The sequence below is a fragment of the Cornus florida genome, unplaced genomic scaffold, assembly GCF_030987335.1.
Source record: "Cornus florida cultivar Cherokee Brave unplaced genomic scaffold, ASM3098733v1 CherokeeBrave_3.0.0_Hap2_Chr02, whole genome shotgun sequence".
NCBI lineage: Eukaryota > Viridiplantae > Streptophyta > Magnoliopsida > Cornales > Cornaceae > Cornus > Cornus florida.
This window is the reverse complement of record NW_026775572.1, coordinates 65672139-65744227: the sequence shown is the minus strand read 5'-3', so window position 1 is coordinate 65744227 and position 72089 is coordinate 65672139. Positions and strand designations below refer to the sequence as shown.

The 72089-nt window shown below is 36.9% G+C and overlaps 1 protein-coding gene across 2 annotated transcripts; it reads left to right on the top strand.

Annotated features, from left to right (window-relative positions):
• The first annotated feature begins 17144 nt into the window (after positions 1 to 17144).
• On the top strand, positions 17145 to 71766 carry LOC132295187 (DNA gyrase subunit A, chloroplastic/mitochondrial). 2 transcript variants are annotated; one of them, XM_059793351.1, is made up of 27 exons: positions 17145 to 17716; positions 19940 to 20009; positions 20146 to 20211; positions 28795 to 28896; positions 29259 to 29303; positions 29388 to 29486; positions 29676 to 29762; positions 30998 to 31068; positions 32650 to 32758; positions 32905 to 32967; positions 35098 to 35163; positions 35340 to 35428; positions 42468 to 42516; positions 44244 to 44330; positions 44697 to 44790; positions 46090 to 46160; positions 46280 to 46369; positions 55201 to 55326; positions 55414 to 55571; positions 58343 to 58424; positions 58540 to 58704; positions 58785 to 58886; positions 68886 to 69022; positions 69394 to 69514; positions 69624 to 69678; positions 69766 to 69862; positions 71416 to 71766. In XM_059793351.1, exons 1-27 carry the CDS (start codon positions 17316 to 17318, stop codon positions 71528 to 71530), a joined length of 2817 nt encoding a protein of 938 aa, XP_059649334.1. In that variant the 5' UTR covers positions 17145 to 17315; the 3' UTR covers positions 71531 to 71766. The 2 variants fall into 2 exon arrangements, with proteins under 2 accessions (XP_059649334.1, XP_059649333.1); XM_059793350.1 differs by having other exon boundaries at positions 17146 to 17716; positions 69763 to 69862.
• The last annotated feature ends 323 nt before the right edge of the window (positions 71767 to 72089 follow it).

The window sequence follows — 72089 nt, the reverse complement described above, 5'->3', positions numbered from 1 at the left end:
AACAATAGCTAAATAGTCCATATATGTATAAATACACACTATAGGACGCTCACTAGACTATAGGTTTGTCTCAACCTGAATAGAAGGTAACATACAAATCGCACATAAAGTGGGCATGTATACCTAGACCTACCAAATGTCTACTATGTCCAGTTATCCATCCTAGGAGATATACACGCCCTAACCATGATCCTGAGACTCAAGTTCATATCATGGCTCATAACCATATATATATATATATATATATAATCCATCCTAATCCAGAACATAAAATAAACATCCAATATGCTATTCAACTGTTTCAGTCGACCTGACATGAATATAAGTAGGATTTAACATTTATAGTTAATCCATTCCCTTATTCCAGAATAGGGAAGACTTAACCTTTTGAACTAATGCATCCCTAATATGCCACCGTCCCATACCGGTGCATATAATCCATAAAATCCAATAATTGATAGAACAAAAATAAGTATTTCATCAATTAAAATCCAGAATAAGCATAATACAAATCTGATATATATATGACCATATTATGCATCTAATACAAGATTTAAAAATCATGTCACAGTCATTTGACTTGCAAAAAAAAAAAGTATTAAGCGGTTAAATCCCCTCTATCCATACCAACATGTAAACTTGTTTAAATTTCATGTTATTCTAATCATTAGCATATAGATATAAATTATACATTATGAGATTTTAATGTGTCATGAAAATTATTTAAAATCCCCATCATTAACCCAAAACAGTTCTGGAACCCCAAAACATTCAAGCATTGCCTAAAAACACCTCCTATACGCATCAAAGCAAGAGAGCATGCTCTCAAAAATTGAGAGCAGGCTCTACCACAAAGGGAGACGGCACCCCTCACCATGGAGCAGGCTCTGTGCCTTAGGGATCCGGCTCTCTTCACTATGGAGCCGGTTTTCTCTCTCACAGAGAGCCAAAAACCTATTTTCAAAGGGAGCCGGCTCTCAACCTGCTCTGCTCCTTCTTCCTCGTCTTCGATGACCTTCGAACTCTCCAATCACCTCAATTAACAGTCCTAAGCCTCCGTTTTATGTTCCAAACAATCCCAGATAATCATATAAATCAATTATGCAACAGTAATAACAATAAAACAATTAATCATGTCATATACTTCAAGATCAATCAACTGTAATTAAATTCACAAATTTGTTTTAGATCAGGAAAAAAAACATGAACAAAAGATTAATTTAAAATCCGATTAATTCCTGGAGATTATCTAGACATGCACAGAACACAAGTCTAAGGGAAAGAGTAAGATATAGAACTTGCCTTTGAGATTTTGGACTAAAATCTTAATGTTGCCTTCCTAGATTTTTTGGCAAACCTTGATTGTTCTCAACTCCACTGTTGCCCATGGTTCAACCCACGAGCAAGCTTCAATAACTTCTCCTTGGTTCAACCTTTGCTCTTGGCCAAAACCTCAATTCATTATCTCAGTTCTCTCTCAAACCTCTCGGCTCTTTCTCTCTGCCTCCACTATTACGTGAATAAAATTCTAAAACCCTTGGCAGACACAACCTTACATATTTATAGGTTTATACAAACCCTAATCCCAACCCGATACTAAGTCGGCTTACACAAAAGAAAAGAAAAGAAAATTAAAATATAATTACATATACATATAATGTCCTGTGCGTGATAACCAAATATATACCTATAATTTATAATTTTATATATATATAACCTACTAACATAATTTTACTATTAAATAAATAATTAATACTAATAATAATACTCTATCCTCCTAAACGCATGTACTCAAGTATATATACAACCAACCATATATATGGGTAATTATCCGTACCAATAAACAACCCCTTTTCAAGTAGTCTATATGACCTAATTGGTGGTCCATTACTATGAACCAAGCCCAACTCCTTAAAAAAAATATATATATCTAATTTAAATATTTAATTACAACTAAACACTTAACACATAAAACAATTAGTTCAATTTTCACATAAGCATACAATTTAAATGAACACAAATAATTATAGTAAACAATTAACAATTAAACAAATAATCACTTAATTAATTAAATTTTAAAAAAATGCAAATAAAAGAATTAAAAGAAATACCGAGACAATCCTTTTAAAATTAGGGGTATTATATTCTTCCCCCCTAACAAAAGGAATTTCGTCATCGGAATTCGCTCGTACCTTCTTCTAGAATTTTAGGAAACTGCGAGCAAGTGGCATCCTCCCATTCCCAAGTAGACTCAGCCTTATTATGGTGACTCCACTGGACACGCATTAAAGATATAACTATTGAACCAAGAGGGGGGTGAATTGGTTAAAACTTTGATTTATAAAACTTTCTCAAAACAACTAAACAAGCATTCAAAGAACAGATAACACCAGGTTTACAAGGAAACCCTCTTAACTAGGGAAAACCTTTGTTCTTGGCCTCAGCCAATGAGCAATCCACTACTAGTTGTATGTCTTGTTACACACTCAGCTGTCTCACTCTCTGCACACACCGAGGCACAAGAATAAACCCTAGTTTTCACAACCAATACACACACTAGTTCACCACAGTGCATACAAGCACTCCCCCTATCCTAAGCAACCATGCTTGGACCAAATAAGCTCTCATAACTCATCACACACACCATTATAGATATAGATTAAGAATAAGTTGGATAACTTTGAAATCTAATATACTGCCTCAGAACCACAATCTGCAGCACTTAGGGTTTGAATGGTAAAATTGGAAACTATTCTCGAGATCAATTCACCAGCACCTTACACAGTCATCTTTCACTGTTGTACTCATGTTCATAGCTTTGCATAATCAAACACAGCATGAGTATATCACAAAGTTCAGAGCATAAAACAACTTTAGCACAAGATAGCTTAAGCACAGAATAGCTTTAGCACAAAATAGCTTCGGCACAGAATAACTTCAGTGCAGAATAGCTTCAGCACACAACAGCTTCGGCATAAAATAGATTCAGCACAAAATAGCTTCAGCACAAAATAGCTTCAGCACAGAATAGACTCAGCACAAAATAGCTTCGGCACATAATAGATTCAGCACAAAATAGCTTCATCCTTAGGGTTTAAATACTCAAAATCAAAGCATACCATATTTCTGTCACAAGCTCAACTTTAACAATCTTGATTCATCAAAATATACTTGCTAGCAGCATAAATCATCATAAAATAGATAAGTATGATCAAATAGCACTTGAATACAAGATTAATTCAGAAAAACAAGCTTAACTAGTGACCACACTGTCCAAATTCATTTTCAGTATATTCTCAACACAAGCACAATCTGAGCAAGTGTAAAAAGATGAATTATACATGTGTTAACCTTCAGAATAAACCACAGAAGCTTGAAACACAAAGTCACTACTCAATCCAGCCCTTGCAGCAGTAAATCTGACAGCAGCCTCATCTCAGCAATTAGTACACACCCCAGAGTTGATTCAATGAATTTTTCTTACATGGATCATCATCAAACAACAAAAAAAAACTTATTTGACATAGTATGCTCGAGGGTTCTCAGTAGCGACTCAATGTGCAATGTATATTCAAAAGGCTTTAACCCTAAAAATCATTATAACAGCATATTTATAGTGACACTGAATTACATACGGCCTCACACACCAAGGATGTACACTTGTTAGCCTTAGCCAATGATTGAGAGAGCATATTTTAGATATTTCCAGAGCAATGAACCAATGTAGGCCTGCCACCTCATCTAATTTGTCACTATTCTCACCAGTTGTTAGCAGGTTGCAGGTTGTATGTTGCAATGACAACTTTATCCAGACTTAGCCTCCAAAAAATGTAATATTCTTGCATATACAACCATTCTAGGACCACTGATACGTGGAACACTCCTAAGATAGCTGGAAAAGACCAATATGCCCTTAAAATAGATTTTAAACCTTCTCAGCCAATTAATGGTGCTGAAACAATATAACTCACAATGTAGGCTCACTCAAGGTTGTTCAATGCAATGCAGCTATCAAGGCACATGTATATATAAGAAATAAACTGAGAAAATACCATAGTACCCCTGTGAGCACCTGTAGCCAAAACTGAAGTGCTGAACGTTCACTGTCACAGTGATTTTGATCAAAACAGGCTGAACCATTGCAATAAGCAATTACAGACCAGTGTATAAAATGAGTCACTGAGAAGTAGATAACAGAACTACCCTCGGACCTTATTTTAAAGCACAATGCAGGTAGAATTCATTCTTGAAGTAATTGAAATACCTCTTTTTGACATTAAACAGGCAAACATACTTTAAGACACCTTAGGACCAACAATCTCCCCTTTTTGCCTTTAATGACAAAAACTAATTCTTTTCTTGAATTAAGGTCTTGAAGATGAAAACAATAGAGATTTAATAAATAAAATAACCTAAAATGCAAAAGGAATAGCTTCAAGCTATCCTTATTTCAGTCCATTTCTCCCTCTTTTTGACATTGGAGGTCAAAAGGTGAGTAGGAACAACAATATAAGTTCAGAAGGGAGGAGGAATAACCCTGAGAAGATCTCCAAGGGTTGAAAATCTCTGAGGAAGAAGAGGTTTGGTCATGATATCTACAAGTTGATCTTCAGTTGGCAAGTAAGTAATATCAATAAGGCCTTTTTGAACTTTGTCTTTAAGAAAGTGATACCTGATATCAATGTGTTTGCTTTTCCAGTGTAGTGTGGGATTTTTGTTGATAGCAATAGCACTTTGGTTGTCATAGAAAAGTTTTGGAGGTCCTGAAAATTGAAGGCCAAGGTCTGAGAGTATATTTTTCATCCATAGTAGTTGAGAGCCAGCTTGTAAGGCAGCTATATACTCAGCTTCAGTGGTTGAGAGAGAGACAGTGTCCTGCTTTTTACTTAGCCAAGAAACTACATTGGAACCAAGAACATAACATTAACCAGAGGTATTTTTTCTGTCAGGTAAAGATCCACCCTAATCAGCATTTGAAAAGGCTGCAATAGACATTAAGGGTGAGAAAATGTAGTATAGACCATATGAGATGGTGCCCTTGACATATCTAAGAATTCTTTTGGCAGCTTGAAGATGAGAAACCTTTGGATTACTTTGAAATCTGGCCACTAAACCCACTGAATACATTATATCAGGCCTTGAAGTAGTAAGATACAGCAAACTACCAATGATTGACCTATAAAGTGTTGAAGGAATAACTTCAGTGGTGCACTCCAGTGACAGTTTGGTATTAGGACATAATGGTGTTGAGATAGCCTTACAATCATCCATTTTGAACTTTTTAAGTAGCTCAGAGGCATACTTTTGCTGAGAGATGAAGATTCCAGTGGATGTTTGAGTAATTTGCAGGCCCAAAAAGTATCTGAGAGTCCTCAAGAGTGACATTGCAAACCTTGTTTTCATGAGATTAGCAAATTCTGAAGCTAATGAGGTGTCTGAGCCACAAAACATGATATCATCAACATAGATTTGCAGAATTAGATACTGTTCTTGATGAGTTTTTACATAAAGAGTATTATCAACCTTGCCTCTGTGAAATCCTTGTTCAACTAAGAACTGATGTAGCTTCTCATACCAGGCTCTAGGGGTTTGTTTGAGACCATACAAAGCCTTACTTAGTTTGTAAACATGAGAAGGAAACTCTGAATCTTCAAAGCCTTCAGGTTGTTCCAAGTAGACTTATTCATTTAGATCTCCATTAAGAAAAGCAGACTTAACATCCATTTGGTATATTTTTGGAGCTTATGCTCACACCTCCATAGGGTTCACAAATAATATGATCTATAGGGTGGTAGTGAACTGTCCTTCAACTCTTACGAAGATTCTTGTTATTATATTCATCATGCTTTTGTTCTTCTTTAATGTCTTCTTGTTCTTTATTTATATGAGGTTCTCTATCTAGAAAGAGTTGGCATGAGAGACTTTGTCGTCTTATCGTTCTTGATGTTGAAGGCAAATGATTTTGATAATGTCAATCTGATGGTGCAAAGAATCTTCCGATTAAGCAATTCCCAATCCGCGTCATCTGTATCTGCTGACTTCTCTCCCAAAGGTTGATACATATATATATATTTAAAACAAGAGATCATTTATTTACATCTTTCAAAAATCAAAGTTTGTATCATCGAACTTCTCAATCGATATAGATTTCTTATCTTCTAATGTCTTTATTTCCACTCGAACGAAAAAGTTGAATACAAAAAGACATCACTGGAATTTCGTCAAACACCTTATGTGCCCAAGGTTCTCAACCAAGCACTTTGATACTATTTGTTTGTGGAAACGACCAGATACTCTAATACCAATTGTTGTGGCGGAAACCCTAAAATAACGATGTCCGAGAAATAAGCTAAAGCAATCAAAAGAAAAAAATCACAAGAACACAAGATATACGTAGTTCACCCAAAACTTAGGGATATGTCCACGAAGTGCACCGAATAAATTCCATTATGAAAGTATAAAGGATTACAATGGAGATATTCCTCTCAAACTTTCAACTTGCCTTCTTTCTTGTGTAGGCATAAAATCACTCAACAATTAAGGTACCACAATTCTGACGCAATTGCCCCTTAATCGTCTCTCACAAAAATTTCATTCACTTTTGCACAAATTAACATATATGAAACACCGCCCCTAAAGTCTGATTATAGTTAGTATAAATAGTCCCATACAAAGGAACACAACTTATGTCACGAGTCTAGCCTTTTGGAGAGTCAAAAACCAATTTGGGAGCTAATTTTCACAGATTTCCAGCCAAATATAAACATGTCTATAAAACTATAACTGGTTGAATTTGGGTGACAATCACGTTCTGGAGCTTATTGCTAAAGATGAGCAGGTCCAAAAAAGTTGAACACTGATTCTTCGCAACACAGTCCTAATGAATATGCTCATAATATTTGAAGGCCAGTACCTAAAATCTTCATTTGACTTGTAATCATTCTAAGTTATATAGTCTCCATAACCATAACAAGTTACGGCATCGGCTATGGTGGTAGAGATGGGTGGAGAGGGAGGTAGAGAGGAAGGGTGTGTTTGGTAAGGTTGATTTGGAGGGATAGGGAAAAAAAGAAAAGAGAGGATAATGTGAAAGTGTGTTTGGGTGGATTAAGTGAAGAGAACCTATCCCTTATATGCTTTCTCTCCCAATTTGAGAAGATAGGGAGAAAAATGATAGTGGAGTAAGTTATAAATTATTAATACCAAAAATACCTTCTACAAATCAACATACAGAAAAGTAATTCCATTTATGTCCCAATTATATAATTATTTTTACGTAGTTTACTAGGGCAACAATCGACTTCATTTTTTCTGTAAGGCGACGCTGCTTCCATCTCTTCTCCAGCTTCGGGCGACACTACTTCTTTCTCATCTCCAGCTTCGGCCATCACCACAAATCTTCCTCTAATCATACCAGGTCAGTATTATTGCAATCAATTGATGATTTTGAATCAATTTTTGGATTTGTTTTTCTTGTTAATTTTCAGTAAACCCTAGTGATAAATTTCTTATTTTTCTTGTTAATTTTCAGTGACTAGTAATAATTTTGGGATACATGAAGGGGGTTTTTGTATATGAGGCTACTTCTTTAAATACTTATATATATATATATATATATATATATATATATATATATATATATATTGAATGCGTGCTGTGTAGTGTGTGACTCTGTGTGTCTATATATATTATATATATGGGCGATGTCACTTGAATATAGATGATGTTAGTCAAATTCAATTCTATAATTTATTTAAAGACACTTATCTAAAGATTGAAAACACTATGCATATATGACATATATATTATTACAAGGAAGGAACTTCTGAATGGGGTTTTTTGCTCTGTAATGAAAAAAGTATGGTGTGAAATGAACTTATCAATGGATGTTTTGTCAAAGTCAACTTAGTTGTTGAATTAGTCTACAACACTCCAGAATTTTTAGCAACATAGGTGTTGAATCTACTAGGTGGTGGTGGTTCAACTTTAACTAGAACTTGGACTTTTCAAGCATACACGCGAATTCAATTGTCAAAGCCTTAGCCTTAAATTTTTCCAGCTGATTACTAAAAAGAATAAGAAAACCCAATTTAATGTGATTGATAAAAAAATTAGGATAGAAATTGGTAAGAAGACCCTACAAATATTCAACCTAACTGTTAAACACACACAACTACACTGTGATTTCTCAATTGTAGCTGTGACACCCATGTGATGGCCAAATAGTGGAATGAGAGTTTGCTTTCCTATGCAAGCTTGACAATGTTTCGGTAACACCAACAATTCTTTAAAGTCAATCATATACATATAAAATACTATATATAGATGTCTGCATTGGCTAGGTATAAAGTAGCTTTTGTCAAGGAGATGGATGCAATAGTAAATCCAATAACCACAATGTTTCAGTTACTGTTGTAACATGGGCATGAGAGTAGTAAATTGGGTGTACTTTAGACCAAAGAAGATTAGAGGAGTAACATATGCTATTTAGTCATGAAAATAATTACTAGATAATAATAATTAGACATGACAATTCTTTAGCATATATAATTGTTGTCTTTTATAATTGGTCATTATTCATCAATTTTAATTGCTTTCAATTTTTTATTTTTTGGTTATTAATATATCATTTTGCAATTTACAATTTTAGATGGAGAGACAACAAAATGAAATGCTAAAATTTCATTTAATGTGGGAACAAAAACGACGTAAAATTGCAACTCTAGTCACTACCATTGTCGTGTATTGGTTTATGTGTCAAAAACGTATAAACTATATAGATAAGCCTATTATACAACCTGAAATTGAAAGGCAAATAACACGGGATAAACTAATGAACGAGCTTAGGGTAAGTGTGAAATGTCATAACATTACTCGTATGGGACCAAAAGCTTTTCAAAATTTATGTAAGCTGCTTACTAGAAATGGTAGTCTTCAACCCACAAGACATGCAAGTGTTGAAGAGCGAGTTGCCAAATTTCTTCACATTATATCACACAATGTGAGGAATCGGACAATGTCATTTTTCTTTTGCCGCTCTGGTGAAACCATAAGCCGTCATTTTCATACTGTGTTAAAAGCAATAATATCCTTGGAAGGACAGTTCCTCAAGCAACCTAATGGATCGGACATCCTCCCAGAAATACTCAATAACGATAGGTTTTATCCATATTTTAAGGTAAACGTATTATTACTTGCACCCCTTAATACTTCAATTTTTCTTTTCTTACCAACTATTACGTGTAAATTTTTATATAATAATTGGAACACACGTTCGAGTGAGAGTATCTAACGAAGATGCACCAAGATATCGTGGTATGAAGAATTATCCAACAATAAATGTGTTAGCTGCTTGTTCATTTGACATGAAGTTCACCTATGTCTTACCTGGATGGGAGGGTATCACTTCAGACCCAAGAGTTATGACTAGTGCACTAGAAAAAAATGGAGATAAACTAAAACTTCCTCAAGGTAAATTTTGTTAATATTAACTAAAAAATTATTCATATGAATCCAATAATAATTATTATTGTTCTTAATAGGGAATTATTATCTTGTTGATGCGGGATACCCATTGAAGGCTGGACTTATCACGCCTTATAGAGGTGTGTGCTACCATTTAAAAGAATGGTCCTCACTCCGACCGGAGAATCCTCAAGAGTTATTCAACCTTTGACATGCATCACTATGCAATGTTGTTGAGAGAATTTTTTGTGTGTTGAAGAAATGATTTCCTATCATAGGAAGCAATACTGAACTAACATATGATGTTAATACGCAAGTTGATATTATTTTAGCATGTTGCATCATACACAACTATTTAATGGGCATGGATCCTGATGAAAGCATTATTAATGAAGTAAACCGGAAGCTGTTAAATGAAACTCGAAATGAAGAGGCTGGTCCAATTGAGAGAAGTGAAGATCATAGTTTGGGGGAATACTTGAGAGATTCAATAGCTTCCCATATGTGGCATGACTATGTAGCTAATCTTCATATGTTTATTTGCTTGAAAAATTTATGTTAGAGTGCTTGTTTTGATTTGGAGATGTAGAATGCTAATAACTTGTTATAAACTCCTACATTGCATGCATTTTTTTTTACCTATCTTTAATTGAATCTTTATTTTTTTGTCTCTTTCTTTGTATTATACTTGTTATTATGTATACATAAGAATGAGTAAAGAATCATGCATAAGTGGTGTGTCGAAGAGGGACAGATTGGATTGGAATGCACAAATGGATGATATATTTGTGGATGCATTGCATAATCAATATCTCAAGGGCAATATGCTTGATAGGACATTCAAAACAAGAGCTTATCATGAAATTGTTGAAGAATTAAAACAAAAACTTGGAATTGATATCAACAAAGCTAAAGTGAAGAATCGATTAAAAACAACCAAGACTCGTTATAAGCTCTTATTAGTGTTTTGGACGAGTCTTGGTTGTTTTCAATCGATTCTTCACTTTAGCTTTGTTGATATCAATTTCAAGTTTTTGTTTCAATTCTTCAACAATTTCATGATAAGCTCTTGTTAGTGTTATGACTTGTTCAAAACTGGTTTGAGTGGGTTTGCTTGGAGTCAAGAAACAAAAATGTGGAACGCTGAACCTGAAGTTTGGGTTGATTTGATTGCGATTGGTTTTCTAATTGTGATTATTATTATTATTATTATTATTATTATTATTATACTTTTAAGAGATACATTATTTATTTATTTATTCATTTTGAAATAATGATAATGTTTTTTTTTTTTTTTTTTCTCTTTTATGTTTTGGCAACAGGCAAAACCAACAGTTGAGAATTGGAAGACTGCTACAATTTCCAATTATGATAAGTTGCCTGATTTATTTGCCAAGGATAGGGCAAGGGGGCTTAATGCCCTAACTGCTAAGGAGAAGATGGATAAATGGGTAGCAAATGATAGAGAAAAGAATAATGAATCAGTAACAAGTACTAGTGAGAGGAGCAATGAATGAGTGCCAACTCATAATGATGATCCTATGGATAACATTTATGGTATTGATCATTTAGTGTCACGGAATGAAGCAAATTTGGATAATACGAGTTTTTTGGATATTGAGTTTAAAAATATGAATATGATGTCTCCTGAAACACCTTTAAGTGTACCTTCCCATTCCACTTCTTCTTCAAAAGGAAAAAGAAAAAGGAAATCTTCGACTGTTAATCAAGATAATTGATGAGCGCTGAAAAGTGCGCATTTAAACCCCTTAAGTGAGGGTATTTTAGTTCATTCATCTATCTTTATTTACCCGTTTTAGTACTTATTTGTGTTTTTGTCTATTTCAGGTCACTAATGTTAAAATAGGCTAAAAATGGCTTCTTACAACCTTTTTGGAGTCAAACTAAGCTTTAGTGAAAATTTGGAGCGAAAGGAGGCTGATGCTGAAAATCTGCCAAGTTGGATCCATCCAACTTATTTCTGAGATCGATCGAAGTTGGATCGATCGAACCAGATCGATCAAAAGTTGGATCGATCGAAAATAAAAGTTGGATCGATCGAACTGTTCACGAAAGTTATTAAAAAGCATATCTGAATCTCATTTTGCCCCAACTCGGGCAGAGCTTGAAAGGGGCGATTCTAGGGCCGAGTTCTCACCTTTTTGGGCTATCAAAGTCTTGTATATATGAGGGATTAAATCATTTTTGTTGGGAGATCCATACTTTTACATTGTATTTTCTATATTCTCTTTAGTTTTTCTCTCTAGAAAGTTAGAGATTAGGGTTAGAAGAAAATAGGGAAGTGGAGGCACATCTTAAGATCCATCTCTAGATCATCTCTCTCTCTAAAGCTTCAAAGAATAATAAGAAGAAAATGGAGCCATATTTGGAGCTTACCCTTGAGGGTTTCATGACCACATCTACCTCCTCCATGATTGGCTAGATCTACACTTAGGGCTTGGATGAGCCCTAAGTCTTGTGTAATCTAAACCCTTGTATTTCTATTTTTGGGGATTTATATATATTGTTGTAATTAGTGTTCTAGTCTTATGAATTTAATGAATCTTGGTATATTTCTATGATTTCTATGGTTTAATTCTTCCTATTAATTCTCTAGTTTATTTACATGTCTATGTGTGATTAAATTATGAATTATTTCTTACATGATTCATATGGATTAATTCTTTCTATTGATTCTCTATTTGATTACATGTTATCTTATGTGTGATTATTTGGCAATTAATCTCTACACTAGATTCTCTATATTGGTTGCATGTCTATGTGTGATTAATTAAGGATTTAGTGATGGCTAAGCATGGGTTTTCATTGAATGGGTTTGTCAATTAATTTGATGGATTATTCTTATACTTGATGGGTTATTCTACAATTTAATTCATGCTTGTAAGTAAGTAGACAATCTATACTTGGTTTGATATTCCATGGCTTATTATTACAAATTTCATGATTCTCTAGATTGATGTGTGCTACAATTGTGACTAGTTTGATGAGTCATGCTTAGATTTGATAGGTTGTTCTACACTTAGTTTATTTGTTGGTTAGGTAGACAATTCATGCATGAATTTGATGGTCCATGCTTAAAATTGCAATTGGTAATCGCATTTTGTTCACAACAATGTATTCCCCATTAATAGAAAGCAAGTGGTTAATTACATGAGCTTAGTGGCGATTCCAACACCCCAAGACCTCTCTTCATATCTCTTAAATCCCTATCTCAACTTAGTTTATTTTAATTACATTTTAATTCATTGCATCTTAGTTTAGTCAACCAATCTCTATCTTTTGCAATCAATTGATACATTAAAGTTGAAGTTAAATTCCAACACGTATAATCTCTTGGGACGATCCCTTCTCACTCATACTACATAGTATAGGTATTAAGCGGTTTATAAATTTAAAGTATGATGTCCACTTGATACTAATTTCCAAACTCAAAGTGTTGTGCATTATTTTGTGCACACGCTCGGGTCGCATCAATAATGAAATGATTGGAGTAGTGAGAGGTGTTGTTGTAGCTCTTAAAGAAGGAAATGAACTTCTTAAAGAGAGAAATGATCTTCATAAAACATTCAACAATCTTTATAAGAAGTGCAACTAAAAGGGAAAATATGAAGAAGAAATCTTTAAAGAGTTGGCAGCAATTGGAATAGAGGAGCATGCAATTGTTAAGGCTTTCATTTTTTTGACTAAGCATGACCATCCTGATAGAATGACACAATTTCTTGGTTGCCCATTTAATCATCGCAAGCAACTCTTGGAGGAATTAATGTCCGATGATTCTAGACGTTGACTGTGGTTTTAGTTGTATTGTCTTTTGGGGATGTCTTTTGGTAGAACTAGCTACTATTTTTATGTTTGGTTATATTATGTTTCTCTTTCGCTATGAAGCTTTTGGGATATTAACTTTGAGACCATATGTTTGTTTTATTTTAATGAGACATTATAATGTGTTATCTATTTTGGAATGCTTGATATACGTTATTTTATTTTTTTGTCTGCTTGTTATCTATTATGGAATGCTTGATACAGGTCATGTTATTTTAATGACAACATTTTGCTTGTTATCTACAGATTTTTTCATTAATTTGTATTATATTGCAAAGTTATATCTTCCATGTTGGCAATAACTTTTGATGTCCACATGCTAACTTATCCAGGTTGTTAATGTAACCTTGACTAGTCAATAATAAAGCCCTGATTTTGAGTTGCAAAATAATTCATATTGTCAGGTTGTTATTGCAAGAGAATTCAGTCATGTATCTACCCTAAGTTGTCAGTTTGGTCATATGTAGGAGTGTTTCTTTCGTGCATACAACAGACTAGCTGCCACTTAGCTTGTCTAATGACCTAAAATATGGTATTTTATGAATGATGCTAGTATAGGTCATTTTGGTTCCTAAAATTTAGCATGTGCTCACAGTTTTGATTAGAGAATGAACCAGTGCAAGAGAATTACAAGATTCTGGAAGTTGGGTAGCTTATTGCAAATAATATCATTTCTACTTCCCGGTTTCTTAGGTTGAATGAGTCATATCTAATTTTGTTTTCACCCATTATTTTTATGCTTTACTTTTGTTTTTACCCATGGTATTTAACTATAAAAAAGAAACAAGATTTTGGAAATGGATAATGTATGAAGTGGTTATGAAAGGGTAGGACAGTAATTTGATCACTATCTTTTTCTTCTTTTTTTTTTCTTTTTTTTTTCCTCCCCTATTTATCCAAACACGAATAGAAATTATTACTATCATTTCTTTTATTTTCTTTTCTCTCCTAACTAATGCTATCATTTCTTTTATTTTCTCCCCTATTTATCCAAATACACCTGAAGAGAAAGAGGAAGAGGGGTGGACAGAGGGATATAAAAAGAGAGTGGGGAAAAGAAGGGTATTTTTGTTCATTAAATGTTTTTTTTTGGTAATTAAATATCATTGTAAGGATAATAAAGTTATTTTAGATGGAGGAATGGACATTTTAGTCTGTATATATATATAGGGTAAAGTGCATTAAACCCCCTTGAACTATTGGTCATTTGCAATAAACTCCCCTGAACTACAAAAAACCTTATTGAACTATGATTTTGTTACAATTTACCCCCTTGAACTATTGGTCATTTGCAAGAAAGCCCCCTGAACTACAAAAAAAACCCTGAACTATGATTTTGTTGCAATTTACCCCTCTAAACTATGATTTTGTTGCAATTTACCCCCATGACATTAGTTTCCAGCACCGAAAATTTTGAAAGACCAGTTTACCCTTATAACACACTGCGTCGTTTTAACTTATATACTTCTTACATTTTTTTTTTTTTTTTTTGCCAAAAGATGTTTTTCACCCAACACAACCCAAAACAGAGAGCTAGAGAGAGAGAAAGAAGAGACCAAAGAAATCCGAGGTCGGCGGGATGGCTTGGTCTCGGATGATGGCAGCTTGTACGTGGAGGACTCGGCTATGATGAGAGCTCGGTTGACTCGGTCGTGAACTGTGGAGGCGGCAGCGAGCTCGAGGGGGCTCGACGGTGAACTATGGACGGCTGTGTGCTCGAAACATGGATGGCGGCGTGCTCGGTTATAGAGATGGCGGAATGGGCCGGCGAGCTTAGAATGGACGGTGGAATGGACCGGCGAGCAAGGTGAGCTGAACGGCGGGTACGGTGGTGACGGCGATGGGCTGACGCTACGGTGCAGAGAAGTACGATATATATGGCCGACGGATATGGCGGGTGGTGCAACGGCTATGATGGAGCTATGACAGGAGACTCACTGATCCCAGTAACAAATTCCTCGACTTCATCGTCCCTTTCAGTCAATCAATTCGCGCGGATAGGGTAAACTGCAAAAAAAAAATATAGTTCAAGGGGGTTTCTTGCACATACCCCAATAGTTTAGGGGGGTTTTTTGCAACTTTTATAGTTCAGGGGGTTTCTTGCACATACCTCAATAGTTCATGGGGGTTTTTTGCAACTTTTATAGTTCAGGGGGGTTTCTTGCACATACTCCAATAGTTCAGGGGGGTTTAATGTACTTTACCCTATATATATATATATATATATATATATTCTTTTGAGAGTGCACAACATAAAATTATTAGAGCATCTCTAATGCTAAAATGCTAAATTCGGATGCCAAATCTATATTTTGACAGTGTTACAGTGTCAAAATGCTACATTTTAGCAATCCTGCTCCAATGGTGTATTTCATACAAAATGCTATTTTTTGACACAACCACCATTCTTTTTCAACTACCATTCCCACCATTCTAAGTTTTATAAATCTCTACACTACAGTGTGCTCTACCATAAGCTCTAAAATTTAGTTTACAACGCAACCAATTTCTCAATCGAAAAACTATTGCTTGTGCAATTATTTCAATGTTGCCTCCGTCCCTCTAGATCATGCATAGACAAGACTCGATTCAAATTCACCATAAAAAAAGAACTTCAAGCTTAAATCTAGGGCTTAAATTCGGAGATACAAATAGATACCAATAACTGGTATATTTCACGAATTTGACAGGCAATCAAATAATATATGAATCGAGAGACAAACTACTATGTGCTGTGTGAAAATACGGCATATTTACATGAAAATTCATATCAAGCGACCACAATAAGCTAAATAAACTCTAATAGAAAACACTTGCCAAATGATCAAATAACCCACATTTATTCAAATTGGAACCAACATGTTTAAATCACAAACAGAAGCTTAGAAAAGCCCTAATTTCTGAAATAGTCACCTCAAGAACCAAAGTATTCAAGTCCAAAAAAACAACAGGAAAATAAAATAAATAAATAATATAATTATCAATCCAAATAAATCATCCATTGAGAAAGTGAATTAAGACAAAATGTAAATTAAAAAATCAATTTTTTGGATAAAAAAGTGAATATTCACACTTCGTGAGTAAATTACGTCAAAATTAAAGTAAATAACAGAAAAAGGCGATACAGAGAGAGAATCAATTGGACTACCTTCAAAATGCGCGAACGAATCAGAGATCAAAAAGGCGATACCGAAAAGTAACGGCGTACACTAACACAGCCGTAGAGTCAGAAAAATGCAAACTGCTAACATAGCAAGCTAGAGATTTCACGAAGAACGAGAGCTTAGAATCGAAGTACAGAGCTTGAGAGGAAGGAGGTTGTGACCTTGTCCGAAGCTGCAGTGTCGCCGGAATCTTACATTCCGGTGGAATGTGGCCGGATATTCGCCGTATTATTGTTTCTGTTGCCACTGTTCTCTCTCTCTCTGTTGCCCTAGACGAAATTGGAGCCGTCCCTTCTTTCCTGTATTCCCAGCCCATATAACAATAGCTATTTGTTTTGCTATAATTGGCATAAAAAATAACAAAGTTAAAAAATAGCGATCCAAATAGCATTGCATTGAAGAGCCCAGTTTTATGCTCACCTGCCATATTTTGAATTAACAGCTCAAATAACATGTGGGTTGGAGATGCTCTTAATAGCAAGTATGCAAAAAGAAACGCAACTTAAAATTTTGAAAAAGTGTTTTCTGACTGTAATTAGGGCATAAGGTAATTGTATTTAACCCCTTTTGTTTTTTTTGGGCTAGATTTTAGTCATAATCGCGAATTTCTAAAAGGGCCAACAAAATGGCTGGACACGTGCCTTTCATGTGCATAATAAAAGATGAAAGGTTGGGAAGAGCACTTGGCGCCCAAAAATCCTCTAAATCACTAGGGTTTTTAGGGTTTTGGGAAATCAACCCCCAAGTTTTCCATTTCCGCACTTTTGTATATATAACATACATATATATCTATACACAGAGAGAGAGAGAGAGAGAGATAGAGAGAGTTTGGATGGTAATCGAATGAACCAGTCGTGTAGCACAACAATCAAGCTTGAACTCGGCACATCCATGGCGTTTTGCAGCGGATTTCGTCTACTGAGATACCAGCTTTCACCTCCCCTGTCGCAGATCCGTTTCTCGAGGCTCCGGCAGGGTATATCAGAGCACCGGTTCCTCTCGGCCGTTCCGAGGCGTGGTCGGCCGGCGAATGTGAAAGCCAAGCCAAGCGAAGAGAACGCGAGAGAGGAGGCAAAGGGAGGGAATGGAAGTCTGATGGTGAAGGAGAAAGATGGAAGGGTCATTCAGACAGAGCTTCACAGGGAGGCGACTGATGCCTATATGGCGTATGCGATGTCTGTGTTGCTGGGCCGAGCTTTGCCGGATGTCCGCGACGGTCTCAAGCCTGTCCACCGGAGGGTTTTGTGAGTACTCTTTGGATGATCTGAAAATATTTGGTTTTATTGTGCTGTTTGGTTGATGGGGAGATTTGTGGGAAAACAGGAACAAGGAACTATATTAATATTTCTCCATGACATTTTGTTTTATTGTGCTGTTTGGTTTTATTAATATTTTGTTTTTTTAATGCATATATATTTTTTTACTGCAGTCTATTGTGAAGTGCTTGTTTATGATATTTATAGATTTTAATTTTAAATTCTATTTTCTTTAAGATAAAACTATTTAAGCTGGATGTTGAGAAGGGATATGATCATGTTAGTTGGAGCTTTTTGATATATGTTTTGGAGAGGATGGGGTTTGGTGAGAAATGGAGGAGGTGAATTTGATTATGCATTTCCATGCTCAAACTTTCATTGTTGATAAATAGGTTTCTGTTATGATTGGGAAGAGTGAGATTGCCTCTTTGGCTAATATTCTGGGGTGTAGTGTTGGGCTTTTCCAATGCCTTTTTTGGGCTTGACATTGGGGGTGCCACTGAGGAGGGTATCCTCTTGGGCCCATTTAGCATAGCATCCCCGTCTTCGCCTAAAACTGTTAAGTGGGGACTCTTCATCCCCCCTTCCCTGTTTAAAGTTTTTCCCCCGTCCCTGCCTTACTCAATTATTCTTTTAAAAAAAATTATTTTTAATGTTCTCTTAAATTATTAACGAGAGAAAATCTTACATGGGAAAGCAACATGAGAATCACCATAAGAGAATGAAGAAACTCAAATTTTATATTTGATATTAACTCATATAGTATATTTTAGCATTTCTTAGTAAAATATAGGTGTATCCTGGTAATTTTGCAACATAAACGGCGCTGAACCACCTTTCCTTTTCCTTGCCCAAAACCTGTGTGGGTTTTTACTCCCTCACCCCATACTCACCCAAACCCTATTAGGCATCATCCTCCAAAACCATCAGAAACGGATCGGGGTAGGATAGGGACTGATTATTCTGATCACTTTGCCATCCTTAATTCTGAAGTATAAACGTTTTTGTTTCAAGTTCTTAATAAGAAAATTTGGTCTTGCATATAACTATCACGAGTAATGCATGCAATGGACTCTTCTTTAATACAGAAAAGAACTATAATTTGTGAATGAAAAATATAATAAGAGTAGTATTGTACATGATTTAGTTAAATGCATGATGTTTGTCGAGTTTGATCTTCAACATTATACAATTGTTGTTACAGGAATTTAGAAAATTTATCTTTGTTATGTATTTTTCTTATAAGAATATATCTCTGTATATATTCACATCTCACCACCTCCTTGCTTCTAAATGATGTAGAGGAATGGGTTTTCAAATATTTCTTCCTTTTTGTTTTTTGAGTTTCTTCTTTTCTTTTCTCCTAGTTCCCTGCTATTATTTTTACGCCCTTTGTCAGCCATCTAGGTCAAGGAGTTTCTGGTTCCACCTTTGTTACTTGTTATTTTCTATTTCAAGTTTATGCTCTTTATCACCCATCTTTTTCTAAGGAGTCTCTGGTTCCACCTCTCTCGTTATTTTCACTTCCAATTTTGTTCTTTTTTATGGATAAATAGCGTTGATTTTTATCATAGATGGATACCAAATCGTTATATTGCAAGTATTATATGATATTTTTATATATAAACAAATATCACTTAATTAGTGTAGCTAAGCACCAGAATCTTATACACCCTTAATAATTTTAACATTTTAGTGCTTGGATCAACTTTTTTGGACCTTTTCATGAGATTGTGCTTGTTGGTTGGTGAATTTTCTTTGGTAATAATATTTCATGCACAAGCAATACTTAAAAAGGGAATAAAGGCATGACATATACACTAATATTGCTTATAAGTGTTAATTCTGTGATGATTCACATAACCTGTAGCATCCTAAGCATTGGATATATATCCTTTATATACAAGCACTAATTGTGATGATAATTGACATTATTAGTATTATTAGTAGCATTCATAAGAATTTACTATAATTTTATCCATTTTACCATGCTTTATTCTCCTTTAATCAGTTGTCTATCTAGTTTAGTAGGGCATCATGCATCTTATGATGTTTTTATCAGTCAGCATTAATATATATATATATATATATATATGTTTCATATTTAATGCTGATAATCAGTTGCTTTGATGTTTGTGTAAAGTTATATTATATATGTTATTCTAAATGGAGTAATTAACAATTATTTTCCTCTTGAAAATTTTGGTACAGATATGCAATGCATGAATTGGGCCTTTCATCACGAAAGCCCCACAAGAAATGTGCTAGAGTTGTTGGAGAGGTTACAATCCAACTACAAATCTTGCTTTTCCCATATTAAATGAAACATTGGATCAACGCCTCTTTGTGAGCTATTTATGTCTTACACATCATTACTTTCATTGTTTAATGTTTGAATTTTATTGCATTTATTTCAGGTTCTTGGTAAATTTCATCCCCATGGGGACACTGCTGTCTATGATTCCTTGGTCCGAATGGCACAGGTACCATTAGTTTGTTTTATGATTGAGCATCATATTAGAAGGGTTAGAACAAAATTGTGTAATTAACTGCAAGGCTGTTATTGCTATTGTAATGAATTTGCCTCCCAACACCTTAATGTAACATGGACTGCACTAGGTAATGTTGGATTTTTATCTTAGGCTCTCAGGCTCTGATAGTCAGATTATGCAGAGAGGGGTCTTTCTAGAACTAGAGGGGGGATGAATAGGTCTTGAAAGCTATTTTTAACAGAAATTGAAAAGTAAACTAACTTTCAAACTTTAACTAAACATAAAGCATGTCGAAACAGCATGATATACAATATAAAACATAAAAATATAAAACGAATCCCCACATGAATACAATTTTTATGTGAAAAGCTCCATTGTGAATCACATGATCTATCCAGGCAGATCAAATTCACTATAAAGAAAGGTTTATAACTGGTTTACCAGAGTAACCAAACTCAACTTGAGAATCCTCTAGTTACCTCTGACATAGACCCACCACAGACGTTTTCTAGTTAACAAATCTGCTCCTCATGCGATCTCCACCTCTTTTGGCACTTTGATATTCATAACTAGTAAACTCCTATCCTTCTTTGTTGTGTATAAGTTGCTTCTGGTGTTAAAATCCTTTATAGCACTTATCAAGAAAGAGAAATCTAAACCAGCTCCTCGGGTAAGAGACATATACTCCTTTTCAAGTTCACAACTTCCAAAAGTGGAAATGAAGATAGGATCTTAGCAGCTGAAGCAACTAATAAGCCAGCTCCTGCAAGACAGTAGGAAAATATTGCATCAGGGATTTCCCGCTCCGATCTTGATGACTTATTTTGGTATAAGAACAGAAGGCATTGAAAGGTCTGCTGGAACTGGCTTCATTGGCTCAATTGCTTGACCCTTTGAAAGCACCAGCCTCTACCTTTCGTTGGTGACAAGAAGATTGATTGACGCAACTTGAATAGCGATTCCTGTCTTTCTATCCCTACAACATGGGATTCCAAGCAATTGTCCTCCCATTTAAAATCACTTTTTTGGTTTCCAATAGGTGTATGGAGATGGATGCTCCGCTGGTGAACCTCTCATATCACAAATATCCCAAACCACTAAAGAGGCTGCAATGTTCTGATCAATTGGACAACAAGTACCCAAAGCAGCCTCCATCAGCTAGGCAGGTGGGGGTACCCAACCCTGTGGCTTCCATCGTCAGTTTGAAGGGCTATTCCCTATATTTGAGCAAGGGTCTTTCACGTAGGCCTGCAACCCACTTCCTCCTATGTGAAAGTCACCACCTGTAATGGAATTTCCATTTTTTGTTGAGGTTCACTGAATTGGGAGGATCTCATTGATTAGTCCAGGGAACACTTGCCATTCAGACACAACTCTGTATATGATATACCCCATGATCATTTTCCCTGACTTGTGCCGGAATTGCTCCTTTCAGGGCATGCTTCAATGAGATCCGTCACGAGCATACCTTCCCTTAATTACGTCTTCTATTCCACTAAGACTAGGAGGTAGGTTCAACCATTGATAGAACGAAAGAGGGTTTCATCGAGCAAGAGTCAAACTGACCCTAACAGTCTCATATAGATAAGCGCATTCTGAGCTTTCTGGACTTCTAGACACATACGAACGCAGAAGGCAAGAACATGTGAAGAAGACAGGATTGCGTGCTTGGAAGGAAGCGAAGCGTACCAAGTGGAGGAACCACTCGTCAGTCAAATTAGCCAATCAGTAAACAGGAGCACCCAACATTTTCATAGAACATGGGACATTACGTCTGGGCTTCATGAACGATCACTTGTTGGATCTGAGAATAAAGGGCGAAAAAAGCTTTACTTATGGGAAAAAAGAGGAATCCTTTAGAGCTCTTTAAAATTAATTGATCAATGCTCAAAGTTCACTCATCATCCAAGTGTATGATGATCTGTGAAATATTAAGAAATCTCTAGCAATTGGTTTGCTAGACTTCACTCAAAAACTTCTTGATGCTCAATATACACTTGTACGTGCTTCTCTTATGCTTGCATTTAGTTTTCTAAAAACCTAAGATGTCGAGCTGCTGGAACCTTTGAGTTTACCGATTCGCCCTTGGACAGAGGTAACTCTACTAACAAACTTACAAACCTAACTTTCGAATCATAAACATAATCTAGAATAAAACATGCATACCCAAGTTTCGTACAAAATTTGCCAACGCAAGTCTTAATTCCTAACAATTTCCCCCTTTGGAAATTTCGTGACAAAATTAATAAAATAATAAAAAATAGAAAATAAAAATTTTAAAAACTTGAATTTGTTGAGCTTCGCTTGGTGATGTTCTTCAATAGACATAAGTTGGAAAACACAAATCACACTATATGTGTGCATTTCACTATGTGAAAAACATATAATTCAATAAAACCCTTCATAATTCATGTACACGTACTTTTTCTATCATTTGTTCTCTTTTTAGTTGGGTTATGGGGAGAAATTGTATATCTTTAGATGAAATCGTGGACTTTTTGGGTTCTTTGGGTCCATGAAATCTTGGGACGTGTTCCCCTTTTGAACGCCTTAATACACTTTTACTTATCAAAAAAAAAAAAAAAAAAAATTTCATGTACACGGTACGGAATAAGATTCCATAACTCCCTCCCCCCCCTCCACGGTGAGTTCTTCATCTTGACCACCCTCCAAGCCTCATGGGTGTTCTGGAGCAACCCCATAGCCCGGTCACCATCCACCTCAAAAGTTACCACCACACATTTGACACCGCCATGTTCTCCGTCTCGCAATGCTCCCCATTTTCCCCAACATCAGCCATCAATACATTGCCCCCCTCCCTCTCGAGGTTCACCATAGCCAATGGGACCAAAATCCCTTCACATTCAGCCTCTTCCTTGTCTTATAGAGCTAATTCTGTGGAGCAATTAAAAGGATCACATGGCAGCCCCTCCCCAAACCCCCTTTCGGAATTTGTCGATTGACCCAACATGTAGGAGAGCAAGGTTCCACTGTTCTCTCTACAACCTCCTGGTCCTCAGTTATCTTTGGTTGATTCAGCCCCTTCAACTCTCTATGCATTCGTAGCTCTTTAATCAAGAGCCCTGCCATATCATCACTCAACCTGAGGTGATGGTCTCGACCCACAAACACTGTAACAGCTTCGACTTTGCTGCCACTATTGTTTGACCAATCTGAACAGGAACTTATCCTCTCCACCTCTTCCCCATGACTCAGTAGCTCACCTCCTCCTCCGAAATGTCCTTCATTGGCAAATCAACCATCGATGACAACCTGTCGGTCTGCACTGAAACTCCCTGCCCCTTGTGTCTCCATTGCACCAACTACCCCTTTGGTTCTCAGGAGTTGAGGTCGAACCAGAATAAATGAGAGGAGTAGATTGGGTTTCAGAACAGATGGGTTTGTTTTGGGCCTAACTAACCTGCATCTTAGTTGCATGCATGGACTGGTCTTAGACCCACTTTCCTTTCTCGCCCCAAGTCCATCGTCGAGATTAAAAGTTATGGGTCGACCACCTGGTGATGAGGTGGTCTCTCAAGGGTTGAAGTCGAACCAAAATAAACGAGAGGAGTAGATTGGGTTTCAGAAGAGATGGTTTTGTTTTGGGCCTGACTAACCTACATCTTAGTTGCATGCATGGGCCGGCCTTGGACCCACTTTCCTTTCTCGGGCCAAGTCCATCGTCTAGATTAAAAGCTTCAGTCTTCAACACTACCTGTATCTCTGGGTCGACCCACTTGGCGACAAGGTGGTCTAGCACTTTTTAGCATTGGGCATGTTTGAACTACCCGATAACCCAAATTTCTAGTTTGGCCCTATTGGTGACAAACTAATTTATTGTTTTTCTTCGCTGGGTTGACCCAGGAGGAGATGACCCAAGTTGGGATAGAGCAACTTGTCTTCCTGGCTTGCCCAGATGAGGCCCAATTTTGTTACGGGCTTCACCCACTTCATTTGGGCCTTTCAAATTATCTCACCTACCTAACTTTCTATGGGGTGGTATGGGGGAGGAATTCAAGTTCGATTTGGTTAATTGGGAGCAGGTTTGCACTCCGATTCGGAAGGGCGGTATGGGCATTAGAAGACTGGTGCCTTTCAATAAGGCTCTTTTGGGGAAGTGGCTCTGGAGATTTGGGGTGGAGAGGCATAGGTTGTGAAGGAGAGTTATTGTGAATAGATTTGGGGAGGCAAGAGGAGGTTGGTGTTCTTTTGAGGGGAGACTCCCTAGTGGAGGAGGGTGATTGGTATGAATTTTCCAAACACATTAGATTTCGAGTCAAGGATGGAAGGAGGATTTGCTTTTGGGAGGACAATTGGTGTAGCAATCCTTCTCTTGCCCTCACTTTCCGAGACTATTCCGGATTGCTACAGATAGACACGCCTTGGTGGTTGACTGCTATTGTCTTGATGATGGAAGAACAGTTTGGGATGTGCGTTTGTTGAGGAATTTTCAAGATTGGGAGATTGAGGATGCTTTTGGTTTTTTGGAGCTACTTTATCGCTGGGAGATAGCGTGTGAGGTTTCAGATGTTTGGGTGTTCCCTCTTCTAAGGGTCACTTTGATTTTCGGTCTTTTATCGGTGTTTGTCGGAAGCCCTAGTGATGCCCTTTCCTTGGAGAGCCATTTGGCGTTTGACGGCTCCTCTCAAAGTGGCATTCTTTGCGTAGAATTCTATTTTGGGGAAGGCCTTTACTCGGGATAACTTTTTTTTTGATAAGTAAAAGGAAAATAGTGGTCAATTGGTGGTCCAAGAATGATTAGGAAATGGTTGATCACCTCTTTTGCATTGCCAAGTGGCCCTGGAGTGTTGGATTTTGATGTTGGGTTTGTTTGGGGTTCAGTGGGTTATGCCCGGTTCTTCCAGAGATTTGGTTGAGGCTTGGAGAGGTTGATAGTGGGGCCCAAGTTCTGATTTCTGGAGGGTTACGCCTCTGTGCGTCTGGTGGTGTTTATCGATTGAAAGAAATAGGAGATCCTTCTAAGAAAAGGAGAATCCTATTGGAATGCTAATGTTCTCCATTATTAGTTCCCTTTTTGGTTGGGTTCTTGGGAGAAATGGTAAATCTTTGGAGGAGCTTGTTGATCTTTTGGACTCTGAGGGTTTAGGGGCCCTATTTGGTCTTGTGTAGTTTTTGAGGGTTGCGTTCCCCTTTTGAATGTTTTTTATACAATCTTTACCTATCAAAAAAAAGAAAAATTATCTCACTGACCTACTTTGGCATTGGGTCAATTTAACACCTTAGCGTCAAGGCTTGTAACTGCCCGCCTCCCAATCGGTCCTGCCCAACTTTGTTGCTTTAAAAAATCAGATGACCCTCCCCTAACAAATAAGGCATGTCTCCCTTTCAAAATTTAAACTCGTCAGCTAAGCTAGCTGTATCCCCACAATCTGGATAAGGTCCCATTTGTCCTCCAAGTGTCACCCCTATCCTGTCATCTTTACGACTTGCTGCTGGAGTGTGAAAATCACCCTGTCTTCTTCCATCTTCCATTCAAGCTCTCTACAACTTTCGACCATTCTTCCTTCTTTTGAGCATCCTTGTAGCACAATAGATCGTTGCAAATGAATAACGTCAGAGGGCAATCACTCCCATCACAAATCGTAAAGCGAACTTTTTTGGCATTTTTATCTCGGCAACTTCCACCCCACAAACCCTCTACACAAATCTCCGACTGTCACAAAGAAAGCATGACACCACAAGTGCAAGGGTAATCCATACAATATCACCCTCTTCAACACATCAGAAGAGCGCACATTGAAACGCCAGTCGCATCACCCCATTTTCTTTGACTGTCAATCAACACCCGAATGGCCTCAACATTAGAAGGGAGACAAAATAGAAGTAAAGAATCCGGCAATGGTGGAATACCAACCCCACATGAGATCTGCCATGCTCGGGATGCTCGGTGGGGGAGCGGCAGTATGGACACTCCAGAAGGAATACATGGTGTTTGACAAAATGTACCAAAGAATTTGTTTCGTGTCTCCAACTTCTCTGTCAAACTTACGCACCAAACTCACATGTGGATCATCTCTTCGTCTCCATATAGCTTCATCATCCAGCTCGATCGATGGTCCTCTCTGAGTTTGAGGTATCTTAACACCCCCTCCCTAAGAGAGACGAGGCAACCTCGCTACCTCCGCGGATGACTTCATTAACTTTAAGACATCAAAAGCAGTTGCGGCAACAGTATGAGGTCCTCTATTTTTAGTGATACTGAATCACCGCAGCACCCAAGGACTGAGGGAGTTCATGTCCAGGGGAGCCACGTTCCCTACCTCCCCTCCTATAAATTTTTTGTGAATATGTACAAAATGCCCCCTAATTTACAAAATTATTATTTTTCCCACCCCAAAAATATCAACCTCCCTCCCTCTCTCTCTCTCTCTATATATATACACACACACACCCCCATAATTATTATGTAAATATGTTTGTACAGTTGTTCTTGATTTTAATACATATATAAATTATTAGCATAACATCATTGTTTTTTTTTTTTTCCCCCTTTTGTTTCTGTGATTTAGATTTTTATTTAATCCTCCTTTACTTTTATAGAATTTTGTATATTATTTTCTATTTGTGTAAGGTATGCTAATATGTCTTATTTGTTTGCTACATAAATAAAAAAACTATCGTGAGTGAATTATTGTGCATTATTGACGAAGTAGATGTTAAATTGAGAATTATGCTAAGCAATTATCAAGTAAAAAAAAAATTATCAATCTCAAGTTGGAGAGAAAATTGAAATATTATTAATTTCTGTGTAAAGCTGCTATACAGCACATTTATATATACTTTTAAAGAAATTCTTAAAAACATAATGAATCCTAAAAACAATCCTATTTGGCACACTCTCTAAAAATAAAGAAAAATAAGAATATGAACCTAAATACTTAATTAAGATAATTACCGAAAATTGACTAAATCTAAGTTTCATTTGATTAGTAAAAAAAATTTTGAAAAATTTGATTGTCTTTTTAGAACACTGAAAAATGAAAAAAAAAGGAAAAAGGACCTAAATGATGGAATTTGGACAGAAATTCACGTAGTTCAATGTGTCCCTCCCCCCTCCCCCCCCCCCCCCCCCCAAAAAAAATAAATAAATAAATAAAACAACACATTCAATTTTCTGGAACAATCCCTGGTGGCACCGGAGGTTACCAAGAGAAACTGTGTCAATCAAGATAGAAGGTACAAGTAAGGTTCTAAACCATCTAAATGTCTGCTGATGAATGAAAACAAAGAAACCTCTAGCATCTGGATTGCTAGAATTCACTCAAGACACAATTTGATACTCAATATATGCTTCTCTTATGCTTGCATTTTGTTTTCTGAAAACTTAGGGTGTCTATCTAGAACATTGAAGCAGGGAAGATTAGGTTTTATAGAGTTTGAGTTATATTTGGAATTTTTTCTTCTGGTTTTGATTGATTGTGACTCAGGTTCAATCAATCAATCCTAGTCTTGTGAGTTTCGTTGGATTCTTTGATCCATCAAACTCCACTGTCCTGGTTCAATAAGGATTTGAGTATTGAAGCTGTTTCATGTTCAAAGTGTATTTTCATGGATCAGGATATGTAATTTGGAAACCCTAATATGTTTAATGAAATAAATGAATGCATATGAATTCTAATTCTGGCGAGTGCATAATTTCAAAGTTGATTTTACCTTTGTGTCCTTGTTGAAGCTTTGAATTTACCATTTTGCCTTTGGACAGAGGTAACTCGACTAATTAACTTACCAAACTTTTGAAACATAAACAAAATCTAGAATAAAACATACAAACTCTAGTTTTGACCGAAATTTGCCAACATAAGTCCTATTGACCTAACAGACCTTTTTTTATATTGGCTTCCATTGGTTTTATTCATATATTTTGATTATATAATCAGGATATAATGAAGGGGCTGAGGCTATGTTCCCTCTACCAAAGTCGCATGCCTGATTTAGTGACCAATTTATCTGCAGAGATCATCAGTACCCTTTGGGAGGCTAGGAATGTTAAATGATTTAAAAGCCTGATGAGAAATACATGCACTTTATGATGTGCATGGTTATATGTAGGATGCAATATAACTATGTTGATACTGTGGTTTGTCCTGTAATATTCTATTTCACTGCGATGATAATCATTGCAGTATAATGAATGTAAAACACTGTGTCCGTTGTCTATTAGTGTGTTTGCAGAAGAAAGGTATGCAAGAAACATTATACTGTTGGACTTAAATCATGCCTCTTAGTTTCTTTAAATTATTGACTTCCAGTTTTCTCTATAATCCATTTTGCTCTTGCGTCTGGTTTGGTAACGCTTTTTATACAATCTTTACAGCATGTGTTGGGAAAGTGGGGATATGACTTTCTGTGCTTGTGTTTATGACATATTTCCTCTTTGCTTGCATGTGAAATGGTGAATTCTTTCTATAGCTATATCTTAGTTTCTAGTTTTTTCAGCTCTCCTGATGTTGATTCAGATCCATATCCATTGTATTATTATGAAATGTGGGATTAGTAATTGAATTATAGTTCTCATTCATTGTTTGGAAACTTATATGATCTACTTTCTTCCAGGATTTCTCCTTACGCTGCCCACTCATTCGAGGGCATGGGAATTTTGGTTCAATTGATGCGGATCCTCCCGCAGCAATGCGTTACACGGAGTGCAGATTGGAAGTAGGTTTAGCTCATCCGAATTCTTTTTATAAACTATGCGAACTTCTTGTATTTTATGGTCTAAAAGAAACCAATTATTAGTGCTCCAAATGTCTTCTGTTGCGAATGGGGTACACTCCTGACATTCATTGGTCGTAAATGTTTCCTCGGCCATGCCAATTGGATTTGCATTCCTTCACTTTGTTAAGTTATTTATGAACAGTATTTATGATTAGCCATATTTCTTGTGATGTAAGAATGAAAAGTTCTACTGCAGTGCATTGAATGGTGTTCTAGATTTGTGATTTTCTTATTTGCTTGAGTTACTAATATGCAACAGGCATTTAAGGGATTCACCAAACTCTGGGTTTTACTTTTTTCAGGCACTTACAGAAGCAATGCTATTGGCTGATTTAGATCAAGATACAGTCCGTACTTCTCCTTAAATCTTCTAGTGATTTATAATTCCATGCATTAATTTCAGCTCATATTATATGTTTGATTTTTTGCAGGTTGACTTTGTTCCAAATTTTGACAATTCTCAGAAAGAACCATCACTTTTGCCTGCCCGGATTCCGAATTTATTATTGAATGGTTCTTCTGGGATTGCGGTAATTCATATAAATACACTTTTCGGAATTTACTACTTAAAGTTTTCAGTTCTAAAGTTCTTTCCTTTCTCTATTATACCTTTTCCCTCTTCCTCTTGTTTCCCGTAAGTATTTAAAAAAATCGCGCACACAGTTTATTTTCTGAAGGAGGATCAGATTACTGAATCTAGCGGTGCTTCATAATTTCAGGTTGGAATGGCAACAAATATTCCTCCTCATAATCTCGGAGAGTTGGCGGATGCACTATCGGTGTTGATTCATAATCCTGAAGCAACGGTAGATGCTTAATCTTTCAATGATGATTTTAGTGTGGATGTTATTTTTTTGTTCTTTTGAGAGTTGTTGTTTTCTTTTTCTTTTGGGATTGGAAAGAATGAAATTTGATTCAAAACATGTTTTTGGTGATCCACTGTAATCTTTTACTTTTTTTTTTTGAAAAGTTATCATGACGGGCTGTTGTCATGGGTCTACCAACATGTATCAACTTCTGACTCACTAATAAGCCAAGGTTACAATAAGCAGCTTGGTTGAAAACGAACCCATTATTAGGATCTTTGAAAGAACTTTTATGTATTTTTTAAAAATAACTTCATTTAAGAGCTGGAATGATTCTTGGAACAGTTGCTTTCAAAGTTTTCCTCATTCATTATTGAGTTGTTTGGAAATGAAAACCAAAAATGAAAGAGCTCTTATTTATGTTATTAAATTCTGTGGTGGTCAATGGTCATTTATTGTTTACAAGATTGAGGAATCAGTGCTGCATCCCATAGCAGACCTGTAGAAAAACAATTTTAGACGTACACCAGTGAAGATTACCTGATTTTATGAAGTAATGTGTTTATATATGTTACAGTTATGCTGCTTTTCTGTCATTTTATGCTGCATTTTACAGCGATCAAATTAGTTCCATTCAAGGATCAGTTGCCATAAAAACTTGGTTTTAATTACATGTTGATCAATTGTATCCAATTCCCTTTTTCTAGGAGTTATTTATTTCAGGAAATAGACCTTGAATGTTTTTACTGATATTATTGTTTTAATTTTTTTTAACTTTGCTACTGTAAGAGATAATATATCTAACCCAATAAAAAAAAGAAAGAGATGATTCTCTAAATTTTAAGATATCAAGTCAGCATGCTCATTTTGCTTGAGAATCGTCAGTAAGTAGCTGTTTCAAAACTCACCCTCACATCTTTAATGAGATAGATTGAAACTTGTGAAATAAGGATCACTGTCTCGATGATATTATCAAAATTAGAATGCTGCTATGGCTTGTCAACTTAACAACTTGGTCAGTATGTTGCATTTCTTTCTTTCTTTCTTATTTTATTATATTTTTAATTTTTAATTTTTAGGATGAGGTTTGTCATCACTCATCACGAAAGGAAATATGATCTGACCAAATGTTTAATTCTTTTTGGGATAGAAAAAAGTCAAAAACTTTTTTCTCTCTCTCTGTCACTTTATGTTTGTCTCCTCTCCAAGTTTCACTACTGTTTGCTTTGTAATAGCTGCAAGAATTGCTGGAATACATGCCGGGACCTGATTTTCCAACTGGAGGAATAATAATGGGTAATATTGGGTATGTTGAGCTTATCTTTTTTCCCCTGAAACATTCAATGGGAAGATATTTTTTTTATCACATTTTCTAATTGTAAAAACTCATGCAAGCATCCAATTGGAAATGTATAGTTGTTACGTCATGTACTTTTATGCTTAAAATTTTCTCTACCCATGTCTTGCAAAGTTTTCTGATTAAAAATATTGAATAAAACGAAATAGATTAAGTTTGAGATATACTAATGACTTATCAAAAAAAAGAAGAAGAAGTTTGAGATATACTAATGTGGCATGATTTAAGTAAATGTAGGAGAAAAGTAAATACTTGGTGGTAGTGGATGTTTGCTGCTGTTGTGTGTGTGAGTGGAAAGTTCTTATGTGTGAAAACCATGTCGGGAGGGATCATGAACCCACATTTGATCAAATAACCTCTTGCATTATAAACAGGTAAAAAACATCTATTTACATGGTAGTTCTATCTGTCTCTCCCTCCTTGCGTAAGAAAAAATTGTAAAAGATATGCTGGGCAGATACAAGGGGCATACCCTGGGGCATAAAAAGCAACAACGAAGCCCAGGGATTCTAACAATTTTATAAAAGAATGGACAAACAAAGAAACCTAACAACTGCAACTAATAACCTTTAATGACCATTAGACAAACTGACCAACTAAACCCATCATATAGCATATTGCGAAATGGGACTTAAAACAATTAGGGTTACAGGTTACTGGAATTATCAAATGAAACATATCGAGTACTTACTTGGATAAGAAGTCCTTGCTACCTAATGGATGACCTGTATTTGAGAATGACAGTCCATAATGCTATTCAATATACACCAACAAACTGATTGAGTTAAGTAGACCTAGTCAATATGGGAAATACATCTTTTATACCATTAAGCTCGAGCAAGAAGAAAGCCAAAGGGGAACTGAAATTTCTGGAGTGTCAGGCAAAGAAAACTGCATCAATGCACATTAGTTGAGAAGACACTATGAGGTAGAGCCGGAATGTGGGCAATATGCCTGTGGGAATCCTTGCTCTTGATTCAATGAGCACATTTCTCTCCAATAAGGTCGAAAAACTCTTGTTGAATGTGCAAGAATTAAAAAATTGAACGCTTTTACAGGTGTTCAAATTTCGTCAAATTCTCTGGCAGTTTCTATGTAGTTATGAAGACATGTTCTTTTTGAGACATTATGATTCCTTTGATATCCAAGGCTTTAGCTATTCTTGCATCTTTGATGTTGGAGAATTTTGTGATGTCTCCTTAAAATTCCTTTGAATTCTGAGCACCTGCTTAATATGTTTCCTCCTAATCCACTGAGACTCGTATATGTAAACCTTATTACTACTACCTTTGAATGGTAGCCATGTAGCACATAATTTTGTTATCTATCTTAGATATTTGCATGCATGTTTTTCTGACACAGTCACCTGCATGTGTAAGTTGCCTTTTCTTTTTACCTTTTTTTTTTTATATATTATTTATTTATTTATTTATTATTTTTTTTTATCACTTTCTTTTTCATATGACCTTTGGATTTTGTAAATCCACTATCAACTGTGATGAGTTTTCTGATATTTAATCATTTATCAAGCATCTTGGAGGCATATCGAACTGGAAGAGGACGTATCATAGTTAGAGGGAAGACGGAAATTGAATCGCTTGATTCTAGAACCAACCGAAGTGCAATTGTTATAACAGAGGTTGCTACTTGGGCTTTTTTGTGTAGTAATTAGATATACATATTCATTTTCAAAATGTTGGTGAATTGAATTATATTCATCATAATTCTTTTTGAAGTTCTCTTTTGTCAGTTATGATTTTATTTTTGGTTTTATGAATGAAATAGATCCCATATCAGACTAACAAAGCCACTCTTGTTGAGAAAATTGCCGAGCTTGTGGAAAACAAGGTACTCCTTTTTTTTTTCCCCGGTTTTCTTTGTTTTGTTTGTTTGTTTTTTTTTTGATTTGTTTTGTTTATGATGAGTAACTGGTAATTGTTCATATTTCATTTGTCTTCCTTTAAGGCAATCTGGCAATAGTAAAATTTTCATTAGTACTCGATGGTGTTCATCTCTTATTCTTACTTGGGACAGTTGCTCCTGGTTGCTGTATTTTTTATTGTTTTGTCTTGTGATGACTTGCTTTTTATGTTCATTGATGCATATGGTAGGTTGATGAATTGTTGCAGAATTATGTTGTTTATCTTTGTGACTCATCGCCCCTTTTTTACTCAAACTTGTGATTAGGTTATTTTTAAAGTGTCACACATTATTAAGTTTCAAAATGACGTGTTCTTCTGATTGACTATTAGTTGTGAATTTTTACTTTTTCGCATTAGTGCTCTTACTCAACATGTTGTACACATTAAAAAAGCCCTCTCCAACTTTGTAAGTATTTATCCACTATCCAGCTTCTAGTATCATGGTACAGTAGAATGCCGAATGCCTTTGGTTTGTTTGGTCATCTTACTTTTCTGCATGATGATCTAGTCCTCTTATACTGTAAAATTATTGATGTTGCAATTGGTGAGGCATGGCTAAATTATCCATCAACAATATTTGTTGGAGGAAAAATATTTGTTTGTGATTGGGAGCAAAAAGGCTTAGTTATTGATGTCGAAGCAGGAGTGAGAATAACAAAAACGAAACGTCCTTAGTTTTGATTGCACTTTTTGAGCATATGGCTGCAAGCATATTTTTGTATGAATCTTTGTGTGATGTGTCTCGTGTCACTCTCTTCTGGTATCAGCGTAGTGGTTAAGTTGAAGGACCATCATCTAGTAGATGTAGACATTTCCACCAATAAGCATATGCCGCAAAATAAGTTTTATTTATTACCTTTTCTTAATAGGGAGCGGCAATTATTGTTAAAAAATGAGAAACAATGTGCAAAGGAGGGATACCCTTCAAGAAGCTTGCAAATGTCTCAATTCAATAAAGGGGGAAAACAGACACTTCAGACATGGCCCAGAAAATGTCTTCTAATCTAGCCTCCCAGTCACCTAAAGTTCTGCTGCACCATTGACCCCATTAGAAGTGACCTAGAGAAGTGTTACATTCCTCTCAATACTCAAAATTGCTCTTGTATAATCCCAATACTTTCAGTGCCCTTGCTTAACTGCTTCTGCTTTGGATATCATTGCTGAGGAATTGCCTTGTACTAGGATGCCCCAAAGGTCTATTTGGGTCGATGTGATTTAGATTTAGAATCTTTAACTTATCCATATTCGTTGCACACTGTATCTAGACTTGTAAATGGATCAGATCACGGTCAATCTATCTGAATCCGATAAGCATAATAGGTGATACGATCTGATCCATTCCGATAATCCAATGGATTTTTATTTACTGAATCCATATCCGATATTTTTTTTGATAAGTGAATCCATATCCGATATGAACTTTATCGGATGTCCAATCCCACAAACCCGATCCATTTAAACTATATATTGTAGAAATCAAACACAAAATCTCGGCATAGCATGGGTTTACTGAAAATATGCTTGGTAATATCCAGTTAACAGGTAGAATAAAGAGGATCACAACTTTTTGTACCAGTGAGATGAAATACTGGATTTTATACTTCGTTAAAGAATGAAAATCACCATAAGGAGAGAGAGAGAGAGAAAGGGGGGAGGAGGGGGGGGGGGGGGGGGGGGGTGGAGAAGAGGGGAAAAAAATATAAAATTACTTTGTGTGAAAGATGAAAAATTAGGGCTTGTGATGGAGAAGAAGAAAAGGAGAAGAGAAGGAAAGGGGAAAAAAAAGAATACTCACTGTGCAAGGGTTCTTCCACTCTTTCTTTCTCCTTATCATCCCAACCCAAAACTTGCTCTTAAATAATTCTTAAATGTAAAATTTGCCACTATTTTTGTGGTTTGCTTTACTTGATGTCTTTTCTTTTTTCTAAATAAGTACTGCTTTACTTGAAGTCCTGACTTGGCAATTTATAATTTATACATTAAATTATTATCTTAGTTCCAAACTGAACTGCAATCAATGCATGTGCTAACTACAAATTTGTTTGGTTATGTTTAGAGTTTGGATGGCATAAGTGATATTCGTGATGAAAGTGATCGGTCGGGGATGCGTGTAGTCATTGAGGTAAACTAATTATCAGTGCTATTCCATTTATTTTCCATTTTCTCAGGACTACTGTGGTCAGCGCTCAATTGAATACAAAGGTTATGCACGGGGGCAACTTTTTGATTTTATTTTTATTTTTTATTTTTGATAAAGTAAATATTGGTAATGACTAATTTATTTCTTTTGAATTACAGCTTAAACGGGGATCGGATCCATCAATTGTTCTGAATAACCTGTATCGCCTTACTGCTCTCCAGTCTAGTTTTAGTTGCAACATGGTGGGGTGAGTAGTTTCCACATCTTTAATAGCTTTTACTTATAAATAGAAAAATATCTTCAAGTCCTTAAGAATTACTAAACTTTTGTATGAATAAGAAAATGACGTACCCTCATTTTACGTTCCTCTAATGTCAAGCATGATACTGCAGGTTCAAAATGTGAAAGTAGCTACTTTGTGCAAATAATGCCGAAGATTAGGTTTGTATCTAGTCCATCCACCCTCCCCGCACTCCTTTGATTGACAAGAACCGCAAATTTTTTTTTTTTTTTTTTTTTTGATAAGTAAAAATTTATTAGAAAGCGTTCAAAAGGGGAACGCGTCCCAAAAGCTGTACAAGAACGGAGAAAACAGAAAAAAAAAAAAAAAAGGGGAAGGGGAGGACCTGTGGACCCAAAGACCCCAAAAAGTCCATGATCTCATCAACAGATAAACAATCTCTCCCCATACCCCAACTAAAAAGAGAACAAATAATAGAAAACTTCAACGCCCCAATGGGGATCTCCTCCCCAACAAAGGATCTTCTATTATGTTCTTTCCAGAGACACCACCAAATATAAAGGGGGGTCACCCTCCAAAAATCGCGAACACGAGCTCCACCCTTTGGCCCTCCAAATATCAATCAAGCCCCGTGAGGTCCAGGGCATAACCCACTGGACGCCAAAAAGACCCAAAATAAGACTCCAACAGTCATAAGCCACGGGGCAATGCAAGAGAAGGTGATCCACAGATTCTCCATTAATTATACACAGACAGAACCAGTTAACAATGACTTGTCTTCTCTTCCTCAAATTGTCCAGAGTCAAGATCTTACCCCAAACAACAGTCCAAGCAAAGAAGGCCACCCTAGGAGGAGCATTCGATTGCCAAACCGTTTTTCACCGGAAAGTGGTACCGTGATAACCGTAAAGGCAAAAAAAGAAGGACCGGACTTGAAAAATCCCCTGCGAAGAAAGCATCTAAGTCAAGGAATCCGAACTAGTGTCGTCCACCTCCTGTCTATACAAAAGGTCCAGCAAGCCAGTGACGTCATCCAACTCCCAATCCTGAAAGGATCTCCAAAACTGAACATCCCAAGACAACCTACCGCTATCAAGGCGATAATAGTCAGCAACCAAATCATGTCTATCCACAGCAATCCTGAACAACCTTGGGAATAGGCAAGACAAATGACGGTCCTCGAAAACCGCAATCTAAGCACAATCTACCTGACAAGCTGCTCTCCTATTACGTTGAGGCTCACCAAGACCACCCACCGCTTCCGATCTATCAAACTCTGCAATGTCAAGGAGGGCCCTATTCTTCCTCCACTCCAGATTACCGAACACCTCCTTATTCCATCTTTTGAGTTTATTCTTTAGAAGGCGAAGCTTTCATACTAAGATAAAACTCGATGTTCCCACCACCATGTCCTCCTCACACCAAGACCGCACCATACCTTGAAAATCCACTGCTCCAAGCCACATGTTCTCAAATCTGAAAGGGGTACAACGAGGTCTCAAACCTCCACAGTCCAAGACCAAAGGAATGTGGTCCGACGTCACCCTAGCTAAAACAGCCTGAACTGCGTTTGAGAACTTCTCCTCCCACTCTCCAGAGATCAAGAATCTATCCAGGCGTGAAAGAGTAGGCGTCTCCCTACCACTAGACCAAGTTAAATCAGCTCTCTCTAAAGGAGATCGATAAGCTGATGTCCATCAATAAACTCTGAAAAGTGCATCATAGCCGGAGTCCATGGATCTCTCCGATGGGGATCTAACCACATTAAAATCACCTGCCACATCCCCTTCACCCCATTAAGCTCATTCCACAGCACAGGCCTCTCACAATCATCCACTGGCCCATAAACACCAAAGAAGGCCTAAGAGAATCCATCCTCATCCATCGCAAAGGCGCAAGACAGAGAGAAACGCCCCCTACAAACATCCACCTTTGCCATCCATCTCCTATCCCACACGAGAAGAATGCCTCTAGAGGTCCCTACTGAATCCAGAGCCTCCCACTCAACGAACCTACTACCCCAAAGACTCTTAACCACTCTATCAGTCATAGAATCAATCTTTGTTTCTTGGAGACACACCAGGTGAACCCCCCATTTCCTCATTGCCATCTTCACCACCTTCCTCTTGCCCGGGTCATCGAGGCCACGAACATTCTAAGATAAAAGTCGTAACTTCATGAGGAAACAACACCACCCGCCTCCCCCTTACCCCTCCCTCCCTCCCTCCCTCCTTATCGCTGCCCCTTTCCTTCTCCCCCACAAGTTTCCCATCATAGTCAGAACAGAGATTTCTCAGCTTCCTCTCCCCTCTCCAAGAGGGATGGGTCTTCTTCCTTCTGTTCCTTCTTACAGAAAATTGAATCATCTCCCCTTCTCTCCCCTCCACCGTAGTCTGAAGAATTGCTAAGGTCTGATCTCGATTGCCTTTACAAGAGGCACCCAGCAGATCACTAGTGGCCCCCAGCAGATTCCTTGCCTAAGTCACCACACTCCTGCCTATCAAGATCATTGTCCATACTCTCCGGACGCACAACCGCCAGAGGATCAACTAACCCCAGATCAGAGTGACCCTCCTCCTCCCACAAGATCATATCAAGAGACCTACCCTGGTCATCCCGGCTTCCATCAACCTCCCCTCCCTCAATCTCCTTAACATCATCAAAACAAGACTTCCAGTCAAAAACATTGTCCACCCCACCGTCTTGAGCACCAGTGAAAGGATCTGGATCACATGAAGGCAAATCATCTGTCTGACACCTATGCTTCTGTAATTCCTTCACCAACAAAGAGGCTGATTCCTCACTAAGAGTTATAAGGATATCCTTGCCCACACATACAGTCATCATATTTTGCAAACTAACCGCCTGAGATGACACCAGTGCATCACCCTTGGGTAAGCACAAACCCACACGAGTCTTAGCCAGCCCACCCAGCTCATCCCCAGACGTACCATACTGAAGAGTAGAGGAGGAAAAATCACAGTTACGGTCAATACCCCCATCCATTGTGGACTTTTTTGTTTTCTTCGGATGCGTTTCCCTTTTTGAACGCTTTCTAATACATTTTATTTATCAAAAAAAAAAAAAAAAAACTATTTTTTGTTGGGTTATATGGAGAAATGATAGATATTTAGAGGAGATTGTAGATTTTTTGGACTCCTTGAAAGTTTAGAAGCCTTTTTGGCCTCGTGCTTGGGATACACTCCCCTTTTGAGCGCTTTTTATACATTTTTCTTATAAAAAAAAATGTCACTTAGTCGAATTTTGAGGTGGGTATGTTTGATTTTATAATTCAAAGACTATTTTTATATTTCTGGTTCTATTTGTAATTGGGCATCCTTTTTTCTATCAATCAATTAGTTGTCGGACAGTCATTAATTTCTGCACGTAATTTCTAGGTTCAACTGAGTTCATTTTATTTATCTACAAAAAAAAATAAATTTGAGATGGGTATCTGTTGACGTTGCCTTGGAGAGCGTACCTAGCCAATGTGACAGAAATTATTGTTAGGATCGACCAATTTAATATTGGTGATTATGGATTTACTAGTTTTTAGAATTGATTAGTCTCTTAAAACATAGTTGTTGAAGGATTTTTATATTTAAGTTACCCCCTCTCTAACAGCTTAAGCTTTTAGAGTAGATGGTTGTTAATATGGTATCAGAGTAGGCAAGGTCTTGTGTTCAAGCCTCACCGTAACCCTGAAAATTAAAATTGAAACATGTGTTAGACCCAAAGAAGGCCACACGTGAGGGGGCATGTTGAAGGATTTATATATTTAAGTTACACACTCTCTAAGAACTTAGGCCTTTGGAGTAGATGGTTGTTAACAATAGCTAATGAGAATCTTTGGTTATTAGTTAAATCAAATGGTCTCAGAGGCTTCACATAGCTAAAATGAGGATGTTAAGGTGGTTGATAAGAGTCACTTGGAAAGATAAGAGTTATTAATTAAAGCTTGAGAGAGATTATAGGAATAACGCCTATTAGTAACAAAATAATAGACTTTGGTGGTATGGACACACATAACATATACCGGTTGATGCACCCGTTGGAAAGGGAAGAGTAGTTTGCATAGAAGGTAAGAGAATGTAAGGACGACGTGGGGGTGTGGGATGAGTTCTCTAAGCATATTAGATTCAGAGTTCGGGAGGGAAGGGACGTCCGATTTTGGGAGGATACTTGGTGTGAGGATCGCCCATTGTCTTGTTTGTTCCCAATGTTGTTTAGGATTGTTGTTGATAGACATGCTTTGGTAGCTGACTGTTATCGACTCGATAGCGGTAGGTTGTCTATGGATGTGCGATTCTGGCGATCCTTTCATGATTGGGGGTTGGACGACGTGACTGGCTTGTTGAACCTTTTGTATAGACAGGAGGTGGATGGTACTAGTTCGGATTCCTTGACTTGGGTGCCTTCTCCGTAGGGGACTTCAACTCCGTTCCTTTTTCTCTGTCTCTTCGGGTTTCACGGTCGAATTTCCCGTGGAAAATGGTTTGGCATTCGAAGGCTCCTCTTAGGGTGGCTTTTTTTGTTTGGATTGCAACTTGGGGCAAGATTTTGATTCTGGACAATTTGAGAAAGAGAAGACAAATCATAGTCAACTTGTGTTTTCTGTGTAAGAATGATGGAGAGTCTGTGGATCACCTTCTTTTGCATTGTCCAATGGCTCATGACTGCTGGAGTCTTATTTTTGGCATGTTTGGCATCCAATGGTTTATGCCCCAGACTTTAATGGATTGGATTGACGTGTGGAGGGGCCACAGGGTGGGGGTTCATACTCATGACTCTTGGAGGGCGACCCCCTCTATGTTTGGTGGAGTCTTTGGAAAGAGCGGAATAGAAGATCTTTTGATGGGGGAGGAATCCTCCATTGGGACGTTGTTGAAGTTTTCTATTATTTGTTCTCTTTTTAATTGGGTGATGGAGAGAATTTGTATATTTTTAGATGAAATCGTGGACTTTTTGGGTTCATTGGGTCATAGGACTCCCTTTTTGGTTTTGGTATTTGTTTAGCTCTTGAGACGCGGCCCTTTTGAACGCTTTCTAATACAGTTTTACCTATAAAAAAAAAAAAGAGAAAGTAAGGACGACCAAAACTAACATGGAATGGAGTAATTAAAAATGATCTTAAACATTAAATATTATAGGAGATATGGTGTATAATATAATAGAATGGAAAAAGATAGTCCATGTGGAATACCCCATTGATTTGGGTGAACGACAATGCAATACTATCTGTGCGGATTTCTCAACGGCACCAATAAGAAGTGCAATACAAATAAGATTTATGGCATTCAATCTCATAGTGCGAGAAATCCAAGGATGATGATGATAGTAATGAAATGGTCTCAGCGCTCTACTACCTCTACCACTTCCTGCTTTCTTCTCCTGTATTCCAGTTTGATGCTCTGCATCTCATCTTCTTTCTCCTCTCTTCACCATAGTGGAAAGGTAATTTACAAATTTAATTTATATTTAATTTGAATATTAAATATTTAATGAAAACTATGTAAAATATTAGTTATATTATATATATGTTGCATTGGAGTGGAAATGTAGGTTTGCACTATTACATTTGGATAATTTTTCAATTTAAAACAATTTGCTATTTGTAAATGCACAATTACATATTTTTCAAAAAATTATAATTTGTAAAAGCATAATATTCAATTATATGTTTTTTTTTTAAAAAAATGTTACATAGTGTACTATATATAGAAATACATGCGTGTATAATAACATTTGCAAAGAACAAGTGAAAGGGCATTTTTGTCCATGGAAAAGAGTTCTATAGGGGTAAATTGATAAAACAACTTGTCAAATAGCCTTTTCACAATGTCGATGGGCATGGAGGTAATTTCGCAAGATGTCAATGCTTTGGCACCATGTCCAGCTAACAGCAAGGGGTGTTGGTGTAACATGGAGCAAACATTGGGGAGCGTGGGTACCATGCGCCAAAACCTTAAAATCTACAAGTAATTACAACTTACCTCTGTGGGTGTCAGTAATTAATCACATTAAATGACCGAAATAGCAATAAATAAAACTTTGATTTTATAAATGCCTAATTTTTCTATGTTTGCCCCTTCTCCAAAAGTAAGGATAACCACATGCGCTTCATGTGTGCAAGTCCTATCTCAATCTTTGTCAAGGTCTAGCTTCAATCCTCCTCTCCTAGCAACTCGAAATGGTGACGGGTTCAGCACTAGGTTATGACCTATTTAAAAACCCTTCTATTTTCTCTTTCTTGTGATCTTTTGACCTCCAAAATTCTCTTGATTTCATTTCAAAGAACCGTAGTAGCTTGATCTTCAGTTTAATATAATTTGTAAGAGCTTTCCTCTCCCTCTCTCTCTCTCTTAGGTGGTCAAAACTTTTAATTTTAAAATGAAGTTGCCTTTTGACTTTACCTGCATCAAAATTCTCTCTCTTCTTTACTGTGACCATAATAAGCCAATTTTTTTAATATCTGTGATATTTTATGATTGCTAAGGAGACAATTATCTCACTTTGAGTTCTTATTTAGTAATTCTTTGTCATGTTGCTTGTTATAAAATAGTTATGTGCCACTAGCCGTTAGACCTTAATTATAATGCATATTAAAGTAAGCTCATTTTTTTTTTTGATAAGTATTCAAGTAATTTCATTTTATACTGTTAGAATAGTTATACGCGCAACAATTGGTTTTTGAAGCTCTCCCTCTTGTTACTCTCTTCTTTGTGACGGAAAAGGAAAGATGTGTTAACTTAAAAATTAGGGAGAAGGTTTGGTTTCATTTTAAGAGTGGCATTAGTTCAGCTTATTCTGAAAAACATCATTTTGATTTATTCTTCCTTGGTGATGAATTATTTTCATGATACTCCACATCATTGGTTTCTCTCTTTGAAAGTCCTTGTTTCAGTTGTCTGCCATTGATGCAACATGTTACTTTCATTGTGACTTTTAGACCTCTTCTTATTTCTTCGACCTAATCACTTAATGCAAAAGATACTTATATTGTGACTTCATTGGATCTCTCCTTATTTGTTTAACCTGTTCACAGTATTCTCAACGGGCAACCTAAACTAATGGGCTTGAAGGAAATGCTCCAGGTGACAAGTGTTACTTGCTGCACTCTCTCTCTCTCTCTCTCTATATATATATATATATATAGTTTATGTGTGCATATATATGCTTATGCATCACAGTATTGCGGTCTTGTTAGTTCTTTGGTTAGCTTCATCTGCCAAGGTTCTTTTTTGTTTTCTTTTTTCTCTTTCAATGCAATTTCTTGATGGGAAAAAATTGTTTCCGTAGTTCCAACTTCAATTCTAAACATGTATGCATCAATCTTTGAACATATTAATGATCACTTACTATGTATATATTTATATATATATATATATGTATACACACTATTAATTGTACAAATCTTTATCAGTTTAGGCGTAAACAATTGTATAATAAGTTATTATTAATTTTTAATAAGCAATTTTATGTGATATATAAGAAAATAATGCAAGATCAACTTGCCTGAAATTTTTTTCTAAAAGGTTTCTTGGACTCTCTTCCCAAAGATTGTATTTCTCCTCTCAATTCTCTTCAGGCAATTGCATCCAATAACCCATAAATTTATTTAGCGAGTATTTGTAGTAGTTGATTATTGGGATGGTTGGGTATAATTGTAACATACTCAATTAAAATAACATATCCCACTTAGTGGTAACCTCAAATTACCTATTTGACCCTCACTATTTTAAAGATCTATTAGATATATTTTAGGGGTGTTCCACTAGAGGAGTTTCAGAACAAATAAGCACTCATCTGCACGTATTCTTGGATGAAGAAGTGATTGGTCTTTATAATTCTGAATGGATTCATTTGTCTTTTCTACACACATACCTTTTCATGTAAGTCTATGTTCATTAAAATTCACATTTAGTAAAGGTTGTGTAAATTCGAAATAAACACTTTTAGCTATTATTAATAATAGAATGATACAAAACGTTCAAAATGACCAACAGGCCAGTGGCCTAGCGGTACCAAGCCCCTACTTCCCAAAGGGAGGTTAGGGGTTCGAGCCTCATGTGTGTGTGAGTGCCTACTAAGAAAAAAGAAAGCTTCAAAATGTATATAAAAATAAAAAATTCTTCTGAGTAGTATAGATATAGATATATCAGTACTTGACAAAAATTTGGTTAAAACTCTGCCTTCTATTCAAGTTCAGATGGATGTACTTCAACTCATATGGTTACGGGCCTAAAGACCCGAACACTTGTTTGAATGGTTGTGAATGAACTTTTCAAAGTATTTTTCCTCTCTCTCTCTCTCTGCTTTTTGCTTTAAAATTGGACTTTTGAGCACTATGTTAGCTTTGTGTATGATTATTCAGTCTATGTTATTGTACAAGTAGGTAACGGAAATTTTTATGTGGTACCTATGATTTTTTTAGAAAGAAGTTTATAAGGTGTTTATAAACTTTGTTGGCGGTGGTAGAGGGTGTGATGCTTATTCTATTTCATGGGGAATAGAAACATTGCCTTTTGGTTTTCTTTCTTTTACTTCCTTTTTCTAGCGTAATTTGCGCTTCTCTTTTGCGTCCACAAGGTGTGTGAAATCTATTATATAATTTCTGTACTTTACACTATTCTCTTACTGCCATAATAATCTTCTTGCCATAACTCAAAGGATGGAAAAGCACACGAGTTACCGGATATATACTTCTTACTGTGTATATTACTCTGTTGCAAATTCTTCCTTTTAACTTCTGTTTGACTTTAGATTGGGAGTAAATAAATTCTTTTTTTGTTTTCCTATTTTTATTTAAAACTTCTATCAGGCTTTCTTGGATTTTAGATGCTCTGTAGTTGAGAGACGCGCAAGATTTAAGCTTTCACAAGCACAGGATAGAAGTCATATAGTTGAGGTATGTTAAAGGTTTCTCAAAGTTGATTATTGAAATACCTGGTTTATGAATAGACTGACTTATTGTCTCTCTCATGGGACTGAAACCGAACTTCCTGTATTTTTAGAATTTGAAATGTTTACAATTATTTATGTTTATGGTCATTAATAGGATGTCATAAATATTGTTGTTATTTCTATTATTTCAATTGTCTTGTGTTTCCATAAAGGATAGATGGTGGCTTTGAAATTCAAGTGCTTCTGAACCGAAATATACTTTTTTGTTGCATGGAGACTCAACCATCACCTTGCAAATCCATACAATTATAGTTGCTTAATTCTTTTTTTCTTTTTCTCTTTTACTTATTTAGTTATTTTGGCGAGCTAGGGTATCGTAGTTGGTCTTGACAATTTGGATGGAGTGATTAATGTCATTAGGAAAGCTGCAAGCAATGCAATGGCATCAGCAGATTTGATGAAAGGTAAGGCACTGCTCTGTTCTTATTGTGTTGTTTATGATGTCTTGCTTATTTTGTGTCTTTTTTTCCCCTATTGTTTTCAGATGGCACCACTGAAGTATTATGCAAGTTTGTTTCTATTTCTAATAATTCCCTCCCCCCCAACAAAAAAAATGAAAAATAAATAAATAACCCAGATCGTTCTTTCAAATTTCAATGATGCAACCGGTTAGCAGATTTTACTGATTGTCTTTGGGTTATACAAGCAGCCCTATTGGTTTCTCAAAAGTCATTCAAATATACAATAATACGTGATCTAATTGTTTGAACAAGCATGGATTTTGTGTTCAGTTGACATGATACTTGTCACGCCCCGCTATCCACGGTCATGTGAGAAAACCATAATTCATAAAAACCATCTCAGATATTCGTTTAAAATCTCCATGTCATATGATCCAAGGTTCATAACATCAGTTCATTCTCACAACCTCCAAGCATGCGCACACCATTTATTATTTCGAACACTTGGCTGACACATCTCGGACACATGGTCAACACATTTTTGACAGTCAACCAGGACCAACACATCCTATGCTCTTCGTCTAATATAAACAAACACATGACAGTAATGGAATCTACTTTATGAACATGAATCAAAATGTCCAACGTATTTATTTCTAAAAAAGTAGACATCAAACACGTCACAGGTTGTAATGAATAAAAATATAACTATAATGACAAGATATAATAGTAATATCATATATAATAGAATATATTCTTTTATATATTTGAATAGCTTCATCTTCAAATTTTAGTAACTTTAGTGTAGAAGTCGAACTTTTAAATTGATTAAAGTGCCATAATTGTCTTACTCAATAGATCTATAAATGAATATTTACATTAGCTGCGTCCGTGTTCTACTTTTTTAGAATTTGTCTCGTTTCGGTGTCCATGCTTCTTAGTCTGGAGCTTCTTAGTCCACACCAGATGACTCTCCTCCAAAGTCTTTGTTTCTTCACCCAGAACCTCCACAGCCACTTGCCCAACAGGGCTTATTGAACAAGTCTAGTCTTTTCACTCCCAGCCCACCCGCCATGTTGAAGCTTGAGTATAACCTAAACCAGACTTACCATTAGAAGATTTCAATTTTGAGTGCCTTGAGTAAATTTAGCAGCCACTTTCTTAGATGAGTGCATGATTGTTGGGTCAGATGATATATGACTTACTTCATGATTTTATGTAGGCTCATTTAGTTTTGATGGTTGATTTACCAAAAATATAGGTAGTTGATTGAACTAATTTTTCATCATTTCTTTGTTGCAGAGTTTAGTTTGTCTGAAAAGCAAGCTGAAGCTATATTGGACATTAGCCTAAGAAGGCTTACACAACTTGAGGTGCATAGTATTCAATCATGCCACTCATCATTTGTTTTATGTTTCTTAATGAGATTTTGCCAACTATTTTTTTGCTCTTATCGTGATTGTAAAGGGTTTCCACATTCATTATTATGCAGAGAAATAAATTTGTCAATGAGGGGATATCCTTGATGGAACAAATTTCCAAGTTACAGGAACTTTTGTCGAGCAAAAACCAAATACTCCAGGTAGACTTTTTCACTTAGAAGCTCGTTAATTCTACTCTGGTAATAATATTTTCATAGTTAAGAAGATTGAATGGCTCTGAAAGCTCTCTTATAAGATTTTATTTGTACATTCATAGTATAATAGACACCTGTTGCACCCTAGGTTAAGGAAATGCTTCAAAAAAGCTTTGGCCAACTTTATGTGAGTGAAGCTGGAGTGCTGGACTTGTCCCTCAGCATAAGCATTGCAGAACACCTTACAACTGTAGACCAAAGGAAAAAGAAATCAGATTTTAGCCTAGAATAATATGCAAAGATTAATTCAAGGAAGCTCTATCTGATGTGAATAAAAATATAATTAAGATGCACGAATAATACTTAAAAAATACGACCAATATGGAAAATGATGAATATATGGTTGGGCTGATAATATATGGACCTCCACGAGTAAGCGCAAACAATGAGTTTCACATCACAGGAAACCTCAGGTTAGGGGATAATTCCTTGCGGTTATTTTATTTTGTTTCTTTCTGATCTTAATTCTGTAAGAGTTGATTTGGTAAATTTTTTGGAGTTGAGACCAGATCTGAAACACAGAGATAATAATAGATGAAACAGATATAATAATATAAGATAGAGATAATAACTTTGAAACGCTTCAGAAAAGTTTCTTCTTTATTGAACTTCAAAATAAAGTACACTTAGAAATATTACAAGAGTGAGAGAAAGGAAAACTGAAAGATACATTGAGGGGGAACATTGCCCTCTATTTATACATGAAATTGGACTTGAAAATTAAATTTGAAGTCCGCATAGTGGATGGATGGCGTGTGCTAGAATAATGCAATCGGTTGGCCCATAATATCTACTTGGAGCAGGGGCTGTATTTGAGTGGATATTTTTATCATAGACAATTCAGGCATGGTGGAGAAAGCAGCCTGAAAATCCTCAATATGAGGAAGCTCATCATTTTCAGAGACATTTCCAGATTCATCATTCTTCTTAGGATGAGTCAACTTGAAACCTGGAACCTCAATTGCAGGTTGAACAAGTGCCTTAGATAAGGTTGCCTCTGGGGGAGGTTTTACAGTGAGGTATTTGGTATTAAGAATGATTAATACCGTATCCATACTTGTTTCAATTCTCCCTAACTGGGACCCTATATTTTGCATACAGACATTTGTATAATTATTTTGTCTATATACTTTATACATATCTTCTTTGACAACAGCACTGGCTTTGTCAATAAAAGATGGTTGGCTATAAGCCTTGGTTTCTATTTTGGCACCAGTATCCTCATCTGATTTTTTCAAAATTAGAGTTTCAGTGGGGGGATGAACTGAGTGGATAACTTTATCCCCTTTGGTGGTCCATGTTTTCAGAAAATCATCCAAAATGTTTAAATTCATAATGGAATGATGAGTAAGACAAAACCAAGAAACAAAGGGTATAACTGTCTGTTTGGCTTGAAGATACTTATAAAATTGAGTTTTAAAAAGTTGCAATTGCTCTTTATTAAACTCATTAAAGTACCAAGTCCTGAACTCTTGATATCGCTCCTGTTGAAATTCAGTATTAATGGTTTTTCTATCTGGTGTAAAATCCATTAAAACTGATATTCTTCTCTTTCTTCAGTCGGGTCTTCAGTCTGCTTGCCAATACCCATTTCTGATGGCGTGGGACTGAATTCTATTCCAAATTCTCGAGGTGATACACCTTTTGGTGCTGGTTCATAGACGCCTCGTGAATTTCATTCTGAGATTGCTGGATGCCCTTCAGCTTGAGTCGATCTGCCTCTGTTAATTCATCTTTGTCCTTAGACATTCAATAGTCTGAAACAGAGTTGCGAGAAGGAGGATAGGAGACTTTATAGGGAAAATTAATTCCTCTAGATGATGTAGATCTGGGTAGATCTAAAGATCTTCTAAAATTAAGAAGAACATCACCATCATGATCCTGGATAACACAGTCCAAATTCCTATTGAGGATAGGTTTTGTAGGAACTGCGTTAGGTATTGTCCAATGTTCAGGAAATGTTATTTCACTCCAAGGAATCATCCTTTTTGTGGCAACATTCGAGGTGAACATATTTGTATCCCATATTGCTGTTACTCCTTTAGAGTCTTTGCGAATGGCTTTTGGACAGTAGGTATCAAGTACCTTATAATGGATGCGATAAATTACACTTATCACCTCCGATCCAGGTAAGAAATTATACCCATGAGTCTGTATACGAAGACTAGCTGCTTCATATATGTTTTTATCCGACAAGGATAAATTCAGACTAGGATATACATCAAAATAAACCGGTCCATGACATAGACTGGTTTCCAGTGCACCCAGCAAAGAAGGGTGAAAATCCGAACACCTAGCATCTCTAAGTGTTGCTTGAATACAAGCATCCATACCAAGTAAGGTTAAAGGTTTAAAAACAATCTGGATTAAACCTATATGGATATAGTTGTACTTTTTCATGTATCTCTGAAGATCACGTGGAGACAATAACTTAATGATTGTATCCTGATTGCTCAATTGCATGGTCTGTTCCATGGTTTTGATTGCCCATAAATCAGTAAAATTGAGCATCCTGATTTTGTAAATGCTGCTTGCATTTACTGGTGGAATAGTCCACTTGTTCAATTTATTTTAAACATCTGTAAATTCAATTAACTCTGAATTCTTGATAAATTCAGAATCTTGTGACTCCTATACTTCCATACTAGAAGATGGGTTTAACATGACTGATAAATATTGTTAATGCTTAAGATCTGTATAGAATAATTATTATAATATTATGTAATGAATAGTAAGTTACTATTCTGTCGGTGTTTAAAAGAGGCCCTATTACTCGTCTGTCAACGGTTTACTGGAAACAACGACTTATGGAGCAATTTAATGCCAAATTGGTCTTAACATTCCAACGCGACTTTTGGATGACCCATAATAAAACCTGGGTTAAACAGAAACTAAACAGAATAGTAGCCTCATTGTTCTTTACATAATTATCATAATAATCATCCTACCAGAAACTTAAAAGCATTAACAATATAAGTTTAAGCCAAGATATGGCTCTGATACCAAAAGACAAATGGATCGATGTTAAGACCAGATCTGAAACACAGAGATAATAATAGATGAAACAGATATAATAATATAAGATAGAGATAATAACATTGAAACACTTACAAAAAAGTTTCTTCTTTATTGAACTTGAAAATAAAGTACACTTAGAAATATTACAAGAGAGAGAGAAAGGAAAACTGAAAGATACATTGAGGGGAAACATTGCCCTCTATTTATACATGAAATTGGACTTAAAAATTAAATTTGAAGTCCACATAGTGGATGGATGGCGTGTGCTAGAATAATGCAGACAGTTGGCCCACCACTACGTTGTGTCTTCTTGTCGGATAGCAATGATCAACTTTTAACAAGAAATAGTACTGTAGAATCAAAGACTTTTGAAAAAGAACTTTGGCTTCTTCTGTCGGCAGGATAGAAACGAATCTCTACGGTTTTGGAGGTTTCATCTTTTCTGCCAAATGAACTGTAAGAGAGTCCCAATAATCTTCAGCAGAGGGGTCCTCATCGTGGATAAGATCAGCATCTGGATCTTGAGCCTCACCAGCGAGACAGGAAAACTGGTTACCTTCATGACTGGATACTGAAACCATGGATATGTCATCCCTGACCCGTGAAGTAGTGGAACCAAATGTATTAACAAATTTGTCCTTCATAAAATCCATGCATTGGACCATTAAATCTGTTTCAGTAATTAATGGCTGCTGTTTTCTGATCATATCTTTAACTAATTCAAAAGGGTTAAAGATATCAGTGGCATCTGGAAACTGAGTCAATGTTGGCTTTGGAATGGCATCATGATACTCCACTGTTTTCTGTTTGATGAGGGTCAGGAGGGCTGCAACAGGCTCCTGGGACATGCCGACCCACCATCTATAATAAAAAATCCTTTGCAGGATTGGCAGCTTGTCAGGATTATAGCTGCATTGGAAATCCCATTTCCAAATCTAAGAGATTCCAAATTCTATAAAGAATAATAGGGTGGATTTCCCTACAGGAATATTATCCTGGCCTCTAAACTGAGGATGAAACTGCTGCTATGGAAGGAATAATTGCCTTACTTCTTCTGGTAAAATATCTAGATCTGGTCCAAATTTGGCCCACCAGAGAATAACCCAATTTGGGAATTCAACCTTAATAGATTGAGGACAGATCTTGAAAAACCAAAAATGCTTGTGTTTGGGATTTTGGTAAAAGAACGAATATATCCAGGCTGAGATATAATCCCAATAATTGTAACTATATCCAAAAGCGAACTTTCAAGAGAGGTTGGGATTTAATCCCCAATCAGAAGGCCTCATAAGCCTCTTAAAGATAGCTTTACCATAAGTAAGAGGACTATCTTTGGAATTAGGAAATTGCTTCGTGTGGGTAAATTCCACAGAGGAAGTTTTAGTAAGCATGGCTTCATAGACATATCTATGGCGACCATCCGGTGCTGCGTATTGCTGTGTTTGGAAATATCTGAATTTTACTTCCCAAGGATCTGGCATCCATTGTTCATCTTGAGAATCCAGAACTAATATTGTTTGAATATACCTTGAATTAGGTATCCATGGAGTTTCTGTTGTAAGAACCTCTTTCATTGTTTTCTTCTGTGAGCTTTCTCCTTTGTTGGGAGTACGAAGCAAATCAGAGAGATGTTCCAAGGTTGGATACTGATCGTCGGTTAGTGGTATAACCACTTTGTCTTTTGCCTTGCCTTTGCCACGGCCTTTTGTGGTATTACCATAGCCCTGCCCATTATGGGGCTGACTCATGAACCCTGTAGAAATTCACGGGTTAAAAAGTCAGATAAAGAGTTAGAACTGCCTTTAATATATTCAATTGAAAAATCAAAAGCAGATAAATCAGCTTGCCAACCAGCAAATATCTGTTTGGAAACTAAATTTTTAATATCTTTTCCAGTACTTGTTTAGCAGCATTACAATCAATGCGTAACAAGAATTTCTGATTAACTAAATCATCTTGGAATTTATAAATGCATTTAACTAAAGAAAGAATTTCATTCTTGATAGTAGAATAATTTAATTGTGCATTTTTCCAAGTTCCTGAAGTGAAGCGGACAAGCTCCTCAGATCATGTTTCTGGATTCTTTTGTTTCAGAATTCCACCATATCCAATGTTGGATGCGTTTGTTTCAACAATTTTAAACCACGAAGAATTTGCTAGAGCCAAGCAAGGAATTTGTTTAGCTCGAAGTTTAATCTTCTGGACTGCTTTGGTATGTTCCAAAGTCCAAGGGGAAGGTGATTTCCTTAACCTTGTATATAAAATTGTTGTATCCTGTGCAAGGTTCTTGTAATGATTACGAATATAATTCAAACTACCAAGAAATCTTTGAAGTTGAGTTTTATCTTTAATTTCATCTGGAAATTTAGAGGCAAACTCAATGCTGCGATTAATGGGTCTAATTTTTCCATCACTAATTTCATGACCAAGAAACTTTACTTGGGTGAGGAAAATTTTAAATTTAGGAGCAGAAACTGCTAAACCATTTCTGTAAATAACATCTTTGAAAATTTTCAAATGTTTATAATGTTGATCTATTGATTTTGAAAATATTAAAATATCATCAATACAAACAATAGATAATTCAGTATAAGGATTAAAAATGTCATTCAAAATATGTTGAAATTCTGAAGGGGCATTTTTTAAACCAAATGGCATTACTGTCCATTTATACTGTCCAAAGGGTACACAAAAAGCAGTTTTATATCTGTCCTTTTCTGCAATCTGTACCTGGTAATATTCTGATTTAAGATCAAACTTAGAAAATATTACAGCAGACTTTAATCTATCTAACAGATCTTTAATGTTGGGAATTGGGTATCGGATCCAGCTCAAAGCCAAGTTGAGTGGTCGATAATCAATAACCAGACGAGGAACTCCTCGTTCTTTTTTAGAGTTTTTATTGACATAAAAAGCTCTGCAACTCCATGGGGAGTAACTAGTGGTAACTAGCTTCTTTTCCATTAAAGAGCTAATTTCAGCTTTGCAAAGTTCCAAGTAGTCAGCCTTTATATGGCTGGGACTAGCTTTGGAAGGGATCATCAGATCGGTAAATCCTTTTTCATAAGGCAAAGAAACAATATGCTTCTTTTTGTCCCAGAAAGCATTAGGAACATCACTGCAGATATCCTTTAGAAAACTTTGTCGTATTGACTCTATTTTTTGTTGCTTAGTGGGCTGTACCAATCTTTGGTTGATTGCTAAGGAAGAGATTTCCTTTTGTAAATAATTGAGTTGCTTTTCCTTAAAGATAATACTATCTTTATGAGCATTGATATGCTTGTTTACTGCTTTGGTCAAAAACTCAAAAGTAATTGACTGACCCTGTAAAACTGAGCATATCCCATGAGAATTAATTTTCTCGATTGGCATAATCAAGGCTAAAAAGGGAGTGTCCAGAATAACCTGTTGTGCCTTGTTTCTAATAAGTAAAAAGGTAGATGGAAGACAAATACCTTGTTTACAAATAAAAACGTGATTAAGTTTATACTTAATCTGCATCTTACCACCACTTGCACTGGTAAGACCTTGAGTGGTTTTCTCAAAATATTGAGTAGGGACTAATCCTTCTTGGATACAGTTCATGTTCGCACCACTATCAACTAAAGCAACCGTATTAGTGATGGTAAATTCCTGATTGATTACCAAATTATTGGAGATGTACCATTTTTGATAAGTAACCTGATTTAAAAGATTAAGATAATCCTTATCTTCAGGTTTGGATACTTTAATCTGGGAAGATGTGAAGTTTCAGTAACATGATTAGCCTTTTCTTTTAAAAGTTTGATCTCCAAATCCATATTGGTTTGATGAATTTTCAATTGGCGGAGTTCAGCTTTGAAAAGGTTAACCTCCATTCTTAAATCTGGAAGATTTGCAGGACGAGAGGTTTGGCTTTGCTGTTCTAATCTGTTTAGAACTTCTTTCATGCTATAATGATTTTCAGATCTTAGAAAATCTGGATTATCATTATCCTCTTTAGGTTGTGCAATGGCATAACCTATTTCAAAGATTTTCATTTTTATCTGAGGATCCTGAACTTGATCTATAAGATCCAATAAAGATTGTTGATGGGCAATTAGAACATTTAGACTGAGCCTATTCATTTCAACAATAGCTTTATAGTAATCATGTGAAGGATTACAAGAAGGATTGCAAGAACATTCTGGACTACTACTTTCTGCTTCAGAGGAAGAAGACTGTAATTCCATGACTATGTCCTTGGAATTAGATGAATCTTCGGAAAAACTAGTATTAAGCAACAATTTGCTTAATTGTAGTTTTAGTTCTTCATTAATTTGAAGACTGCTAAGTTTCTCCTTAGTTCTACATTTATTGGCATAATGACCTATACGCCCACATTTGAAACACTTAGCCTCTGTTTTGGGCTTTCCTTTACCCTTTGCTTTAGGAATATATTTCCTTTTAGGCTTAGTGTACAGTTTGGAATCATCAACTTTCTTTTGATAATTCTTTCTTTTGGAGTACTTCCTTTTATAAGGCTTTTCAGCCTTATGTCTTTTCCTACTAATAGGATAAGATAAAGGAGTCTGATAGGCAAATTGATCACAAAATTCACCTACTTCTTTTCGACCAGTTAATCGTTGTGCTTTTAACTGGGACTGTAACTTCAGATCATTACAGAGAGCTAAACCTTCTTGAATTACAATGTTTACTAATCCACCATAGGTATAGTTTCTGTAAGGAATAGAGAGACCATTATTCATATCTCTCAACTTCTTCCTTATCCTTTCTGCAGAAAAGGTGGGAAGACCATCCACAAATTTTGCTTTCCAATGCTCATGGTTAGCGTCGCTAAGCTGCAAAACTTTAGCTAAGAAGACATCTTTGTACCACCGGAAACGAGTTAAAGATGGACATCTTAGATTCTGTAATAACTCTCTACTTCGTTCACTGTTAGCTCCTTCATGACCAACAAAATGTTGAACAATAGTAGTGATAAGGGTATACACCGCATCAGGAGTTGGCCCTTCTTGCTGAGTACTTTCATCCTTGACAATTTTGATTGCTGAAAATATCTCATTTTTCTGAGCCTCTGTGAGAACATTATCCCACCATCCTTTAAGGATTCCTGTAAAACCAGCAACAACGAATTTAGCAATAGTTGGGTCATTGTTTTGGTTGATTTTACAAACTTGACTATACATCAACATTTGATGTATAACCTCATAGATCTGATAGTCAGATTTACCATCTATGTTCCACTCATAAATGGTTTTCCCATGAAAAGACTTCTGTGTATGAAAATTACTGGAAACGACGACCTGTGGAGCAATTTAATGCCAAATTGGTCCTAACATTCCAACGCGTAAAGAACAGTGAACAGCATTTATGCTGATAGTTTTACTCGTGCTCTGATTACTTGATCTATTTGAATTTTTATTTATGCTGATAGTTTACTCATGCTCTGATTACTTGCTCTATTTGAAGTTTTCCTTTGCGTTCCAAAAGCTTACTTACTTTCTTGCATTAAGCTGTAGCAACTGCCCTACTGCTTATGTCTTTCTTTTTTCTGTAGAGAAACTACTTTGTTTAATTCATTTATTTGTTTCTTTTTATTTTTAACTTGCATTAGATTTCTTATATTACTTTGGTTTTATCTTTTTTTCCTTGTAATGTTGTATTACATTTCATTTTAATTTTTGTGAGACTCTGGTTCTTTTTTCTCAATTTATAAACATGTTTTCTTATTTCAATTGATTAGTTGATCATTTCCTCTTATTTCTGCCACTTCTTAGTTAATAGAACAAGAAGCAACTGAACTAAAGGAGAAGTTTTTCACTCCAAGGCGTTCGATGTTAGAGGACACTGATAGTGGTTTACTTGAAGATATAGATGTTATCCCAAATGAGGAAATGCTACTGGTACTTGACCAAAGCGCTTTTTACACTTGGTCAAATTCATTCCTTTCTATCATTTTAATTACAATGAGTTTTTGGTTATGATTTCAGGCAATTAGTGAGAAAGGTTATGTTAAACGAATGAGACCTGACACCTTCAACCTCCAAAAACGGGGAACCATTGGTAAATCAGTTGGAAAATTGAGAATAAATGACACAATGTCTGACTTCCTTGTTTGTCATGCGCACGACCATGTCCTGTACTTTAGGTATTTCTTATCTGCTTCCACTTTAATTTTCAACATTTTTGCATGTACTGGAGGTGACTGTATTTCCCTACCATTTCTGTTTTTTTCCCCCTTTCTTTTTTACTTGAGAAAGATATTTTTCTAGATGCTGAATGAAGTGTGTGCTGCGATTTTCTCCTTTACTTGCCTTTTAATATTTTAAATAATGTACGAAAGTGACACAACTTGTTTTGGCATGAATTAGTTTGGCATCAACCAAGAACTGAACTAAACTTGGTCTGATCTAATGTTATGAGAATCTAGGAAGGACCAAAAGGTTACCCGTGAACTGGTTTGAGTTGGAGTCATAACTGTTTGAGTATTGTTAATGTTAGAGAATTATTTTAGTTTTGAGGATAAAATTGTATTTTCCCTCTTTTAGTTGTCAGCCCTCTTTAGGGCATAATTTATTCATTTTTGTACATTGTATTCTTCTATTCTTAAAAACTATTGAATAATAGTATATAGGGTAAAGTGCCAAAAAAAAACCCTGAACTTTACTCTCTCCCCCTAAAAACCCCCCTGAACTTTTATTTTTACAGTTAACCCCCTAAACTATTAAAATTGTTGCAAAAATTACCCACCGGCAAGGTTCCGTTTGGTTCCTCCAGTTAAATAGGCGCGTGATCATCACATGCATAGGCTGTAATTTTAAAATGACGAAGCTACCCTTGCCACCTTATTACCTTAATTGTTAAATGTATAAATAAAACAAAATTTCCAAATTTGATGATACTTTCCTCTTCTGTTTTTTTTTTTTCTCCAAATTGAAGAGATCACCAAATTGAACCCCCAATCAATCATCGAAAGTTGAAATCCTATCCCTACCAAATCGCCATCTCTGTTTGGAACAATTGAATGTGGAGAACATAAAACAAAATTTCCAAATTGATGATACTTTCTAATTTTTTTTTTTTTACCAAATTGAACCCCAAATCAGTTGTCGAAAGTTCAAATCCTATCCCTATCAAATTGCCATCTTTGTTTGGAACAATTGAATGTGGAGAAGAGTCGAATGCCTCCATCTCCCCTCGTTTCATCATAGAAATTCAGAAATTCAGATTTCTTTGTTAACTTCAATCAAGTTCTGATCAGCAATCTCATTCCCGCTCTAGATCTGCTGATACATCAGCAGCACCGAGAATACGTCTCTCGCGATGTGGTCCAGGCCGTCGTTGGCGACCACCATGTAAATCAGCTACCGGTTGGTGCAAAGACAAGGTAGAGGATTTGATCGTTTTCTTCACTGTAATGGACTAGTTGGGTAAGGTGGAGAGAGGGAGTTTGTTGGCATCGAGGAGGGTTTGGCGTCTCTTGACGCCGATGAGGGTTTTAACGGCCGAGAGAGAGGTGGTGTTTGGTGAGACACGTAATCAATCAATGTGTTGAAGTGCGATTGGAAGTGCAAAATCAGATGCCTGAGCCATCGTCGGCGCCGTGACGGCGAGGAGAGAGATTAAGGTTAGAGAGAGAAAAGTTATGGCAAAACCCCCTTTTTGTGGCTCTCAAGGTTTGGTTCTTGAGTTAGCGGGGTGTTGTGAGAAGAGGGAAAATGGAGAGGGAGTTGGGTTGGAGGGGGTTGGGCGCGGCTGTGAACGGTGGAGGTGGTTGGAGAAGAAGAATTTGTGGGAGAGGGTTGGTGGCGGCCATGAGCATGGAAGGAGGAGTACTAAATTGAGGTGGGGAACAGGTGTTCCACGCAAAGTGTGGGGTGTTGTTTTGTGATAAAATGATGAGTTGTCAAATGCTTATTGGTTATTGAAATTTTATTTTGACACATCAGCAGCACAAGTTTATAAAGCACCAAAACGGCGTAGTTTCTCTAATGGATAATTTACTAATCTTCTTTATCCGGTACCGGAAATTTCACTTTTGTCCTCAAATGCAACTTTTAAATAGTTCAGGGGGGCACTTGTTAAATCAGGGGGGTTTTGTGCAAATGCCTGAAAGTTCAGGGGTTTTTTTTGCACTTTACCCTAGTACATATGATTTCCCTCTTCTCTTCTTCCTCTTTTATTCTGGTTGTGTACAAATCTCTACATGGTATCAGAGCAAATCGATCGTGGGAATTGAATAGTACTTGTTGACTGCCCCAAAGCATCGTTTGCTTCCCACACAATCATAGCCCAATTGATTTCGCACAAATTCTTCATCGCAATCACAGCGGTGTTCGACACCTCCATTTTTGCACTTTGCATCTCAATTCACAAGTTCTTAATCTGTTTGCAAGTTCGCAGTGGCAATCTGTTTGAATCTTTGTTCTTGGTTTAATGAATCACAATCATCGCAATTTCTGTTCACCTCAGTTGATATCAAATTAATTTCTGTTTGTTGCATAGCATCCCATCGCAGCAACGAAATTCAATTTCGGCTTTGCCTTCATATCACAATCTGCATCTGGTTTTCTCATTGCATCACTACTAACTTGATTTGCATCGCATCACAACCCATGAGATTCTGTTTGATTCAATGGCATCTCATGACCTCTATCACACAGCCTGCAATCTCGTCTCAATTCTCTGTTTGCTAGAGAATTACATCTCACGACCTCAATCGATTGCGTCAAAAATCATGTCGAAAATTTTAAATGAAAATTGGGTTTTCATCCATGTTCCTTTTCAGTATCATCAATCTTTGCCCTAGTTATCTTTTAGGATATATGTCTACTGTTTATTTTGTAATGGAGTTGTCTTTCTTGCATTGTGGTTTTAAAAAAAAAAGATTTATATCCTCTTTTTTTTTTTTTTGGGTAGTGATAAAGGAGTTGTGTACTCAGCACGGGCCTATAAAATTCCAGAGTGCACCCGGGCTGCCGCTGGCACACCATTGATTCGTGTATGCTATCTTCCCCTCCCAACTCAAATTTTAGTTAGAACTTTTTTTTTTTTTTTGTTAGCTAGAAGTTTTTCAGTATCTGCCAAATGATATCGTTGTTTCCTGATGGAATCAGATCTTGTCCTTATCTGATGGGGAAAGAATAACCTCCATTATAACTGTGAGTGAATTCGTGGAAGATCAGTATCTTCTAATGCTTACCATAAATGGCTACATCAAGAAAGTTTCTTTAAACTATTTCTCATCAATCAGATCGATGGGAATCATTGCAATTCAATTGGTTTGTCCTCTTCTTTACAGCTTTGATTGTGGCTTGATTGATAATATTACATTATTTATTTAGGCATCATATTCTGACAGGTTCCTGGTGATGAACTCAAATGGGTCCGTCGTTGCACAAATGATGACCGTGTGGCTATGGCGTCACAAAATGGAATGGTTATTGTGAGTTCTTGTGAGAAAGTGAGTTCTCTCGTGCCTTCTTTACTATTATTTAGCTGGAATTGCTGATTCAAATTGCAAGGTCTATGTAAGTCACATAACTTTAAAAAAATGCAAGATTCATGTAAGTTTCATCTTTTGTGAAGGTGACACATGCAAAACATGATTTTGTGTCCGTACTTAATTGTTTTTATTTTATTTTGAAACGGTGAAATTTGTTTCTTTCAATTCTTGTGTTGAAAGATCAAAAATCAGGGACCTAGCATCTGGAAATTTCTAGTTTTATGGTCATCTGGGAACAAAAATATTTTCATGCTTGTAGATTTTAGGGTTAAGAGAGGAGGAGGAGAAGAGGGGAAGAAATCTAAGAAGACAGTGAGAAAAAACTGATCTTTCATCACCCTATTATGTCATACATTTTTTTTTTTTGATAAGAAATTTATAAAAAACGCTCAAAGGGGAGCGAAACCCAAGGAAACAAGAAGAAAAGGCCACAAAAAGCCTCAAGCCTTCAAAGAGGCCAAAAAAATAACAATCTCCTCAACAGAACGATAATCTCTCCCTGAGACCCAACAAAAGAGAGAAGAAATAATAGAGAACTTAAGCATAGAAATGGGCTTCTCCTTGCCATTGAAGTACCTCCTATTCCTTTCAAGCCAAATGCACCACCAAACACATAGAGGGGTGGCCCTCCAAGCATCCCGGATAAGTGCCCCAACTGAGAAACCTCTCCAAGCCTCAATCAACCCTCTAGAAGAACATAGCATAACCCAGGGGACCCCAAATAACCCAATCATCAAATCCCAACAATCTCTGGCCATACAGCAATGCAACAGAAGGTGATCGACTGTCTCCTCATCGCGATGACACAAGAAACAGTGATTGATAACCACCTGCTTTCTCCTCCTCAAATTATCCTGAGTTAAAATCCTACCCAAGACAGACGTCCAAGCAAAGAAGGCCACCTTAAGGGGAGCCTTGGAGCGCCAAATAGCCTTCCAAGGGAAAGAGCCACCCTCCCCAATAAAAAGACACCTGAAAAAGGATCTCACCTTGAATCGACCCTGAGAGTGAGGACTCCAAAGCCAACAATCAGCCTCCTCATGAGAGATCACTTGTCTATACAGCAACTCCAAAAAATGAGTGACCTCCTCAATTTCCCAATCCTGAAAATGCCTCCTAAACTGAACATCCCAAGTTAGTCTTTCGTTATCAAGGTGATAACAGTCAACCACCAAGGCCTGCCTGTCAGAAGTAATCCTGTGAAGTCGAGGAAAAGCGAGAGCAAGGGGAAGCTCTCCACACCAGAGGTCCTCCCAAAATCTGATCCTCCTACCATCTCTTAACCGAAAGCGAACATGATTACGAAACACGTCCCAACCCTTTTGAATGCAAGACCAAACCCCCACACCTCTAGGACCACGCACCTCAAGAGAACACCACCCACCACTGATTTCCCCAAACTTGCTGGCAATAACTTTCCTCCAAAGCCAACGCCTCTCAACCCCAAAACGCCATAGCCATTTCCCAAGAAGAGCCCTATTGAAAAGCAACAACCTTCGAATCCCTAAACCTCTGTTTCGAAAAGGACGGCACACTTGCTCCCATCGAACCAAATGATATTTGAACTCCTCTCCTCTCCCCTCCCCAAAGAAAATTCCGCTGCAAACTCTCAATTCTCTCCACCACCGAAGAAGGAATCTGAAAAAGGGAGATAAAATAGGTGGTAAGGCAAGAGAGAGTGCTCTTGATCAGAGTAACCCGCCCCCCTTTGGAGAGGTACTGCTTCTTCCAACCCGCCAGCCTTTTCTCAAATCTATCCACCACCGGATCCCAACTCCCCACACATCTTGAAGGAGCACCCAGAGGCAAACCTAAGTAAGAAATAGGAAAAGAGCCGGTGCGACATCCGAGGATCTGAGCAAACATCTCAATATCAGGAACATCCCCCACAGGCACTAAAACACTCTTTCCAACATTCACTTTAAGCCCAGAAACAACTTGGAACCAAATCAAAACGCATTTCAAATGTCTCAGCTGGGACACATCAACATCACAAAGAACCAAAGTATCATCCGCAAACATCAAGTGAGAAATCTCCAACTGACTGGCAACATCTCTACCCACCCGAAAGCCTCTCAACAAACCCAGATCAACAGCCTTTTTCAACAACCTGCTAAGAGCCTCTATCACAAACAGACGAAGGAAAGGAGAAAGCGGATTCCCCTGTCTCAAGCCCCTCGAGCTAGAGAAAAACCCCGTCGGAACTCCATTCACAAGGACAAAAAAGCGCGCACTAGAAATACAAAAAAGAATCCATCTCCTCCATCGCTCCCCAAACCCCATCCTCTCTATCAAGTAGATGAGGAAACTCCAACTCACATGGTCGTAAGCCTTCTCAATGTCCAGCTTACACAAAACAGCTGGAACCCCACTACTCAACCTGGAGTCAACACATTCACTGGCAATAAGAACATAATCCAAAATCTGACAGCCTTCCACAAAAGCATTCTGAGAATCAGAGATGACGCCATCCATAACCTTCCTAAGCCTAGTGGTTAAGACTTTGGCAAGCAACTTGTAAAAACAACCCACCAAACTAATAGGACGAAAATCTCTAACATCCAGAGCACCTCCCTTTTTCGGAATAAGGGCAATGAAAGTGGCATTCAACTCTTTTCAAAAGAGCCACGAGCATGGAAAGCGTGAAAAGAGCCCATCACCTCATCTCGGACCACCTCCCAACACTTCAAAAGGAAACGCATGGAAAAGCCATCTGGGCTTGGGGCTTTATCCCCGTTATAGCTATTCAAAGCAGACAAAACTTCCTCTTTAGAGAACGGCACCTCCAGTAAAGAACTTTCCTCACCCGAAATCGAGTCAAAATGAAGCCCAGCTAGTAAGGTCTCCACCCAACCGGTTCAGAGTACAAATCTGAAAAGAAATCAACAAAACCCTTACAAATCTCTTCTTCCTTGCAACACATTTCCCCATCCACCCGAATCCACCCTATGTGATTGCCTGTTTTGTGAGCATTGGCAAGTCTATGAAAAAATTTCGTATTGTTGTCGCCTTCCTTGAGCCACAAAGCTCTAGACTTTTGCCTCCAAGAAATTTCCTCCATCACAGCAATCTCAGCAAACTCTGCCTAACACTCCAGTCATACACTTCTATTATTTTTTGGAAAAGATTGATTTCATTAAAGATGCTTAAGAGGGGGGTTTTCCCAAGAAAACAAAAGACGCCCCCAATATGACTACTCTAGCAACCCCCCCCCCCCCCCCCCCCCCCCCTTCTCCTCTCAAGTTGGAGAATATATATCATATGATCTCAGCGTGGAACAACGATTATGACCTAGGGACTTATTGAACATTTTAGCTAATTGATCGTCGGATCTCACAAATAGAGTAGAGATGTTTCCACTCAATATTTTGTCTTGAATAAAATGACAATCAACTTCAATATCCTTAACCCTCTCGTGAAACACTGGATTAGAGTCAATATGTATAGTTGTTCGATTTATTTGAAAATAATGGAAGAGGAGTTTGAACTCACCTACCAAGTTCTTCAAGGAACCACTAGTTGCTTCTTATTCTTCCACATAACTTGATTACGTCCTAAGGTGCAATACCCTGTAGTGGATCTTCTAGCTGAAGGTTAGTCAGCCACCCAATCAGCATCTGTAAGACCTCCCACCTAAAAGTGAAAGCCATAGTGGTATAAAGAGTACCATGACGCAGTTCGTACTTGGCCTAATTATTTATATAGATAGAGAGATCAAATTAGAATCAGTCAGTGGAATTCGTACCCGTTGATGACTGTCTTCTGGCTTGGCGAGCTGCATCAGCTCCAAAGCCGGTTCTATTATACTATTACCTATTGAGAGTTATGATTTTTTGATCTATTCCAACTTCGTAGATTCATTCACTTTATAGGCAAAAAAGGCACGAATACGCCGACATGAATCAAGTTCCCTGCAAAGCATTTTCTCTTTCGTCCTCAGATGTTCGGAAGTTTTGTTCGATTTTGGCACTTTCGTTCTCATGCCGCAACTTGGGGGACCCTATCTCACCCAGCCCTCCCATTGGATTTATATGGTGACCCAAGGCCTAGAGCTCGCTTTAGAGATCAGATTATCCGAACAACAGCATTTCAATGTGGCACCCTTGTCAACAACACTAATCACATACAAGATATCAAGTTGAGTAATGGTGTGATAAATTAATTTTTCAACCGGTTGTCAGTATTTGTCAAGGTAAATAAATCATCCTTGCCAGCTAAGAATTGTGTTTGGATTCATAGGAACATCTCACAAACTTGTTTCTTTTAATAAGTCCAACACATACTTTCTCTTAGACAATCTTGTATCTTTCATTGATCTAGCAAATTTCATTCCGAAAATAATTTTTAAGTTTACCCAACTCTTTAGTATGAAACCGATGTTGCATACTCCTTCAACTGAAACAAGGCCAGTAACGATTAGCAAGAAGAGAAATGATAACTCGAATAGATGAAATCTTATAAAGAGGTGAAAAATTCTCATCATAATCAACACAAGTCTGAGTATATTCATTAGCAACAAGTCGGCCCTTTAAATGCTTATATAACCATCAGGAAGGTATTTGACAGTATAGACTCGCTTACAACCAACGAGTTTTGTACTAGAAGACAAGGAACAAGATCCCACATCCCATTATTATGGCATCCATTGGTTTTCCATCCCGGAATACAAAGAGCATCTATTTTTAGGAACAAGGATTGCAATAGGTAAAGAGTCGGAAACAACAGACCTAAGAAGCACAAACACTTCTATGAGGTGTCGTGTCAGTGTCGGATACTGTGTGAGACACCGACACTCCTGGACACGTCATGACCGTGTCCATAATTTAAAAGTAATTTTTATTATTTCGGACACTTGGTCAACACATTCCAGATACTTGACGACATATCCCACACATTGTCATATATAAAACAAACATATGACAGTCCTAGAAACAATATTATGAACATATATCAAAGTGTCTAACCTCTTTTTCTTTAAAAAATAGACATTAAACACGTCACAGTATGTAATATGAACAAAAACATAACTACAATGACAAGATAGAATAGTAATATCATATATAATATATTCTTTTTGATATTCAAATAGCTTCATCTTCTAACTTATGTAACTTTAGTATTGAAATTATAAGGTAAATAAAGTTCGATAATTGTCTTATTCAATAGATATATAAATGAAATTTTACATTTATATTAGCCTTGTCCACTCCGTGTCTGTGTCATACTCTTTTAAGATATGATGTGTCGGCGTATTTGTGTCGTACTGTGTCCATATCCATGCTTCTTTGCAGCAGATAGTGTCGTATACAAAGACTGAAGAAGGCGGAGGAAGCGTGGTAGGTGGCCTAGATGGAGAGTATTAACCTGTAATGGAGCAGCCGATTGAGGAGAATCAAGGCTTGTAGACAGTGAGGGAAGAGGAAAAGTAACAGGTTGCAAAGATGACTCAAATGTAATATTAACAGGAGAACTGAAATCTGGAAAAAATATGGGACAGACTCACAAAAGAAGACATCAGCAGTAGTGAAGTATTGTTGAAGGGTAGGACTAACAACTATTACCCATTTGAGTGTGGGAGTACCCAAGAAATACTATTAGTTGCACGAGGATTGAGTTTAGCAAAACCAGATCCAAGTTTATGGGCATAACATACACACCCAAGCAGTCAAGGAGTAAGAGTCAACAAGGATGAATTAGGACATAAGATAAATGAGGTGATTTCCCTTGCAATGCAAATGATGGCATATGGTTATGAGATGACAAGCAGTATGAAAGGCATCACTCCAAAACGGTTTTGGACATGCATATGAAATAAGAGAGTGCGAATTACTTCCAAGAGATGACGACTTTTACTCTCAGCCACCCTGTTTGTTCTAGGGTACAAGTACATGATGTTTGATGGATAATACCTTGAGCACGAGAATAAGTATCAAAAGGATTAGAGGAATATTCTTTGGCATTGTCGGAAGGGAAGACTTGAATTGAACATCCAAACTGAGTTTTGATTTCTTTATGAACGCTTTGCGTGATGTTGTGGCCTAAATTTGGTACCGGATCGCATACGACCCGTTGAATGAGCTTGTGGGTCGTGGACCCTAATTAGTACTCTCTTGTAGTCCGTTATATAAGGGTTCTTAGGGTTTGGAGTGGGTAGAGAGAAACACTGAAAATCTCAGAGAGAGATTGAGGGGTTGAAACTGGTAATTTCCTATTTTCGTATAGTGAAATCTTTTGCCGGATCTCCACTGTGGATGTAGGTTTTGCCGAACCATGCTAAATCTTTGTGTTCTTTGTGTGGTGTGATTACTTTTCTGTCGTGTTTCTTGATTTATTCTTGGGTTTGCTGCTTTTGTTGTAACAGTTTGAAATATAGAGAATAACTTAGAGCGATCTTTCATTAAGGACAATCAAGTCATATATGAATGATCATCCACAAGTGTCAAAATATGTAGAGTAAACACGGCTAAGACTCGGGACTTGACGCTGCAAATCAGGAAGTGATGGGTAGCCAAGACAAAAGTGCCATTGAAATGGAGATATGGAGATTGCAGAGCTCCGGGAGATGCTCAAAATCAAATTAATACACGCCACATACTTCATATTCTGTACCAATCTTCTTTGTCTTATTATCTTAAAAAACACGTGGGATAAAATGTAACGGAACGTTGAAGATTTTTAGTAATCTTACTAATAGACATCAAACTAAAAGTAAATTGAGGAACATATTAAAAAAAGAGACATGAAAGAACTAAGATGAGTTGCCTCTAAACTGGAAACTTTAAGAGGATGAACCATTAGCAAGAGTAACACTTTGAGAAGGAGCTACAAAATGAAAATCAGATAAAAGGTGAGAACTACCAGTCATATGATCTGAAGCTTTTTTTTTGTTTTTTTGATAAGTAATATGGTCTGAAGCTTTAGAATCAATAGAGTGGAAGACAATAGACTTGTAGCCTACCTGATTGGAAGAAGGAAGCCATGGACGATGGGGAGGGCGTTGCTGAGACATAAGCTGAGAATACTCATCATGTGGGATAGTGATCATATCAGACTTGCAACCTGGTGAGAACCAGTGGGTGGAGCTGTCGAACTAGGAACATCCTCTTTATAGGACACCAGATTTGCATTGGTAGATGATTTCGGGTTAACGTGAAGATCCCAACAATAATGCACGGTGTGATTAGTGAGGCCGTGGTGAGTCATCTGCAGGATTCTCTACCCCCCCCCTACTCATCATGTGGGATAGTGATCATATCAGACTTGCAACCTGGTGAGAACCAGTGGGTGGAGCTGTCGAACTAGGAACATCCTCTTTATAGGACACCAGATTTGCATTGGTAGATGATTTCGGGTTAACGTGAAGATCCCAACAATAATGCACGGTGTGATTAGTGAGGCCGTGGTGAGTCATCTGCAGGATTCTCTTACCCCCCCCCCCCCCCCCCCCCCCCCCCAACACATGTAGAATGAACCTTACGGCCTCCGCGAGAACTGCTGGGTCCACCCTGGGAGACAGTTAATGCTGAATGTTCACCACCATTATCAATATGGACAACGGAAGCACCACTAGATAAGAGTAACCGGCTGGAGTCTGGAAAAAAACATTAGTAAGAGATGGAAGGCTAGGCTGCCCAAAATCTATGCGTGATTGACTCATATTGCAGTGACAAATCAGTGGGAAACCTAACAACATTAAAATCCTCACATTGCTGATGCATATGCTAAACATTACATTCGAAAAATATTCCTCTAAACATTAATTACCTTGCTAAAAGCTGAAAAACTACTTGCGCATTTCGTAGCTAAGTCACATTAAGTGAGAGCATGAGAGCATCAATTCTAAAATTCTTTAAGAGCGGGAGCGCCATGAGAGCGTCTGTACATTTATTTTTATTTAATTATTTCACTTAATGCATTATTATTTTTTGTCAATTTTTTATTATAAAACTAGTTAATAAGATTAAATTTTTAGTTATTATTTCTCTGATCAAATAAATATTTTTTAGTAGTAGATATATTAATAATTGTATGTAATATATAGTTAACAAATAGTGGCCCAGTGGTAAATGTTTTAGTTTACATAAATCATGTCATGGGTCCATGCAGTATTGTTACTTTTTAGTAGCATGATTTGCGCAAACAGAGAGAATTGCCGCAATATGTGAATTCAAGCGAATTCTAGAACTGGAATTCGCGAACTGAAAAAAATGAGTTCGCAAATTTTGGGCGATTACGTGTCCAAATCGGGAAATCGTGCCTGGAGCTAAGAGCGGTGCCTCTGATGAATGAATTATGACTTAGCTTCGTAGATGCGAGTGATATCGTCTGTCCCAGAATACAATTACATTTGACGGTCCTAGATGTGCTTGACAGTATCCAGATAAAGTAAGGTGGAGCTAATGTTTGGTTCAATACTGGTTAACATTACTGAAAATTGGATCACTTTTTTTTTTGGTTTACCCTTTTGGATGTTTTCCAAGACCTTTAGCTTTAAGGAAAATCTCTACTGATTTGGCTCATAGGATGTAGTTTTGCCATTGAGCTCAACTAAGGTCATTGGAAGGTTAAATGAGGTGGTTGAGGAAAAAGGGCCAGACCTGGATGCCATATAGGGGGAAAAAATGGGAAGATGACTGAAATTTTGGGGAAGAAGTGACCGTAACCAGGGGGGAAAGAACAAAGAAAAAAATGACCTAGAAAGGAAATAAGTTGTACTGGGTTGGATTAAACTCTGTTCACGTATTCGGATCAGATCATGATGGGTGGGCCGAATTGGATGAGGGAAATAGATCAGAATTGGGTCGAGCAAACTGTTCAGAATCGGGTCCAGCAACTGTTTTATAGTCGGTTTTGATTAAGCCCAGATGGTTGCTACTGGGTCGATTGGGTTGGAACAAATCAGTCCGCCTTGTACCAGTCAGGTTAACCCGTTTTTTAATGAATCTTATAAAAAAATTGCCTTTCAACGGGAACCCGATTGGAAGTCACTGTACAACCACCTCTATAAACCCATGACCTACCAACAACGAAATGCCGACCAATCAACGAACAAACAACAGTCAGGCATGAAATCTACCACTACAACAAACGACTACTACCACAATACAAAACTCATCATGCGATTACACAAACATATAGAAACCAACAATCAACGATGACACGATGGAACTAACGATTTAGGACTACGACGAGGATGACGGTCAACGACTACAACTGGCAATCCCAACCTATCTAGATTAGTGCTCTGATACCATGTTAGATTTTAGGGCTAAATAAAGAGAGTAGTAGAAGAGAGAAGAAGAAATCTGAGAAATAATGGTGAGAGAAAAAAACTGGATCTCCCTCACCCTAATCTCTCTCTCTCTCTCTCTCTCACACACACACACACACACACACATAAAAGAACAAAGAAATAAGGAAAAGACGGTAAACTAACTACAAATGTGCACTATTCTTACAATGCCTTTAAATGGTACTAGAAATCTGAGAAAAATGGTGAGAGAATCTCCCTCACCCCAATATCTCTCTCTCTCTCTCTCACACACACACACACACATAAAAGATAAGGAAAAGATGGTAAACTAACTACAAATGTGCACTATTCTTACAATGCCATTAAATGGTACTCTGGTGGGAATTTGGTCCAAGTGATAATGTGATTCACATTCATAATCAAGTGGTGTTTTGTTTCGTTTATATGAATCAGTTTAGAGGGATTCACGTGTTTGTATTTCAAGTTGGTAGATTTTTGGTTCTAGTTAGGCTCTTCTTTAAAGTCCTTGCCTGTTTATCTGTTTCAGCAGAACTTCTGTACTATAATATTTTTGCACTCAGTTAATTGTATCATCTGTCTTTATGTGTAGAAACTGGTGATGTCTGGTAGATCATATAATGAAGCCTCGTTTCTATATTTATTCTTACCTTTTTCCCCTTTACTGCATTGCTGTTTTGGGTCAGGTTCGAGCAATTGGAAGAAACACTAGGGGTTCAGTTGCCATGAAACTACAAAATGCAGATAAAATGGCCAGTGTGGACATCATTCCAGTAACCTTGCCAAAAGAGTTGGCGACGGACTCGGAAATTCATCAGAGCTAGTAATTTCGTAACTATTATAATGGATACTTGTAGTATATAATTTTACGTATCAAAAAAAATATTGGTAATCTATAATTAATAAGCATCACATCAAATTTCCAGTTGCTACTTTTCTTTGTTTCATGAAGTTTTGTCTATCAAGTTTCATAGACAATAATATCTACCGTGTCTTTCTGGATTTGTATGCTCTGCTTGTCTCTGCCCTCTGGTTTAATGTTGTTGGTCCAAATTACTTGGTAGAACAGCATCAGAGCCTCTACTCTGCTTGTTTCTCTTTGTTCAAAACCTTTTTACATATGTTATATGATGAGTTGTGTCCATAATAGTTTGGTACTTTATTTCTTTTTGTTTATTGATTCTTTTGGAACAGTACTAAGGGCCTAATTGGCCCATGGCTGTTGTTCGTGACTGAGAGCGGTCTCGGAAAGCGAGTTCCTCTCAGCAGGTTCCGCGTGGGAGGTTTAAATAAAATTGGTGTGAAAGGTTACAAGGTAGGATGGGTATTGGATTACTTCTTGATTCATCAAAAACATTTAAGTTGTTGTTTTGCTTCTATTTCTTTCATTTATCATGACAGTTTCTCTGATCTTTTTGTTTTAGTTTTCTGAAGAAGATCAGTTGGCAGCAGTGTTTGTAGTTGGATTTTCATTGGCAGGTAATGATTTGTATTATTTATTTGGAGGCATTTTTGGTTTATATGTGAGTGTTCTTAAAATTACTCCGTAAATGTTGTAAACAGAAGACGGTGAAAGCGATGAACAAGTCGTTCTTGTGAGCCAGAGCGGAACTGTCAACCGAATAAAAGTTCGGGATATTTCTATACAGGGACGCTATGCAAGGTACACAGTGGGATATCTTCTTTTCTCTTTCTCTTTTGCATTTTTCTTTTTCCCTCTCTTTTTTGTCGGCATAAATTCACAGAACAAAAAAATCAGCAGTTTCCTTTTTTTTTTGGCTTGATTTGGTCATGGTCACTTGGGAAGGCTTTGTACAACCATGCATTTCCCATGCTCGTAGCTTGATGAAGCCAAGGAATGCAGCAATTTTAGGATTGTATAATTTCCCATGCAGCAAGATCAAGATATTAGCACAAAATGTAGATAGGCTAGTGGTGTATCATGTGATAATAGAATATTATATCACAAGTTAACAAGGGAAATTTTACAGGAAACTCATTAGGTCAATTATGTTATACAAAGCAGAATGTTGGTTTTTGAAAAAAGGATCAAGAACATTGCATTCATGTCAGATGAGAATGTCAAGATGAATGGTAGGTCTTTTTTTTTTTTTTTTTTCCCAAGAATGGTAGGATTGACACAAAGGGATTAAATAATGCACAAGTGAGGGAGAAATTGGGAGTTCTGCCTATTAGTGATAAAGTAAGAGAAAGTCCACTTGCGTGATATGGATATATATAACATAATTTTGTAGATACACCAGTAAGAAATAAGAAAATTAATTTGCATTAATGTAAGAAACAAAGAGACCAATCATAATTAACATGGGATATGGTATAGAAATGACTTCAAATATTTAAATATAATAGGAGACAAGTTGAGAATTGAAAGGATGGAAACAAAGAATTTATGTTGTAAACCCATTCATCTGGATGATGATGATGATGATGTTTGAGAACACAGTTTCGAGTCTAGAGCGATCATTGTTTGTTGATTTTTTAAAAGATTTTAGATATATAATCAGTTTGTTCCTCCCTCCCAGCATCTTCAATAAAGGAGGGCCAAAACTGGATGATTTTTATTTTTACTAACTGTTTCCACGCATCAAGTTTCAGAACATAGGGCCTTTAACTTGCAGTGTCTCTCTTATGGCAAGCTTTACTGTCGCATCAAATTGGGAATCAGCAAGTGAACTCCCGCCTTTACGCCTTTGAATATGTTATTTGTTTTCATAAGAATGTGAGCACTGCTTGGATAGTGTTGCAGTCTTGTTAACAGGAAATATTTTTGTACCCTGTTGTGTGGGATCAATCATCAGTTAAGTCACCATGAGGTGGGAAGGTGGTCAGACTAGGATGTGTTGTATAGGACATAACAAAATTTTCTGATAACTTGAAAATTTTGTTTGTATCCGATTTTGTCGGAATCAATCATCAGGTCAATCCCCATGGGGTGGAATGTGGTAAGGATAGGATTTGTTATACCAGGATGTTTTAGATTTTCTGATTCTCTTTCCCATACAGAATATTAAACAGGATACAGTTTCTAGAATCAATAATGTGCCTGTTCCTGTGTAGCAAGCGGATTGACTAAAACATTTCACATTGGAGATCATTAAACAAAATAACATAGTTAGCAGTTAGCAGTAATTTATTTGACCAACTTTGAATGTTGACTCTCTCCTCTTTCTCTCAATTATATTTACATATTTTCAGGGGAGTTATATTGATGCGACTTGAGCATGGTGGAAAAATCCAATCGGCTTCATTGATCTCAGCATCAGAAGCTGAGCCTGAAGAAGAAGAATTCGAAGCTGCTGCTGTTTTATAAGATTCGAGGCATTTGATACTTATGATTGTAGCATCCAGTAGGATAGGGGCCGGTTTTGTAAAATCATTTAGTGGCCTTACAAGACTAAAGATGGAAGTAACCTATCTGTAAATGATAACATTTTTTGTCGGATGGCATCTACAGTGTACAGTTTGAACTCCCTTAGTGGTTCCATCGTTGTAACCTGAAGTGTTGGTGCGCATGCAAGTTTATATAATCTCAAGTATTATTTTGTATTTCTTCTGGTTCATGTAAATTGTGTTATTTCAATTCCGGGACTGCAGAGGCAAATATATGTGTTTCTGCTTAAGGATGCTCAGTATTCTTGCAAAACATGAAGAAAGCAAAATGAGAGGTTTCCCAATGCTCTTTGTGTCAGGAAAACCATAAGAGGCATAAAATTGTTAAGACACAAAATCATATGCTTCCTTCAAGTCGAGCGTTAAGAGCCATGGAAGGATGTCTAGATAAACTATGATAAAATATATGTATGGTTCAGGATTAGTGCTTACCTCGGCAATAAGATTAGTAACAATTTTGTTGACTGATGCATAAGGAT

Coding starts and splice junctions, on each gene's coding strand:
- LOC132295187 (XM_059793350.1), top strand. CDS start 17,316: ATGAACCAGTCGTGTAGCACAACAATCAAGCTTGAACTCGGCACATCC. Junction 20,010..20,145: donor GTGCTAGAGTTGTTGGAGAG/GTTACAATCCAA, acceptor CATTTATTTCAG/GTTCTTGGTAAATTTCATCC. Junction 58,887..68,885: donor TTGTGAGTTCTTGTGAGAAA/GTGAGTTCTCTC, acceptor GTTTTGGGTCAG/GTTCGAGCAATTGGAAGAAA.